Source organism: Lathyrus oleraceus, chromosome 2 (genome assembly GCF_024323335.1).
Source record: "Lathyrus oleraceus cultivar Zhongwan6 chromosome 2, CAAS_Psat_ZW6_1.0, whole genome shotgun sequence".
Classification (NCBI taxonomy): Eukaryota; Viridiplantae; Streptophyta; class Magnoliopsida; order Fabales; family Fabaceae; genus Lathyrus; species Lathyrus oleraceus.
Genome location: NC_066580.1, coordinates 6,466,969 through 6,539,057, shown reverse-complemented (window position 1 = coordinate 6,539,057; position 72,089 = coordinate 6,466,969). Strand labels below are relative to the sequence as shown.

The window sequence follows — 72,089 nt, the reverse complement described above, 5'->3', positions numbered from 1 at the left end:
TAATACCTTCCCTTCGCATAACCGACTCCCGAACCCAAGATTTGGTTGCGAGACCCCGTCTTGTCCTTTCCTTTTTCAGGTTTACTTCGAGCGTTTCCTTTCCCTCCCTTGGGATAAATAACGCACGGTGGCGACTCTTCTGTCTTTTTCTTTCGCCGGTTGTTTTTTCAGTAGAGGAAAACACACTTGGAGTTACACTGGGAGATTCACTGGAAAAAGATAGTGAGAGAAAGAAGACAAAACAAAGGGGGATTTTGAGGAGAAACAAAACACTCTGAGGTTTCCTTGGGACAAAACCCTGAGGAAAAAGATAGTGAGAGAAGACCTGACAGAGAACTCAGATCAGCCTTCAAACCCTGAAGGGAACTTAACTTGTAAACCTCACGGGTGCAACTCAATTTCAATCAAGCTCTCCAATCAGGTTTGCCCTATATTCATCATCTTTATGCCTTTTATTTGAATGCTCTAAATGTATGAGGTATTATGGGTGAATTTGATACCTTTTTTGTGAGCCTTTTGTGATTTTTGATGGAATTATTCATGTGGTTACATTTTGATTTAGGGGCAACTCTGGGTTACCCTATTTTGTTTATTCTAACCTGTCTTGTGTTTCCATGGCATTGTTTTCTCTTGATTTCATCCTGCTGCTCTAACCCTTTGTCGAGTTTTGTGAGGGCTCACATGGCTTTCGCAGAGACACTCGCGTGGTTTCCCACTTTATTTGTGGGATACCCCCTGGAGTTTTATTCTGATTATTCGTGTTGACTGATTTCCTTTGACGGTCCAGCTGGAGACATTTCAGGGTTTCTTGCCCCTTTAACTGCTATAGCTTCGTGTAACAACCTTCTAAAATACCCCAATAATTAATTAAAACAACAAAATATGAATCAGAGTAGATATGCAATTTTAGGGTGTCACACTTGACACTTCACACCATTCACCAAAATAACTTGTCATGCTCATTTATTAATCAAAATAAAACATTGCACAATTCGCAGCGGATAGAAATCTAACAACATGCAAACCATGTAACACGTTTCATGTAAAATGGTTCAACAACCAAAAATGAAAACAAAGTAAAACATCCTGTCCCGATGTTACATATACCAGAGCATGACCCACTAAGGAACTACACTAGACTCCAAGCACTAGCTTCTACTCAACCACTGCTCGTTACCTGAAACATAGTTGTAAGGGTGAGTTCCTCAATCGATATAATAAGCATTATAAAATATCATGTAATGCTAAGTAAATTAACACATTCATCACCCTAATCATCTCACACATTCAGCAACGGCAACATCAACTCATAATCATACTCAACACAAACACAAAACACACGTATAATATTGGAATACATCCATTCATATTATACGCCATACATACATTATGAAATGAGACTCCATGCATGTGGTACCGACTATTCGTGAACACATAGTTCAACCTCACCGATCAAACCCAGATACGGCTACCAAGCTCACTAGTCCCACTCATTTGAGACCTAGTGACTCCCTCACTAATTCCTCACCATGGGAATTAGCTACCACCATAAAGGTTATGCTATGCACGCTAAATCACCTAGAATGCAAACATCAACAACAATCCACAATGGACATATGCTCACACTCTAAGCCATAAACAGTCCATCCACAATTGCATACATAATAGATATATTCACAGCATTATGCATACCATCATACATCATCGGCATATCTATCACAGAATCATATCATGTCATGCCAAATAATAAATCACAGTATTAGCACACTCTACTAATACCTATACTGCTCAAAACAACGGGAAATGATCCCTACTATATCATACATGCAATATATCATTCACCAATATAGGCCAATCATCAAATATGTACACAAAATTCCATTCCAAAACGTACACAATATTTAAATATCAATTTTTCACTTTTCAAACAGTGTTAACCGGTTAACGCCCTGGGTTAATCGGTTAACGCAAAACAGAATGCGCTTCTTGGCAATTTTTAACAGTGTTAACCGGTTAACGCCCTGGGTTAACCGGTTAACGCAAGACAGAATGCAATTTTTCAATATCATAACAGTGTTAACCGGTTAACGCCCTGGGTTAACCGGTTAACGCAAAACAGAAAGCTGTTCCTGCGCTAACACGAAACAGAATGCAGATTTACCCGCATTTTTCGCCGTTGGAGGACTTCCGGACCTCCGATTTCGATTCCGTAAAAAGCTACACGTCCAAAAATTACGACTCATCCAAATATAGATTCATTCACAGTTTTAACGTAATTTACTCATCACAATTTCTAACCTTATTACATCTAATTCCTACGAATTTTCTTCAATTATAAACTCATATCTCATTCATCCATAAGTTTACAATTTGCAGCATTCATCATCCTAATTAGAGTCAATTCAATGGCTTATTACTACCCATTACATGTTAACCCATAATGCCCATTAAACGACGATAAACCCCCCTTACCTGAGTTAATCCGGCAAATCCTTTAACTTCAAGCTTTTCCCTTCTTCAACCCTTTTTCTCTTGCTCTTCCTTTTTGCCCTTTTTCCACTTTTTGTCGCTTCTCTGTTTTCACGTGAAAAAACCTTTTTACTAAATGGGACTCTTTATTGATTCCAAAAATCGTTCCAATTCCAACTTTATTATTCCAATAATAATAATCCAATAATATTCCAATTATTTAATTAAATTAATAAATATACTAATAATAATATATATGAATGGTTTATCTTTTATTTTGAAAAATAATACCCTCTCATTCATATTATCATTATAATATACTATTAAACTTAAATTAAATAATTATCATATTTTATCGGGGTGTTACAACTCTCCCCCACTAAAAGAGTTTTCGTCCTCGAAAACATACCTCAAGCGAATAACTCTGGATAAGACTCCTTCATGTGACTCTCAAGTTCCCAAGTCACATTGCCACCTGCTGGTCCTCCCCAAGCTACCTTTACCAAAGCAATCTCTTTACCCCGCAACTGCTTCAACTCTCGATCCTCGATCCTCATAGGTGATGTTTCAACAGTCAGGTTATCTCTCACCTGTACATCATCTACTTGGACCACATGCGACGGATCAGGAATGTACCTCCTCAACTGAGACACATGAAAAACCTCATGCAAATTCGCAAGTGACGGCGGTAAAGCGATACGATAGGCTACCTCCCCTATCCTCTCCAAAATCTGATAAGGACCAATAAATCGAGGTGTCAACTTCTTCGACTTCAAAGCTCGACCAACCCCAGTTATCGGAGTAACACGAAGAAACACATGATCTCCCTCTTGAAACTCAAGTGACTTCCTCCTCTTGTCGTGATAACTCTTCTGACGACTCTGAGCAATCCTCATCTTCTTCTGAATCATCTTAATCTTTTCCGTAGTTTGTTGAACAATCTCCGGTCCAACCACAACACTCTCACCGGACTCATACCAACATAAAGGTGTCCGACATCTCCTACCATACAACGCTTCAAACGGTGCCATACCAATGCTCGAATGAAAACTATTGTTGTAGGTAAACTCAATCAAAGGTAAATAACAATCCCAAGCACCTCCCTTTTCTAAAACACAAGCCCTCAAAAGATCCTCCAGTGACTGAATCGTCCTCTCAGTCTGACCATCAGTCTGCGGATGATATGCAGAACTCAATCTCAGCTTAGTTCCCAAAGCCCTCTGCAAACCTTCCCAGAACTTCGATGTAAATCTAGGATCTCTGTCCGAAACAATACTCGACGGAATACCATGCAAACTTACAATTTTCTCAATATACAACTCAGCTAATCTCTCTAACGGATAATCCATTCTGATCGGAATGAAATGAGCCGATTTTGTCAATCTGTCAACAATCACCCAAATAGCTTCAAAATTCTTAATTGTCCTCGGTAAACCAGAAACAAAATCCATACTGATAATATCCCACTTCCACTCTGGAATAGCCAACGGTTGCATTAGCCCAGACGGCTTCTGATGCTCAATCTTTGACTTTTGACAAGTCAAACAAGAATAAACAAAACTCGCAATTTCTCTTTTCATTCCCGGCCACCAAAATAACTTTTTCAAATCATGATACATCTTCGTAGCCCCAGGATGAATACTCAGGCCACTACGATGTCCTTCCTCAAGAATACTTTTCTTAAGTTCGGTAACATCCGGAATACACACCCGATTACCAAATTTCAAAACACCATTCTCATCAACTCTGAATTCACCACCTTGACCTTGATTCACTAGAGTCAACTTATCAACCAAAAGCACATCGGATTTCTGACCCTCTCTAATCTCATCCAGAATACCACTCGTTAACTTCAACATTCCCAATTTAACACTATTGTGAGTACTCTCACACACCAAACTCAAGTCTCTAAACTGCTCAATTAAATCCAATTCCTTAACCATTAACATAGACATATGCAATGATTTCCGACTCAATGCATCAGCCACTACGTTTGCTTTACCCGGATGGTAATTCAAACCAAAGTCATAATCCTTCAGAAACTCTAACCATCTCCTCTGTCTCATATTCAGCTCTTCTTCAGATTTCGAATACACCAAAATATCGTCAATAAACACCACAACAAACTTGTCTAGGTACGGATGGAAAATCCTATTCATATACTCCATAAATACCCCAGGCGCATTAGTCACACCAAAAGGCATTACAGAATACTCATAATGTCCATACCTTGTTCTGAAAGCAGTCTTCTGAATATCCTCAGTTTTCACACGTATCTGATGATACCCCGATCTCAAATCTATTTTGCTGAACACACTCGCACCAACCAACTGATCCATCAAATCATCAATCCTCGGCAAAGGATACCGATTCTTGATCGTCACTTTATTCAGTTGCCTGTAGTCCACACACAACCTCATCGTACCTTCTTTCTTCTTAACCAATAACACTGGTGCGCCCCACGGTGACACACTCGGACGAATAAATTTCTTATCCAACAGATCTTCCAGCTGACTCTTCAATTCAGTTAACTCAACAGCAGACATACGGTACGGAGCCATCGATATCGGCCTAGTACTGGGTACCAAATCAATCGAGAACTCAACTTCACGCTCTGGCGGTAATTCATTCACTTCTTCAGGAAACACATCAGGAAAATCACACACCACGGCTAGATCGCAAATCGCCAGTTTATTTTTAGCCTCCAAAGTCGCTAACAGCATAAACAACTCTGCCCCATCTGCTACTGCCTCATTCACCTGTCTTGCTGATAGAAACAAACTCTTTCCTTCCTCAATCTCAGGAAAGATCACAGTCTTATCAAAACAGTTGATATAAACTCGGTTAAACACCAACCAGTTCATACCCAGGATAACATCAATCTGCACTAGTGGAAGACACACGAGGTCCATCCCAAAGTCTCTACCAAAAATACTCAAAGGGCAATTTAAACAAACTGAAGTAGTAGTCACTGAACCCTTCGCAGGAGTATCAATCACCATACTCCCATGCATCTCAGATATCTCTAATTTAAGTTTCACAGCACAATCCAAAGATATAAAGGAATGAGTCGCACCTGTGTCAATAATAGCTACAAGAGGAAAGCCATTAATATAACACGTACCTCGGATCAAACGATCATCTGCAGAAGTCTCAGAACCCGATAAAGCAAAGACCTTGCCTCCCGACTGGTTCTCTTTCTTCGGCTTAGGACACTGTGGACTGATATGACCCACCTCTCCACAGTTGAAACAAGTCATAGTCTTCAACCGACACTCTGCAGCCAAGTGACCACCTTTGCCACACTTGAAACACTTCTTCTCAGTACTGGTACACTCATGGATACGATGTCCAGCCTGACCACATCTGTAACACTTAGCAGGGGCACTGGAGTCTCCCCCACTAGGTCTCTTCATCCCACTCTGTCTCTGGAAACCTTTGCCAGCTGCATACAGCTTCCCACGATCATTCTGATTCTTGCCTTTCCTATCAACCCTCTGCTGATAGCTCTCCGCTCTGGCCTTAGTATCCTGTTCAAAAATCCTGCAACAGTCAACCAAGTCAGAAAACACTCTAATCCGCTGATACCCAATAGCCTGCTTGATCTCGGGACGTAACCCGTTCTCAAACTTCACACATTTTGAAAATTCCCCAGTAGCCTCATCATAGGGAGTGTAATACTTCGACAACTCTGTGAACTTAGCAGCATACTCAGTAACAGACCGGTTGCCCTGCTTCAATTCTAAGAACTCTATCTCTTTCTTTCCTCTGACATCCTCTAGAAAGTACTTCCTCAGGAATCTCTCTCTGAACACCGCCCAAGTGATCTCAGCACTCCCAGCAGCTTCCAACTCAGTGCGGGCAGCAACCCACCAATCATCTGCTTCCTCTGACAGCATATGCGTACCGAACCTGACCTTCTGGTTATCGGCACACTCAGTCACTCGGAAGATCCTCTCGATCTCCTTCAACCACTTCTGAGCACCATCTGGATCGTATGCTCCCTTGAACATTGGAGGATTGTTCTTCTGGAACTCACTCAGTTGACGAGCAGCTCCCAATCCCACAACATTCGGATTCCCTCCAAGTACTCCAGCTAGCATACCCAGAGCCTCAGCAATCGCAGCATCGTCTCTACCTCTTCCAGCCATCTCTATTCTGAGAACCCAACAAGCTAAAACAATAAGTACTGATAGGGTTACACAACACCTATCACATACAGGGAAACAGAATAATTACGACTCGACTCGACCGACTATGCTCTGATACCACTAATGTAACACCCTTCTAAAATACCCCAATAATTAATTAAAACAACAAAATATGAATCAGAGTAGATATGCAATTTTAGGGTGTCACACTTGATACTTCACACCATTCACCAAAATAACTTGTCATGCTCATTTATTAATCAAAATAAAACATTGCACAATTCGCAGCGGATAGAAATCTAACAACATGCAAACCATGTAACACGTTTCATGTAAAATGGTTCAACAACCAAAAATGAAAACAAAGTAAAACATCCTGTCCCGATGTTACATATACCAGAGCATGACCCACTAAGGAACTACACTAGACTCCAAGCACTAGCTTCTACTCAACCACTGCTCGTTACCTGAAACATAGTTGTAAGGGTGAGTTCCTCAATCGATATAATAAGCATTATAAAATATCATGTAATGCTAAGTAAATTAACACATTCATCACCCTAATCATCTCACACATTCAGCAACGGCAACATCAACTCATAATCATACTCAACACAAACACAAAACACACGTATAATATTGGAATACATCCATTCATATTATACGCCATACATACATTATGAAATGAGACTCCATGCATGCGGTACCGACTATTCGTGAACACATAGTTCAACCTCACCGATCAAACCCAGATACGGCTACCAAGCTCACTAGTCCCACTCATTTGAGACCTAGTGACTCCCTCACTAATTCCTCACCATGGGAATTAGCTACCACCATAAAGGTTATGCTATGCACGCTAAATCACCTAGCATGCAAACATCAACAACAATCCACAATGGACATATGCTCACACTCTAAGCCATAAACAGTCCATCCACAATTGCATACATAATAGATATATTCACAGCATTATGCATACCATCATACATCATCGGCATATCTATCACAGAATCATATCATGTCATGCCAAATAATAAATCACAGTATTAGCACACTCTACTAATACCTATACTGCTCAAAACAACGGGAAATGATCCCTACTATATCATACATGCAATATATCATTCACCAATATAGGCCAATCATCAAATATGTACACAGAATTCCATTCCAAAACGTACACAATATTTAAATATCAATTTTTCACTTTTCAAACAGTGTTAACCGGTTAACGCCCTGGGTTAATCGGTTAACGCAAAACAGAATGCGCTTCTTGGCAATTTTTAACAGTGTTAACCGGTTAACGCCCTGGGTTAACCGGTTAACGCAAGACAGAATGCAATTTTTCAATATCATAACAGTGTTAACCGGTTAACGCCCTGGGTTAACCGGTTAACGCAAAACAGAAAGCTGTTCCTGCGCTAACACGAAACAGAATGCAGATTTACCCGCATTTTTCGCCGTTGGAGGACTTCCGGACCTCCGATTTCGATTCCGTAAAAAGCTACACGTCCAAAAATTACGACTCATCCAAATATAGATTCATTCACAGTTTTAACGTAATTTACTCATCACAATTTCTAACCTTATTACATCTAATTCCTACGAATTTTCTTCAATTATAAACTCATATCTCATTCATCCATAAGTTTACAATTTGCAGCATTCATCATCCTAATTAGAGTCAATTCAATGGCTTATTACTACCCATTACATGTTAACCCATAATGCCCATTAAACGACGATAAACCCCCCTTACCTGAGTTAATCCGGCAAATCCTTTAACTTCAAGCTTTTCCCTTCTTCAACCCTTTTTCTCTTGCTCTTCCTTTTTGCCCTTTTTCCACTTTTTGTCGCTTCTCTGTTTTCACGTGAAAAAACCTTTTTACTAAATGAGACTCTTTACTGATTCCAAAAATCGTTCCAATTTCAACTTTATTATTCCAATAATAATAATCCAATAATATTCCAATTATTTAATTAAATTAATAAATATACTAATAATAATATATATGAATGGTTTATCTTTTATTTTGAAAAATAATACCCTCTCATTCATATTATCATTATAATATACTATTAAACTTAAATTAAATAATTATCATATTTTATCGGGGTGTTACACTTCGGATCTTTATCCGTGTGGTAATTTTTTCCCTTTCTCATACTTTATCGCTGTCTTAGTTGGAAGACCTCGATAGGAGGCAATGTTTGAGCCCCTTGGTGGCATTTTACTTTGAGATACATGTTTTGTGTTTTGTATTCGTATCCCCACATGTAGCGCGGTTCCTTCGTCAAGGACTGCCCGTTTACCCTCGATCATCCCAAACCCTTCATTGATTTTTCTTCTCCATAACACACGTTTACTCCTTCTACTACAGGTGAGTAAGTCTCCAAAGGTCGAGCATCCGGTAGATTGCGTAGTAATGTTGTTCGTCCAAAACCCAATCCATAACCCCGTAGTTAGCCGAACTACGGCTTGCTCTGATTCTCATTCCAGATGAGATACGTAGGCATAAGACGCGATGTCTTAGCGAGCACACATCCCCCTAACCCATAGGTCAGCCGAGCTACGAAGACTCTGATTCTCATATTCAAATGAGATACGTATGCAGTGGATGCGACATCCGCGCGAGTCATTTTCATCTAACCCTTTTTTTGTTTTTTTTTGGCAAACAACACAAGATAAACCCACACCCTTTAGACAAGAACTACAAAAGTGGATCCCGTAGAGTACTACGGATGCGTAGGGGTGCTAATACCTTCCCTTCGCATAACCGACTCCCGAACCCAAGATTTGGTTGCGAGACCCCGTCTTGTCCTTTCCTTTTTCAGGTTTACTTCGAGCGTTTCCTTTCCCTCCCTTGGGATAAATAACGCACGGTGGCGACTCTTCTGTCTTTTTCTTTCGCCGGTTGTTTTTTCGCACACTGTATTTTTCAGGTTGCGACACTATGCAAATTCAATTTGCATGAAGCTTTTAGACACTGATTTGTTAGATGATAATGCTAGAGGTCAAGGTATACTACTCTCACGCCTAAAGTCATATTATAATAGTTTATATTTAGATGAGCATTCTACCGAAGATGCTCGAATAATAAAAACTAGGTGTTACATTATGCTGTTAATAGGATCCTTTTTATTTCCCGAAGGTAGTGGTTCTAGCATGCATATTATGTATTTACCTTTACTTAGACATGTAGATAGAATAGGAAGTTACAGTTGGGGATCTGCTTGTCTAGCCTATCTCTATAGTTCGTTGTGCAAAAACTCCCACAAAGACATATCTACATTTTCTGGATGTGCTGTTTTTCTACAAGCATGTGGTTGGTCAAGACTACCGTCTCTAGCACCGATTAATAACAACCCTTTCACTTTTCCATATGCAAAAAAGTAAGTTGTTTAAATTGCTATATCTTTACTTACTTCCTTAAAGTTTATTACCTCAAACTATTTTTTTTAAACTTTTTGGTGTAGATGGTCGACACGTGGTATGAGTTACAACAGATGTCCAAGACACTGTATTACTCAGTATCGCAACCTGTTGGATCACCTTCGACCGACAGACGTAAGCAAAATAACTTAATTATTTCGTTATATTATGTTAACTTTTTCTACATTCATTATAATCCTATCTTCTTTAACATTTCAGTTCATTTGGCGTCCATACCTTAATCTGGATCATGACCATGAGGTCAACGCTGAAGACACAGCCGTATGGATAGCATGCACACCGATAATACGATTCACAATTGTGGAGATGCACAACACCGATCGTGTGAAGCTGCAGTTCGGTATGGTCCAGAATATCATAGATCCCCCAGCTAGCCTAGGAGAATGGCATATGCATAAAGTGAACGACCAATGGAACTTCAACCCTTGACAAACCTTCGCAAGATCAGAGTGTCGCAAGTGGAAGCACCGTCATGACCATGTCTTAACTGACGCAGTCATGCCAAATGAGGTAAAACCAAGTCGTACTTATATGGCTTGGTACAGATCAGTTGGTTTTCAATTCATCGCCGAAGATATGTACCTCTACGACCCATGCCAGGCAAGTTACACACAAGAAGGATCAACATCTAACCCCCAACAACATTCTCAACCCAGTTACTCACAACCCCTTATCCGTCAAACTTTCCGTTCCACAAACACACAAACATACAACTAAAACATGCCATTCACCCAACCCCAATACCAAGAACATACCCCATACCACCACTAACAAATTGACCATCAACCTGAGACCCAACATCGCTTCGCACCCACACCATCACCCTACCAAAGTCGCCTTAGCCAAAACACCAACCGCCCTCCTCCTACCGTAGCCAAGAAGCCCAAACATCACAAAACCAAAACATCCCACAACCCTATCTCTACCAAACACCCCAACAACCTTTCCAACCTTTCCTAGACGCATCATTCACACCCATGTCTCCCTTCAACCGTCCCGGTCGCCCATCCATGAGTCAACCACATCCCAACTTCTCTGGCATGGGTCATGAGCTCAGTTACGACAGTACACCATCATTGCATATTGAAGACTATGCTGAGTTGTCTGAATACCTCAACGGACCTTCTCCCGTAGTTGATAGTGACGCTCCTGGCCCCTCAGATGAACAAACACCGATGCTGAATTGTCAACATGGGTTAGGGCCAAGGGTTAGGGTAGCTAGGGGATGTGGGACCGGAGGTCGGTTAGGTGATCCCGGTCATCACCATTAGGTTTCTTTGTGTAAACTCCAAACTTTATTAATATCAAGTTGTATTATATCAAATTTATCTTTGTGTAAACTCCAAACTTTAGGTTTCTTTGTGTAAACTCCATTTTGGCAAAATTCACATACACATGTTTTGACTAAAACCCTAATTTTGGGTCAACTTCCCAAGGACCTAACTCACTCATTTTTTATGATTTTGAGGTGGGACCAAGTGAATTGGAAAGTTTGAGATGTCTACTTCACTTGTTATGTTGGACAAAATTTCATAATTCTAAAATAAACACATGTGATAATACAAAACATTATAGGTCACATAACAATTAAAATGTGAAAAAGTCCAACTTCAAGTGCCCATAACTTTCTCATAAAAAATCCAAATGATGCAAAATTTAAGTCCAAATTCATTTTATTGAAAAGATCTACAACTTTTATGTTGAAGGTTTTGTCATTTGAGGTTTTTATCATTTAAACAGAAGGGCTTGAAGTTGGTCCATTTTGGCAAAATTCACATACACATGTTTTGACTAAAACCCTAATTTTAGGTCAACTTCCCAAGGACCTAACTAACTCATTTTTTTATGATTTTGAGGTGGGACTAAGTGCATTGGAAAGTTTGAAATGTCTACTTAAATTATTATGTTGGACAAAATTTCATAATTCTAAAAGAAACACATGTGATAATACAAAACATTATAGGTCACATAACAGTTGAAAAAAATCAGAAGTCCAACTTCAAGTGCCCATAACTTTCTCATAAAAAACTCAAATGATGCAAAATTTATATCCAAATTCATTGTCTTGAAAAGATATACAACTTTCATGTTGAAGGTTTTATCATTTGAGGTTTTTTTTGAAGGAGTCGCCAATTGAATTGTCGACTCCTCTTAAAGCCTACACATAGGCGCCAATTGGATTGGCTAGGGCACCTGCCCTAGCCAATCCAATTGGCGCCTCCATTCAAGTTTTAAGAGGAGTCGCCAATTCAATTGGAGACTCCTTCTAAAAGAGGGGTATTTTGGGAATTTTTCTGAAACCAGGGATATTTTGGGATTTTTTTTGAAAAATTAGATTATTTCGATAAAAAAGATCAAAAAAAAAATGCAACCCTAATTTCAATTAAAAGTATAAAATATAAATATAAATAAAATAAATAATTTTATTGTATATTTGAGATTTATGATATGATACGGGTATATACCGAACGTGAATGTTTTCTCTCTCTCTCTTGTAAAAACACAGAGGCAGTAGTGTCCCTCCCTCTCTCTCGTGTTTCACAGAAAGAATGAGCGGCGGTGGTGGCGGGTCTAGGGTTCCGATCCCCAACAATGTACGGAATACCATCAATGATATCAGAGAGATCACCGGAAAACAGCACACCGACGATGAAATCTACGCAGTCCTTAAAGAATGTTCTATGGATCCCAATGAGACCGCTCAGAAGCTTCTCTATCTAGGTTTCTTTTCTCCTTCCAATACTCTTCGATTTTTCAGTATCTGCTTTTGTTATTCACTAATTCAACATGTATTTGTTGCAAGTTTGAAGCTTCACTTCACTACCCTTTGTAGGGTTTAGTTGTTATTGTTGCACATGCTTCTCAAATAATGGCTGAATTGAAGCATTATGTGCCACATACTCACAGGGTTTTAAAAAACGGTCGCGAAGGTCTTTAACCTAATTTCGGTCTGTACAGGTATCACGACACTAATTGCCGTCGTCGCCGTGTGAATTAACCATGATTTGTTTTTTAACATAAAAACGGTGATAAGAGTATTTGCGATACCATTTTGTCGCGGTCCTTTTCGTGTTCACGGCCCTTTTTTAAAACCCTGCATGCTCATTTATAATTTCTCGAAAAGAAACGTGTTTATGGCATCTGAGATATTTTGAGTTTGTTTTTCTTTGTTTTGATTTTTTGGTTGCAGATACTTTTCATGAGGTAAGAAGGAGGCGTGACCGGAAGAAAGAAGTAAGATTTTGTTTCTTTGCCTTCGTGTTTAGTTTACTTCTGTTTTACTATCACTTGCTGTGCAATATAATGTGTTTGGTGTGTAGATTTGTAATTGCATTCGAAAGTTAGGTTGCTTAATCTGATTGATTTTTTATACCCAAATAATAAATTCAGGTATCCATCTTTATGTGTTAATGAGTAGATCAGTTGGAGTGGATGAATTTTTTAGTTGTTTTAGCCCTTAATCGAAGTTTAGCTATTTTGTTCATTGTTGTAACCTGCTGGGTAACCTCTTGTATCATGAGCTCACTTGAGCTGCCATTGTGTCATATTATGAACAGAGTGATTCGGAGACTATGTTTAAGTTAATATAAAAATTCTCATTTTCCTCGACAGTCTGAATATGCGTGGTCGCAATAGGTATTTGATTTCTGCCATTTAGGGTGCACTGTCTAATCTTACAATATCACTTGCAAATTGTAAAAGACCTGTTTTGTGTTTTGCAGTGGGTTTTATGCGTATTTTTGTGATTGCACAAGTCTAGTTGTTTACACAATTTTCTTTAACATTTATTAAGTTGATTGATTTTTTATAACTTGACCTTGTAGGGATCGAGCAGCAGGGTTTCTGAGGAGTCTAGATCAAGGCAACGTGTGCAGGGGAGGGGGGCAAGGGGAGCTTCATGGGGCTATTCCTCAAACTTTTTTGGTACAATTTTCATGCTTTTTTTAAAAGGCTTGGTAGTTGGATTTGTTTTCGTTTTCCTCTGTTTCGTTTATGAAGATCCTTTCCCACTTAAGGTCATCTAGAAACCATCTGTCTGTAAAATACTTTTGGAATGCAACACTAGTTAGTTGTGTTATTTTTTTAATGATTTTGTACACTAGGTGGTTTTTCCCTCTAAAACAATTTATGAGATATTTTACCTAAGCCCTGCAAGTTATACTTCTGTTTTGTTTTGCATGAGCTCTATTATACCCCTTTTTTAATCAACCATGATGAAATAGAGTAGCACTCTGTCCCTCTTTTTTCTTATGGCGCTACTGCAGTTATCTTTTGCATAGCACAGAGATCTTTCCTATGCATCATACAATTTCCTGCTACTTTATTACCTCATTATTTGTGACATTTCTTTGCAAAATCTCTTTTAGATGGTGGTGGCGGGAGGAACTTTGCTAATCGAAGAGAAAATGGAGTCCATCATATTACAGAGAGAACTAATATTTCCTCTACACAGTCAGATTTAAAGAAAATAACTAATACACCACCTCAAGCTTCAAGGTTGTAATTTTATATATTTTTTAAACTTGTTTTTCTTACTATTTTATCTCTGATGATAAGAAAATGTAATAGTGGAAAGAAAAGGTTTATTAGTTTCTTGTTTAATGCTAAAAGAAAGGCCATACAAAGAAAGAAGTCAATGAACTAAAGAAAAAAAGTACAATGATAATTGATATCCCTATTGTGTTTTGTTTGTTTGCATCTAAAGTTATAACCAAATCTTGTATTGATGTAAAAAATGTTGTATTGGGTAGGCCTTTTACAAAACTTAACATTAGCACTCTTTATTATTTCATAACTTAATGTGTAATAACTACAATATTGAAGCAATTTCCTACTTGATTTTTGATTTACTGAGAGTTTATTTGAAAAGCAGCTTGCATGAGCAGATTGATAATATCTCATGATTCTTCAATTGCAGAGTTTTAGCTGTTGTACCCCATAGTGCTGCAAATCCATCCAATGGGAAGTCTGGTCATGGTTCTTCTAGCCAATCTCTAAAAGGGAGTGTAGTCAGTGTCCCTAAAACCAGTTCGGCTGCTAATGACACTGTCAATCAAGAAAATATCCAACCTCAAGCTGCTGTTGCTGTTGCAGCAACCACTTCGCCTAATGAAACCGTCGGCTCAATTACACAAACTGACCAAGGAAAATCTTCAAGTTCTGACCAAGGAAAATCTCTATCAAGTTCTGATCAACATCAAATTTCTGTATCCGGTGTTTATTCCCCTTCTTCAGATTCTGTGCCAGCCCAATCTATCGCCCAGAATCCTGGTGTTGGTGGTGCCATCAGTAGGGAAGTAGGGAACAACTGGATATCTGCCGGGCCAAGTCATGTTGAAGGAAACAAACTTGAAGAAGCCGATGATTTATCACCATCCAAGAATGAAAAGTCCAGGTCAATGAATTCAACAAGCAACCCAAATGCCATACAGAAGTCAAATGAAGTTGAATGTTACCAGTTATCTGATCCCTTGCAACTCTCATCCTCTTTATCATTGAATAGCTCTTTGAGATCACCTCAAGGTAAAGTTCTTATTCTATATTTGTTAAATCTTATAACAAAGTTGTTCGACATCCTGTTTCCATCTAAACACTTTCTGGTATAGGTTGTAACCTTGAATTTTTTAATCCAAACAATTTCACTAGATGGATACCATCACGGTTTTCCCTAGTATTGAAGGAGAGTATTAACCCTCAAACGATTAACTGAACTGAAGTAAATCCCACATGGTCTAGAAAAAAGATGGGGGAGAAACCTTTGAAACCTTTTCTGAAGATATTTTAAGAGGAAATCAGCCTGGTTGGTGCCTATATTATAGTTTAAACACTAACTGTCACCTGTGTTATGGATTTTTCTCAATCAGTTAACTCAGATTTAACGTGCTGAAATCCTGTACTTTAACAAATCGTACTGATAATTTCCAGAGTCACCATAAATTCTGTTATTTATATGTTATTTTTTGCTCTATTATTGTTGTTGTATCTCTAATTGTGTACTCTTGTAATCATAATAATGCCCTTTCGGTTTGTTTGCAGATGTTTCTAAGACAGCCGATGTCACAGAAGTCTCAGCTTCAGAACCTCATGTGCAATCAACTGAGTTGAGGCAACATGTTACTTTTCCAAACCATTTCCAAGTGCCCGAGGCTTTTAAAAGCGGTCTGACATTTGGAAGCTTCGATACTTTTGGTCCAAGTGAAAGATCTTATAGTGTAACTGGTTGTGACAATAGCAGTTTTCCCACTCCTGAAACTTCTCCAGGGAATGATGAAGCTGTTACTTCTAGGTTTGTAGTTTATAGGATTCCTATGTGTTTTTTTTGGCATAGCAAATTAAAGATCTATTATATATTTTTCTTTCCTTCTCATGCCTTTTAAATGGTATAAAAATGATAGTTGTGTTTACTTAGATTTGTTTTCTTACATTAAACCTCTTCGTTGAGGGTTGTTTGAGAGTAGAGAGGAGAGGGGTTTGATGGGATGGGATGGGAAGGGAAGGGGAGAAGGGAGGTCAGTGTTTGTACTGGCGAGTTTTTGGGAGGAGAGTGGTGTGGAAGGCTTATGGCAATTTTTTGTTTGTTTGTTTGAGAGTATTGTAAAAAAAGGCAATGATATGTTTTTTGTTGCTCTCCATAACCCTCCAAAGTCTCCCCAAATTCATTTTTTTAGTTACCCCAGTTAGGGGTTTTAATTCCATGGAGGAAATTTAACCCCCATGCAAGGTGTAACTATTCTCCCTCCCCCTTCCATTTTCATCTCTCTTTCCCCTCAAACCATGCCCTCCCCTTCCGATTCCCACACAAACCCCAAGAATAACTATAATAAACCTCAAAGTTGGTGCTATAAAGGTGTACAGGTTCTCTTAGGTTGTAGTATTTTACCTCTTTCAAGACCTAGTCAAGGTTATTATTCCTTAAATGAATTATTTTCATTGCGTTGATTGGTTGATCTTTCTATTACCAAAAGCTATTTCTTGTTGGCGAGCTACTGTAATCTATGTTTTGATGGTATTTCTTGTTTTAATGTAGCAACCAAAGTGCGCCATTGGCTGAACACAACCAAAGTGCGCCATCGACTGAGCATAACCAAAGTGTGCCATTGACTGAACATGGAGGTCATGTTGATTATGCACATTCTTCATCTTATCTAGTTAAAACGACACTGGCTTCAGAAGGCATTTCTATAACTGATAATGATTCAAAGATTGAGCAGCCAAAGCAGGAGGTATTGTTAACTCCTGAGGGCCATCCGATTCTGACTGTTCAAAGTGCTCAAAACTATGGTTTGAATTTAATGTCTACCATGTTAGGGACTCAGCAAGTTCAATTTGACGGTAGTGAGCTTCAGGCCCAAGAAACACCACACTTACCTTCATTTGTTGTAAGTTCCTCCATATTGCATTTTTTCTTAAGATTTTCATTTACTTATATTTATTGAAATTATATTTCCCATGTTTTTTAATACTATCCTTTTGGTTTGGTGTTCTGTTATTGGCTTGTATCATAAGGTTGGAAATGTTAATAACTTTTCTCTCAAATTAATTTGTTTAATATTTGTAATTTTTTATGTATGATTGGAAATCTATGTTTTTCTTTATGCTAAAAGCTATTTGCTCTGAAGTTGATTTCCTGGAATTTGGAAACTCTGCAACAAATGAAAGTGTCATGAAAAGAAAGGGCGTCATTCTAGCTGGTCATTCCTGCGCTTATATATTCTGAAATTAAGTATATATAATGCCATTGATATTGTTTGCAGGTTCAATTCTATTATTCAGTATTTTATTTTTTGACAGGCATGGAATGTGTTATGTATGTCTAAAACAAACTAAGTTTATCTTTGCAGTTGGTTTTCTTATGTAGAAATTTAGACATAAAGTTAGCTACTGGTCAATGAAAAGGCATGTAATAGTGCCAACTGGACACTGATCCATGAAAAAGAATGCAAGGAAATCAAATATCTTACAAACAATAAAATTAAGTTTAAGTTTATCTTTGCATTTTGTTTTGTTTATCAATGAAAAGGAATGTCAATTTATTACTAAGTATGGAAGTTGTAAGAAAATTGAATTACAAATAATAAACTTAAAGATTAGAAACCAATTGGTTCTATTATGTTTCAAACACAAACTTAAGTTTATCTTTGCAGTTTGTTTTCTTCAGAAGAAATTTTTACGTTTTTGATTTATTTGATTTCTTTATATGTAATTATGAATGCATTTATTTATGTATTTATACATATTTATTTCCCCTAATATCTCTGCAATTCTTTCAACATTACAGACTGCAAGTTCACAGGCGGTGTCCCCCAGCCCAACCCCACCTCTACAGAGCAATATACCTGTGTCTCCACAGGCAGTTTCTTATTTTAGGCCACCATACCCAGCTAACTTCTTCCCATATGGCCCCTATTACCCCCCAATTTACGTGTCTCCGATGCATCAATTTTTAAGCCACAATGGTTTCCCTCAACAGCCATCAGCAGGCAACATGTATCTACCAGCCGCCACTGCAGCTGCTGGAATCAAATTCCCTCAACCACAATTTAAGGCTGGAGCAAACACAGGAAATATGACTCATATTGGAATTCCTTCTGGATCATTAATGTCTCCACCTGTTGGGTATGCTCCTGCTCCGACAGTGAATACCGGAAGCTCCGCTGGTAATGAAAATCTTGCAGTGTCTCAGTTGAAAGAAAACCAGATATATACAACTGGACAACTGGTTGGTTTTACTCATTGCTGTGTTTTATTTTCTTTCCCATCCGTGCCTATTTGTTTATAAAATAAATAAAAGAATGTTGCATAATTAAGTGCTATGGGGTCTCTTTGGCTTCAACAGTATCAAATATTATTGAAATACTTGGATTTTCTGTAGTTACTAAACTTGTTTGTTTTCTCGTTGTTTCTTTTTTTGCTGCAGAGTGAAGGTTCTGCTGTGTGGATACATGCACCAGGCCAAGATATGTCCAGTTTGCAACTTAATTCTCTATATAACCTTGCCCACCAGGGACAACATCTCACCTTCCCCCATACACAGGCGGCTCCCGGAGCATTTCCTGGTATCTATCAACCAGGGCAGACAGTAGCTTCACCTTCTACCCTATTGCAGCAGTCTCAAGCTGTTGCTGCCCCCGTTGAAAATGTAGGTCCTCCTCCCGGATCTTATCAGCAGCCTCCACCCGCACAGATCAATTGGAATTCTAATTTTTAGGATGGAAACATTTTCTTGATACCATAATTTTCAAATGCAATATTTGATGTGCTCAAATCCACGAAGAATGAACATTGGCCTGATCTGAAGTGTAAATAACAAATGTGGCCAAAAAATGAGAAAAGAAAGTAAATGTTGTGTTGGTGCTGACGGTTTTGAAAGGTGCTAGTTGCAGGGTTTTTTGTTTATTTATATTTTTCGAGGCTTCAGTTTATTCATGCCTCACATGTTCTTTTGCCCCTTAGAAACATGTAGTTGTTGCTATAAGGACCTTAGTAATAGTTCAATAGAGGTGGTGAGATTTTTCAATTTTTCCGTTCTCAATTCTCACCTGTATACTACATTCTGATAGCTTTAGACATTGGATTATACTGTTCTATATGGTTATTGAGAATTGCAGCATCTATTTTTCTTCAGCAATACATTTCCTTTGTATGTGGGAGTGCATGTGGATATGTTTATTTGTCTGGTTTCTTTTCATTGCAAGTCTAAGTCCCTAGTTTCTTTGAAGCCTTGAGATGAAAACGTGGTTTTATAAAACCCTACAATAGTCCAGTAACTATGAATGATGACATTTTTGTTTTGTATTTCTACGTCATGAATGACGGTCTTACTCTATTTCAACTCCATGAATTACACCTAATGTTGGGACACACATATTGACAGCATTCTGGAAGCTTGTATGGCTTGGTGCCCCATGAACATCAGACTTTAAAATGTAAAAGCACAATGAGATGCTTATAATCAACAATGAAAACATAATTAGAAAACAACTATGTTTCAAAAACAACTCTTCAATATTCCTCTTATATTTGTATTTATTCATTTGTAATTAAAGTCTTCGGTGACCAACTCTGATATGTGCGTTGAGATCTTGATTACCAGCACGGTTCTTTCTGTTATTGCGTTTGCTTCAAAATTATTTACGATCTATGGTAGTTCATGGTTTTTCAAATTTAGGATGTGTCCTAAAGCCCTTGAACGTTCATATATACCTGAGTCTAATTTAGGAGACCATAATGGATCTTTGAGAAAAGCTCACTCACAAAATAATCTTTTAACAATTTTTCAATGATAGAATACTGTTTGATTTGCCTATACTAAAACATTGCTGCAAAATGGAATTGGACATGAATTGCCTATCTAAAGAATGTAAAACAAATGTATGAATAATTCGTTTATGGTATTCACTCACTCACTGTCATAGATTATATGACTCACACAACAATGTTATTGTTGGTAATATTTACACTCATATCCTTGTCCTTGTTGTCTTCGTTATCTGGTTTCTGTTTTGGTGCAGACACACTATGCTTTGGAAGCTGCTTGGTTGCATTTTCCTGTGACTCATGCAAGTTAAATGTTGTGTAAACCGACATTCCAGTGAGAGCAATTACCGCTCCGCCAATGCTAATAATCCCCGGATCAGAATCAAATAACAGATAACCTCCCAACAGAATGACACAAGTCTTAAACTGTCCTAAAACAACATGAGTTGTAGCAGAAGTTGCCCTGCATCAGAAATAAAACTATCTGTCAAAAAGGGCACATCGCTATTTTTTCTATTAAAGCTTGAAAGCGGAAAGAACTCTCACCCCAATGCCAATGCACCTGACCACTGTAAGAGGAAACCAAGAAGAGCCGATATCAAAATTGCAGACGAGCTGTTTACATCCCACTTGAACGATAACACTCCTGGTGGGTCGATCCAAGGCATCAAAGCCCCTAGGAAGAAAACTGTGATAGGTGTAGTCTTCCACATCAATCTACAATAAAAAAATTTCAAGTCTAGTTATTGAAAACAAAATTTTTACAGAGATGAAATTCGATAGTGTCTGATAGTACTTACGCCAAAGCTGTCCAATTTCCTTGCTGCTGTAAAGTAGACCATAAAATTTTATTTATCGCACTTGGGATTATCCATATAACTGCAACTATTGCACCAAACAAATTGAACTCTAAATCTGATACAGTTGCAACTGCTACACCAGCTGACACAGCAGCCAAAGCTAAAACCTGCATCATTGCATTCCAATGCATGATTAGTACATAAACAATAAAGGGTTGGATGGAGTAGTTCTTTTTTTAGATACATGAAATGTTTTATAAAAGAGAAAGAATAGAAAACGCCAAAAAGCTTAGTCATGACCTTTTTCGAAGAAATGGTTTTCTTAAAAAATATGAACTCTGCCAAAACAATTGTTGGAGTAACAGCAATCTTGGCCATTTGGTAGAAACCAACACTGCATGAACCGAACTGTCAGAAAACAAAAAGGAAATTCCGAATCTTTTATCATAAATAAGCTTTTTAGATAAAGAAACCCGATGCAGTTTTGGCTAATGAACATGTTAGAGCAAGATCACGAACCTGTTATACTTGAGGCTGGTGTTTGCAAGACCGGATGCAAAAGCCATAACAGCGCCAAGTGCAAATATAGAAGAGAAAGGAGTTGTTTTAGATGGAGGAGACACTGGAAGCACCGATATTGTTTTGAAAATTGCAAGAAGAACCCATGCGGTGACGTAGTGAACAAATGTGAGAAAAATCGGGAAGTTAAAACCAATTCTTCCCATCACCTATCAACGACAAAGTTCATAACATGCATCATTAGAGATATTTCATAATGATGATAAGTTACACGCAACATAAATGGTTCTGATTTCTGACCAATTTGTTAGCCATGATGATACCAACAGCAACCATGAAGTTGAACGATAACGCGACCACTGGTCCGCAATATCTTTGTTGCTGTCGCTTGGCTCCTTCTGATGTTCGGAGCTCATTGTAGAGAGAAGATCTTAGTTCTTCCAGTGTTTTACCTGATCATTTTTAACCATCATAAGAACACTGCATCATGTGATTCAATTATGACAGAACATGAAATAAACAAAAAAATGTAATGTTACAAACTTACGATTTAGACTGTCAAAATTTGAAAAAACAGAAACTAGATTTCAAAAGCCAATCACAGGAAAATGAAGAACACATGAATGTAGGAAAAACACCGTTTGATATAAATCATGCAAATAAAATAAAACTCAATAACAATGATATATGAGTTAAGAAATTAAGGAAAAAAAAACCTGGTTCTCCTGCATCACTGTCTTTTCTTTTGATGAATTTGCGTCCATTTCCAAACAGTGAATCCAACCACCCCATAACATCCAAGCTTATTCATGGACGTAGATCATATATTAAATCTAAATTCTTTATTTGTTAAACACCTTTTGTAAAACACAATTCTCTAACAATTACTCACAAAAAGCAAAACAGAATTGAAAAAGTAAAAGAGTCATGTAAATATGAATCAATGGATCATGTTGCTTATAATACAATCAATTTGGGTATATTTTGATATACAGAAAAAAGAGAAGAAAAAAAAGAAGGTAAGTAGATTTAATTTGATTTGTGTCCTTCAAGAGAATAATACATTTGATCTAAACAAAGTAGTAAAATTCTTAGTAACACTTGTTTGTTGTATGATAGAAAATTGTTTTACGGAGAAGTTAAGGTAACATCATCGTCATCCATGAAATATTGTTACAGGAAACAGTCAAAATAGACACGTGTAATAACCACCTTCATTTACTCTTTTAGTAGAGTTTTCATCAATTCATCACTAAACTTGATGTATAAGTTTCATATTATTTTATTATTACACCAACTGGTTGGTAGCATTGCCTATTATAATATTTCTAAGATCTTTAAGCAAATTAAGATACACTTTTTCATTTAATTCCAATTCCAATCTATTTGTTAAACTGAAATAAAACATTAACAGAACACCAGCAACATCTTAACAACAAAAACTTTGAAAAAATAGCTGATCAAACAAGAATGACCAAGCTTATTTTAAACAGAAAATAAAAACTAACACAAGAATAAAACTATGACATTTGTATCATTTGATTCATGGTTGAACCATTGGTCCTCCTCACTCTTGTTTTTCTTTTCACTCTTCTCTTTGGCTTCCCACCAAATATGATCACAAGCCATCTTGGCTTTCCAATTAAAAACATGCAATATCCAAGGCCTATTCCAAACACAAATCCACATCCATATCCAATTGCCATTGGCTTCCATCCAAATCTAAATTTCTCTTCATTCCAAAGCTTATTGGGTGAAGATGGAGATTGTTGTTCGGTCCACATTTCTTTGGCAAGGGTAATCCATCAAATATCATTTTTAGTGATTATGTACAAATCTACCCCAATAGACCGACTAAATCATGCCTTATTCAGAAGAAAACGAGAAACAAGATTCTTCATAATCTTTAAAGAAACAAGATTCTTCATAATCATTGTCATTCTTTTTTGGGTTTTATCGATATTTCTCCTTTCCTTTTTAGGAATAAATAAAGTTCGGTGGTGACTCTGTTTAGTCCATCATACGAGTGTGCGATTGCGCTTCGCTAAGTCGTGTTCTTATTTTTTCGAGGCGCAACAAAGGCTTATTGCCCTTATTTAAGTTTAAGATTAAATAAAAGTTATATTTGAATTTATTTGATTGAGTAGTTGTTCTTAATGATTATTAGAGGTTTGAGTGACATTGAGGAATATGATAGTGATGAGTTACCCCAAGAGTATGATAGTGAAGATGAAGAGGTGTTAAAATGTGATTTTCCAACATTCAAGCTTCCAAAAAGAATGGAGGATTACAAGTGGGAGTTAGACTTATTTTGCTACTAAGGAAGAATTTAAAGAGCCAGTTAGAACATATGCTATTCATTCAGGTAGAAACTTGAAATTTAAGAAAAATTATAACAAGAGAATGAGAGTCATATGTAAGAAAGGTTGTCCATGTGAGTCATACTATGCAAAATGACAAGATGAAGAGACTTGACAGTTGAGAATAATTGTGGACAAGCACACTTGCAGTAGGGATTATAAGGTTCGGTTCCTTAATTCCAAATGGTTGGACAAAAAGATTCAAAGTAGTGTAAGAGAGAATCCTAGTTTGAAGTTGACTGATATAATGGAGAAAACTAAACAAAAGTGGAATGTAGGGATAAATAAGACACTTGCATACAGAGAAAAGTCCCTTGCTATTGCATTGTTGATGGTTTATTTAGGAAGAAATATACACGAATCCATGATTATGGTCATGAGCTGTTAAGGGCAAACCCTAGATCAACTGTAAAAATTACAAGTCAACCAGTTCAAGGTGGAGAGAAAAGTAGTGGAAATTCTGAGAGGTCTTTGAATCCACATTTCCAAAGGATTTATATATGCCTTAAAACCTGCAAGGATAGTTTCTTTAAGTGCAAACCTATCATAGATTTGGATGAATGTTTTTTAAAGGGTTATTATGGTGGACAAATACTTGCAGCCATTGGGAGGGATCCAAATGACCAAATGCTGCCAATAGCATTTGTTGCAGTTGAGGGAGTAACCAAAGATTCACGGAGTTGATTTTTGGAGCTATTGACATCTGATTTGAGAGGTGTCAGATTATGCAAGACTTATACATTTATAAGTGATCAGCAAAATGTATTGACATCTGACTGGTCTGTTTTAATTATTACTTACATATTCTGACTGGTCTATTTTAATTATTGATTACATATTCTGACTGGTATGTTTTAATTATTGCATACATATTCATGACTGTAATGCAGGGTTTGTTGCTTGCACTTGATGAGTTGCTACCAGAGGTTGACCAAAGGTTTTATGTTAGGTATTCATTATTGTTAAGTCATATTTGATGTGGATACCTTTGAGATATGAGTTATTCTTGTTAGGTACTGATGTGGATATCTTTGATATGTGATATTCTTGTTAGACACTTATATAGCAATTTCAGGAAGAAGTTTCCAGGTGTTAAATTAAAGGAACCGATGTGGAAGGCTGCAACTGCCAATCATGCAAATGCTTGGGAAAAATAATGCGTGAAATGAAAAGTGTTAATGAAGAGACATTCAAGCACCTGTGGAAGATTCCACAAAGGTTCTTGATCAAATCAAGGTTTAGAACTAGTCCAATGTGTGATACTTTGGTGAACAACATGCTAGAGGCATTCAACTCAGTATTTGTAGCAGTAAGAGCCAAGCCTATTGTGACTATGATTTAAGAGATAAGAGTGTACGTGATGCAAAAGTGGGAGTCCAACAGACAAAAGATTGCCAAACTTGATGATAACATTCTACCAAATATAAAAAATAAGTTGGAAAAGGAATCGCAAAGAATAAACTATTGGATTGTTAGATAATGCTTCATATTTGTTTGAGACATTAACAATTGACTTGATATAGCATTGACTTCATAATTGTTTTATGCATTTTTAATAGGGGTGCAATGTGAATTTGACTATGAGGTTAGGCATATATCATTCAATGGAGAAAAGCTTGATGTTAATTTATCAAAGCATGCATGTTCATGTAGAAGGTGGATGCTGGCAGGGCTGCCATGCTGTCATGCAATTTCATGTATGAAAGATCAACATTTATAAGTTGATGATTTTGTGCTTGAATATTACAAAAAGGAGTGCTATGAGGCTTGCTATGCACCAGTTATTTATCCAGTCAATGTGGAATCTCTTTGGACAAAAACAAATAATGTTGACCTGTAACCACCCCCCATAAAAAGGCAACCTGGTAGACCCAAGAAGAAAGGAACAAAAAGGCTGAAGAACAAGTGAGAAATGAGTCACAATTCAAACCAGCAAGGTTTGGTATCAAATGCAGTCGATGCCATAAGGATGGTCATAACAAGGCCACATGCAAGCTGCCTACAACTTCAACTCAACCTACCCCAACTGCTACTGCTATTGAGCTTAGCCAAACTGCTGCTACTCAACCTACCCCAACTGTTGCGACTACTTAGCCTACTCCAACCACTGCTACTGCTACTCAGCCTACTCCAACTGCTGCTTTGAGTCAACCATCACTACCTGCTGCTTTAAGTCAGCCATCACTGACTCCTGCTTCAAGTCAGCGAACACCAACTGGAGGTTCAACTTAATAACCATCCAAAAAGAAAAGGAGACTTCGAAAATGCCTAAAACCTGTTCTTAGCCAACCCTAATACTTATGCTTTGTTCTTAACCACTTTTGTTAGTTCTGTTATGTAACATATGACTTACAATGCCTATTTTGTTGTTTATGACTTATGTCTTGTAATACCATGTTTGTTGGTTGTGTTATGTAACATATGACTAACAATGTCTATTTTGTAGTTTCTGACTTATGGCTTATAATGCCACTTTTGTAATGACTTCTAATGCAACCTTTTGTTATGATTTATAAAATAACCTTTTGTTATGACTTATGGTTATATGACTCACAGAGGTGTTCATTGGAAACAAAATTACAAAATTATGTATCTGTCAACATTGTTATGACTTATGGTTATGTTCTGATATGCTCTGAGGTGTTCATTTGTAATGACTTATAATGCAACCTTATGTCCTGTCAACAAAATTATGGTTATGTCAACATTGTCACTAATAACAAATTCATTTAATTCATAAACTCATTACACAAAATTACATTGGTTCTGAAATGTTCATTGGAAACAAAAGTAACATTTCACTAATAACATCATGACAATTTCATTTCATTCATAAACTCATTACACATAATTATATTTCATGACAAATACACATAAAAGACAGTGATTTCATAGACTAATAAAATTCAAACCTAAAAATACATTGTTACAAATACAACATTCAATACTAAGCTCAATATTCCAATCATAATGGACACTTTCAACAATCCTCTAGTCTGACTGATTTCATTCTTCAATTTGTACACTTTCTTCTTTTGCCTTTGAATCTTCAGATCCATTTCATCAATAATATCGTCATCTAACCATTTGAAATAATTGCATTCCCTATGCACATGATTCCTGTAATTTCTACAACCCCAAAATTTACACAGTTCATGTCACCCACAATACGAATGATACTTTCTTCTTTGCAAAAACACTCCCTCCTCTTGCTTCTACAGATTACCGACCTAGTTGTTCCAATAGAAACACTACTTGACAACTTTGACATTAGAGAAATGAAGTTTGAAACCCTGAAAATGGATCGAAGAAGAAGGTAAACACATGAGGAGGTTTTTTTTTTTCACGATGGGATTGAGGAAGAAAGTAAACACAAGAGGAGGTTTTTTTTTACACGATGGGATTGAGGAAGACAATAAACACAAGAATGTTCACATAACGTCGACTCTAATACAAACAATCTTAAATAATGATTTTTAAAAATAAATTTGATGAATCATTACACGCATGCCACGTTGGCAAAAACTAACGGTTTCAAAGCTAAATTAATGGAAGAGACCAACATTACTAACATAACTAATACCACGGGACCAATCTGTAACGACTTTTTATTAAGGGTCTAAAGTGGAACTTAAAATTAACTCATAAGATCTGTGAACTAATTATACCATTTTTTATAGGTATAAATTTTGATGCAATACAAAATATTTATTTTTGTAAAACAAATTTTATTAACATTTTTTAATTCTTGATTCTTTTTAGGTACAAATTTTGAAGCATTACAAAATATATTTTTTCATAATAAATTCGTTGAAGAAGTTGGATCGTGGAAGATTGAGGGATAAACTTTATTGATGTTTATTAGTTGCTATTCTTTTTTTGTAGGTATAAATTTTAATATATTATAAAATATATCTTTTTAAAAAAGTTGTTGAAAAGTGGAGTGTAACAGATGGAGAATTAGATGAAGAAGTTGGACAGTGGAAGATGGAGGAATTAAAGATAAATTTTATTGATGTTTATTAATTATTTTTTTTAAGTATAAAATTTAAAGCATTATAAAATATATAATTTTAAAAAGAATTTGTTGAAAAAGTGGAGTGTAAAAGATGGCGAATTAGAAGATGAATGATATAACATTGTTTTTTAATTTATTTTTATTACTCAATGTTATGATATGTTATGTTATTATAATTTTAATAAAGTTGGTTAATTTTTTGATTTTTTTTTTTGGTATTGATTTTGAAGTTATTGTTTATTAATTTTAATTTATTATATTATTCATTTTTTATCCTTCTTTATTTTATTTCTTACTTATGTTTTCTTTTAATTTAATTACTATGTTTTTTTAGAAAAATGGATGGTACACTAATAGTCTAAATTATTAGTATACGACGACAATCATATATCCCGTCAAATCAGTTTAAAAATTTTAAATTATTTATATGATTTGATATTTTAAATTATTTCAATTGGATATTTGTGTAATATTTTTTTACACAATGCACTTTCATTAAACTCTTTTTTTATTATAGATCTGATTCTTATTTATCTTTAATTTTAAATTCTATTATTTACTTATATAAGAAGTTAATTTATAAAAATAAATTAGTATATGATTTTATTTTGTTTATTAACAAATTGCATTTTTTATAAACACTTTGCATTTTGTAATTATATTAAAAGTAAATATATTTTATTTTTTTTCATTAAATTTAAAATATTACATTATTTATATTTTACAGAAAAGACAACCAATATAAAATAATTGAATCATTTTTTTAATATATATTTCTTAATAGTAATTTAATAAAATTTACCGTGCATCACACGGATATACGACTAGTATATATATATATATATATATATATATATATATATATATATATATATATATATATATATATATATTATCAGGATCAAATGACAACGAAGTGTTAAACTTAATAAAACTATGACATCTGTATCATTTGATTCATGGTTGAACCATTGGTCCTTCTCACTATTGTTCTTCTTTTCACTCTCCTCTTAGGCTTCCCACCAAATATGATCACAAGCCATCTTGGCTTTCCAATTAAAAACATGCAAAATCCAAGGCCTATTCCAAACACAAATCCACATCAATATCCAATTGCCACTGGTTTCCATCCAAATCCAAATTTCTCTTCACTCCAAAGCTTGTTGGGTGAAGATGGAGATTGTTGTTCGGACCAACATTTCTTTGACAACGGAAATCCGCAATAAATTTGAAAATGGATTTAGTATACCTTTATATGATAGAATATAATATTTTGTTATAATTAGTTCAGATTAGTTTTCTATAATTATGTTACATATTGATGTATATATATTCTATTCAGATCAATGAGAAAGACACGATTTCCATTATCTTACATGGTATCAATCCTAACCGATCCCTCTCTCTAAAAAAAAAGCAAACACAGACACACGTTTCTTCTTCTCCCTCATTACAGTCCGCCGCCGCATGCTTCTTCTTCCTCCTTGAAGTTTGTCGCCGCAACAGGACTACCGTCCTCTGTACCGTCGCCTCCGAACACGAGAACCGTCCTATTCTCTTGCCTTCCGCCTCTGTTTGCGCCGCCGCCGTCGCACACCATCGTGCACAAGGACCCACGCGATTCCGATCCCTGTTCTACGATCGACACCTGCAGCATGTCTGATTCAGACCATTCAGAACACAGTGACACCGATAGCCACAAATCCGCCGATACTGGTGATTCCGACCAGCCCAAGAACACCACATTTCGAGGTTCCAAATCGGAGTTTCATCCCGATCTTCCCATCTCCAATATTAGGAACCACATTTCTATTATTCTTAAGATGGAAAAAGATCAATATGGTACCTGGGCCGAGCTTTTCCGCATCCATGCTCGCTTACATCGAGTCCTGCATCACATTGTTCCATATATCGGAAAAGAGCCACTAGCCGTTACCAACGTCAACCATGAACAATAGTCCACTCTTGATGCCACCGTTCTTCAGTGGATTTATTCCACTACTTTTACTGATTTGCTGAACACTATTCTAGAACCCAACTCTACTGCAATGGAAGCATGGAATCGCTTGGAAGATATTTTTCAGGACAACCAAAATGCTCGAGCTGTCACTCTTGAGCAAGAGTTTTCTAACACTCATATGGAGGATTTTCCCAATGTCTCTGCTTACTGTCAGCGTCTTAAGATGCTTTCTGATCAGTTGAGAAATGTTGGCTCCTCTGTCAACAATCATTGTCTGGTCCTTCAGTTGATCTTTGGTCTTCCAGAAGCTTACCGCAATGTTGCTACTTTGATTCGCCAGAGCAACCCTCTTCCGACATTCTATCAGGCTTGTTCCATGCTCACTTTGGAAGAAATCGGTATGGCTAAGATGGCAAATACAGGCTCTCATGCTGCTATGCACACCACTCAGCCGAAACCTACTAAAGACACCTCTCAGCATGGCAACCGTCACCCGGGAAACCGTTCTCCCTCCCATGGTAACCAGGGTCGTGGAGGGGGACGTGGAAACCACATTACACATCAGTCAGGACTCCATGGGGTTGGACTCCACCACCATGGACTATGCCACCGTGTCCGTACCCCACCTCTCAGTGGACACGCCCTGCCGGTCCTCCTAAGCAGCCAGGCATTCTAGGACAGCGTCCTCAGGTGTATGGAACCTCTACCTCATCTCAGATACCGACAAACATTGAGACCGCAATGTACACCATGTCACTCCACACTCTTGACAATCAGTGGTACACGGACACGGGCGCAACATCTCACACAACCGCATCACAAGGTAATCTCTCATCTTATTTTCCAGTAAGTAATTCAAATCAAAAAGTCATTGTTGGCAGTGACCATGGAATTCCAATTCGCGGCACCAGACACACACAGATAACCATATCTCACTAACCACTTCACCTTAACCATGTCCTGCATGCCCCAAAAATTATTAAAAATTTAAATTCTGTGAGACGACTCACCACTGACAACAATGTTTCTATTTCCTTTGACCCTTTTGGTTTTACTGTCTCTGCTTTTTAGACGCGGATCACCCTTCTCAGATGTGACAGTCGTGGAGATCTTTATCCAGTTACCACTCCTCATAGTTTTGTCGGTCTCACATCCAGTCTTTGGCATAATCGTCTTGGTCATCCTAGCGTGTCTGTTTTGAATTCCCTTCGCAAAAATAAGTTCATATGTTGTGAACCTTTTAATTCTACTGTCATCTGTGACTATTGTGTTTTAGGCAAACAGGTAAAATTGCCATTTTTTGATTCTCAAACTACGACTTTGACGCCCTTTGACATTTTACATAGTGATTTATGGAGTCTCCAATTTTAAGTTCTGCTGGTCATAAATATTATGTCTTATTCTTAGATGATTTCACAAACTTCTTGTGGACTTTTCCTATTAGCAGAAAACCTCATGTGTTTGAAACATTCAAGTCACTTACTCAACTCATTCAAACTCGATTTTTGCAAAAAGTCAAAACATTTCAATGTGACAATGGCGGTGAATATAATAATGAGTTTTTTCAAAAATATTGCACTGATCATGGTCTAGTTTTTCGTTTCTGTTGTCCCCACACATTCTCATAAAATGGGAAAGCAGAACCCAAAATTAGAACCACTAATAATATGATACGCACTATGCTAGCTCATTCTTCTGTTCCCCCTCGTTTTGGCATCATGCTCTCCACATGGCAACTTACCGGTTAAATATTATTCCCTGTAAAACACTTCATAATCAATCACCAACACAACTCCTGTATCATCGTGATCCCACCTACACACATCTCAGAGTCTTTGGTTGTCTATGTTATCCTTTATTCCCGTCACCTACCATTCATAAGTTATAACCCTGCTCTACTCCGTGTGTCTTTTTGGGTTATCCGCCGAATCATAGAGGTTACAAGTGTTTTGATTTGTCTAATAGAAAATTAACAATTTCTAGGCATGTTATCTTTGATGAAACTCACCCTTCACAAATATACACTCTCTTTCACCTCACTCTTATCAATTCCTAGATGATGACCTTCATCCCTACCTTATATATCAGTGGCAAAATCAAATTTCACCACCTGTTGCATATAACCAACCAACACCCACAATCCCAATTGACCAACCATTACCCTTAATAAACCAACAATCATCATCTCCTACCTCTTCGATCAACACACCCATTACAATAAACTCTCCATCACCACCACCAATTCAACCGCATCCACCTCCACCTACACGGACCATCACCACCTGAAGCATAAAAGGCATTGTCAAATTCCGCATGATATTTAACTTATCAATCTCCCACTCTGACCACACTATCTCTCCCATACCTAAAAACCCCAAACTAGCCTTATCGGACCCAAATTGGAAATCCACAATACAATTTGAATTTGATGCTCTTATTCGAAATAAGATGTAGGATTTAGTTCCTCGTCCTTGTGATGCTAATCTTATTCGATGTATGTGGATTTTTAGGCATAAGAAAAATTCTGATGGCTCCTTTGAGTGTTATAAGGCTCGTCTTGTAGGTGATGGCAGGTCATAGGTTGCAGGTGTGGATTGTGATGAAACTTTTAGCCCCATGGTGAAACCCGCTACTATTCGAACAATGCTTACCATTGCTCTCTCCAAATCCTAGCCCATTCATCAATTGGATGTCCATAATGCCTTTTTACATGGTGATCTTCACGAGAGTGTTTACATGCATCAGCCATTGGGTTTCCGCGACCTTCGTCATCCAGATTATGTATGTCAATTGAAGAAATCATTGTATGGTCTCAAGCAAGCGCCTAGGGCATGATACCAATGTTTTGCTGACTATGTCGCCACCATTGGCTTTCGCCATAGCACATCAGACCACTCCCTCTTCATATATCGACAAGGTTTAGACATGGCCTACGTTCTGCTGTATGTAGATGACATCATCCTCATCACCTCCACTCAGGTCCTCCGCCAATCAATTATGTCACTCTTAGCATCTGAGTTTGCAATGAAGGATTTGGGCGATCTGAGTTACTTTTTGGGTATTGCAGTATCTCATCATCCTGATGGCATATTTCTCAGTTAAAACACTTATGCTTCAGAGATCATTAAATGTGCTGGCATGGCATCCTTTAAACCATCAACCACTCCTGTTGATACCAAGTAGAAACTCAGCACCTCCTCCGACACTCCTTATGAGGAACCCTCCTTGTATCGGAGTCTTGCAGGGGCCCTACAGTATCTCACCTTCACTCGACTTGATATATCATATGCTTTTCAACAAGTTTGTCTTCACATGCATGCCCCTTACACTGAACACATGCTTGCTCTTAAGCGAATTTTGCGCTATGTTCAAGGCACCTTACATTTTGGACTACACTTATCCCCATCTCCCATTACAAATCTTATCTCCTATACTGACGCTAATTGAGGTGGATGTCCTGACACCAGATGTTCTACATCTGGTTACTGTATTTTTCTAGGTGACAACCTTATTTCTTGGTCTTCCAAAAGGCAGCCAACTCTCTCCCATTCCTGTGCTGAAGCCGAATATAGGGGGGTTGCCAATGTTGTCTCCGAACCGTGTTGGATCCAAAATCTTCTCCTGGAACTCCATTTTCCTATTCCTCAAGCCACTTTGGTGTATTGGGACAATGTTAGTGCCATCTATCTATTTGGTAATCCTGTGCAGTATCAGCTCACTAAGCATATGAGATGGACATTCATTTTGTTCGGGAAAAGGTAGCTCGTGGTCAGGCTATCATCCTTAATGTCCCCTCAAGACATTAGATCGCATACATCTTCACCAAAGGACTTCTTCGCATTCTCTTTTATGATTTTCGGACCAGTCTGAGCGTCCGTGAACCTCCCACTTCGACTGTGGGGGTGTGATAGAATAGAATATTTTGTTATAATTAGTCATAATTAGTTTCCAATAATTATGTTACACATTGATGTATATATATTCTATTCAGATCAATGAGAAGGACACGATTTTCATTATCTTACATTATCCTTTGGTTTCAGACTGCTTGCTCCCTATAGTGATATAATATTTTCTTGTACCAGACACCATATTCCTTTGGGGTCCCATACATATCCTTTTGGGATGATTTAATTGGAGTCCACCTTGTGAATCAAGAGTTGTTTGACTTATTGCCAAACATTTAATTCTCTTTGTTTTTGGTCAATCCAATACAATGATACCATGCCTTAGGCCCCTCACTTGTTGGTTTATTCTTGCTTACTCTTTGGTTCTAAGTTCATTTACCTTTATGCGCTTCCATGCTACCATTTCCTTTTGGTGCAAATTATACTTTTCTTCACGTCAATATCTTTTTTCTTCGTTCTCGTAGTTCCATGAACTACGGAGCTATGAATTGCTCATTGCACGATGAGAATACGTAAACACAAGGCTTCAAACACTTGGCGAGCATAATTATTCTTTCTTCTGCCTTAGGGCACCATCCATACCTTTCATGATCCATGATCTATCTTCAATCATTGTTATTCATCCCAGTGACATATTGCCTTTCTTTGAAACCAAATACAATTTTCATTAGAAATCCATATATACCCTTTTAGGATGATTTAATCAGAGTCTGCCTTTGTACCGAGAGATATTTGCCTTGATGCCAAATGTAACACCCTTCTAAAATACCCCCAATAATTTAATTAAAACATCAAAACATAAATCAGAGTAAATATGCAACTAAGGGTGTCACACTTGACACTTCACACCGTGTTCCCAAAACATCTGGTCATACTCATTTATTTATCAAAATAAACATTTGCATAATTCGCAGCGGATAGAAATTAACAACAACGTGCAAACCATGTAACACATTACAGGTAAGATCATTCAACAACCAACAATGAAAATAAGGTAAAACATCCCGTCCCGATGTTACATCTACCAGAGCATGACCCACTAAGGAACTACACTAGACTCCAATGACTAGCTTCTACTCAATCACTGCTCGTTACCTGAAAAATAGTTGTAAGGGTGAGTTCCTCAATCGATATAATAAGCATTATAAATTATCATGTAATGTTAAGTAATTTAACACATTCAATCACCCTAATCAGATCACACAATCAGTAACGACACTATCAACTCCAAAATCATACTCAACACAATCACCAAAACAACACGTATAATATTGGAATACATCCATTCATATTATACGCCATACATACACACATTATGCAATGAGACTCCATGCATGCGGTACCGACTATCCGTGAACATATAGTTCAACCTCACCGATCAAATCCAGATACGGCTACCAAGCTCACTAGTCCCACTCATTTGAGACCTAGTGACTCACTCACTAATTCCTCACCATGGGAATTAGCTACCACCCCAAGGGCTATGATATGCACGCTAATCACCTAGCATGCAAACATCAACAACAATCCACAATACTCACTCACTAATTCCTCACCATGGGAATTAGCTACCACCATAAAGGCCACAATATGCAAGCTAAATCACTTAGTCATGCAACATCAACAATCATCCACAATGGACATACGCTCACACTCTAAGCCATAAACAGTCCATTCATAATTGCATACATAATAGATACATTCACAACATTATGCATACCATCATACATCATCAACATATTTACCACATAATCATATCATGTCATACCACATAATCAATCACAGTATTAGCACACTCTACTAATACCTATACTGCTCAAAACAACGGGAAATGACCCCTACCCTATCATACATCAGCTAAAGTACATTACTCAGCTGAACAACCAAAAACTGCACAACAACAGCACAGAAAAATCACAATCCTGCCCATACGCGTATTGCCTAGTCCCATACGCGTATGGCCCATTTCTCAGCCAATCCCATACGCGTACCACCTATCTCATACGCGTATGCTACGCGTACCACTTCCCCATACGCGTACCAACAGAGACCAAACCACGTTCAAAACATCATCTTCCTCATCCATACGCGTATTGCCTAGTGCCGTACGCGTACCAGACCATCTCATACGCGTATTGCCTAGTGCCATACGCGTATGACCAGAAACCAGATTTCCAGATCTGCTATGGTTTTCTCTACCACGAGATTCTTCAGATCCAACCTCCTACAATCCAATTTTACACAGTAATCGTTCATATCATCTAACATGAATCATACCCTGTTCGATTTCACAAATGCTAACATTATTCCATCTAATTCTTACGAATTTCTCCAATTAAAACCCATATTTCGTTCATCCAATATTTCACAATTTCAGCATACATCATTCTAATCAGAGTCAAATCAATGGTTTATCACTACCCATTACATGTTATCCCATAATACCCGTTAAACGACGATAAACCCCCCCTTACCTGAGTTAATCCGGCAATCCTTTAGCTTCGAGCTCTTCCTCCCTTCAACCCTTGTTCTCTTGCTCTTTGCCCTTTTCCACTTTTGAGTCGTTTCTCTGTTTTCACGTGAAAACCTCTTTTTACCAAATGGGACTTTTTCTAATTCCAACTTTTATTCCAATAAAAATAATAATCCAATAATAATAATTCCAATAATAATATTCCAATTATTTAATTAAATTAATAAATATATTATTAACTTAAATTAAATAATTATCTTATTTTATCGGGGTGTTACAACTCTCCCCCACTAAAAGAGTTTTCGTCCTCGAAAACATACCTCAGGCGAATAACTCTGGATAAGACTCCTTCATCTGGCTCTCAAGTTCCCAAGTCACATTGCCACCTGCTGGTCCTCCCCAAACTACCTTTACCAAAGCAATCTCTTTACCCCGCAACTGCTTCAACTCTCGATCCTCAATCCTCATAGGTGATGTTTCAACAGTCAGGTTATCTCTCACCTGGACATCATCTACTTGGACCACATGCGACGGATCAGGAATGTACCTCCTCAACTGAGACACATGAAAAACCTCATGCAAATTCGCCAGTGACGGTGGTAAAGCGATACGATAGGCTACCTCTCCTATCCTCTCCAAAATCTGATAAGGACCAATAAATCGAGGTGTCAACTTCTTCGACTTCAAAGCTCGACCAACCCCAGTTATCGGAGTAACACGAAGAAACACATGATCTCCCTCTTGAAACTCAAGTGGCTTCCTCCTCTTGTCGTGATAACTCTTCTGACGACTCTGAGCAATCCTCATCTTCTCCTGAATCATCTTAATCTTTTCCGTAGTTTGTTGAACAATCTCCGGTCCAATCACAACACTCTCACCGGACTCATACCAACATAAAGGTGTCCGACATCTCCTACCATACAAAGCTTCAAATGGTGCCATACCAATGCTCGAATGAAAACTATTGTTGTAGGTAAACTCAATCAAAGGTAAATAACTATCCTAAGCACCTCCTTTTTCCAAAACACAAGCCCTCAAAAGATCCTCTAGTGACTGAATCGTCCTCTCAGTCTGACCATCAGTCTGCGGATGATATGCGGAACTCAATCTCAGCTTAGTTCCCAAAGCCCTCTGCAAACCTTCCCAGAACTTCGATGTAAATCTAGGATCTCTGTCCAAAACAATACTCGAAGGAATACCATGCAAACTTACAATCTTCTCAATATACAACTCAGCTAATCTCTCTAACGGATAATCCATTCTGATCGGAATGAAATGAGCCGATTTTGTCAATCTGTCAACAATCACCCAAATAGCTTCAAAATTCTTAATTGTCCTCGGTAAACCAGAAACAAAATCCATACTGATACTATCCCACTTCCACTCTGGAATAGCCAACGGTTGCATTAGCCCAGACGGCTTCTGATGTTCAATCTTTGACTTCTGACAAGTCAAACAAGAATAAACAAAACTCGCAATTTCTCTTTTCATTCCCGGGCACCAAAATAACTTTTTCAAATCATGATACATCTTCGTAGCCCCAGGATGAATACTCAGGCCACTACGATGTCCCTCTTCAAGAATACTCTTCTTAAGTTCGGTAACATCCGGAATACACACCCGATTACCAAATTTCAAAACACCATTCTCATCAACTCTGAATTCACCACCTTGACCTTGATTCACTAGAGTCAACTTATCAACCAAAAGCACATCGGATTTCTGACCCTCTCTAATCTCATCCAGAATACCACTCGTTAACTTCAACATTCCCAATTTAACACTGTTGTGAGTACTCTCACACACCAAACTCAAGTCTCTAAACTGCTCAATTAAATCCAATTCCTTAACCATTAACATAGACATATGCAATGATTTCCTACTCAATGCATCAGCCACTACGTTTGCTTTTCCCGGATGGTAATTCAACCCAAAGTCATAATCCTTCAGAAACTCTAACCATCTCCTCTGTCTCATATTCAGCTCTTTCTGATCAAACAAATACTTTAAACTTTTATGGTCACTGAAAACCTCAAATCTTGACCCGTACAAATAATGTCTCCATAACTTCAGAACAAAAACCACAGCTGCCAACTCTAAATCGTGTGTCGGATAGTTCCTCTCATGAACCTTCAGTTGTCTCGAAGCATAAGCTACAACCTGCTTATTCTGCATCAAAACACCACCCAAACCCAACAATGAAGCATCACAGTAAACCTCAAATAGTTCCGACGGACTCGGTAATATCAGAATAGGAGCAGTAGTTAACCTTCTCTTTAACTCTTGGAAACCTTCTTCACATTTTGAATCCCAAACAAACGCTTGCCCCTTTCTGGTCAACATCGTCAACGGTAACGCCAACTTAGAAAATCCCTCAATGAATTTCCGATAATAACCTGCAAGTCCAAGAAAACTCCTTATCTCAGAAACTGACTTCGGAGCTTCCCACTTAGATACCGCTTCTATCTTAGAAGGATCAACAGCAACACCACCTCTTGAAATCACATGACCAAGAAAACTAACCTCTTCTAACCAAAATTCACACTTGGACAGCTTAGCAAATAACTTCTTTTCTCGTAGAACTTCTAAAACCACTCTCAAATGCTCGACATGCTCTCCTTCAGATTTCGAATACACCAAAATATCGTCAATAAACACCACAACAAACTTGTCTAGGTACGGATGGAAAATCCTATTCATATACTCCATAAATACCCCAGGCGCATTAGTCACACCAAAAGGCATTACAGAATACTCATAATGTCCATACCTTGTTCTGAAAGCAGTCTTCTGAATATCTTCAGTTTTCACACGTATCTGATGATAACCCGATCTCAAATCTATTTTACTGAACACACTCGCACCAACCAACTGATCCATCAAATCATCAATCCTCGGCAAAGGATACCGATTCTTGATCGTCACTTTATTCAGTTGCCTGTAGTCCACACACAACCTCATAGTACCTTCTTTCTTCTTAACCAATAACACTGGTGCACCCCACGGTGACACACTCGGACGAATAAATTTCTTATCCAACAGATCTTCCAACTGACTCTTCAATTCAGTTAACTCAACAGCAGACATACGGTACGGAGCCATCGATATCGGCCTAGTACCCGGTACCAAATCAATCGAGAACTCAACTTCACGCTCTGGCGGCAATTCATTCACTTCTTCAGGAAACACATCAGGAAAATCACACACCACGGCTAGATCGCAAATCACCAGTTTATCTTTAGCCTCCAAAGTCGCTAACAGCATAAACAACTTTGCCCCATCTGCTACTGCCTCATTCACCTGCCTTGCAGATAGAAACAAACTCTTTCCTTCCTCACTCTCAGGAAAGATCACAGTCTTATCAAAACAGTTGATATAAACTCGGTTAAACACCAACCAGTTCATACCCAGGATAACATCAATCTGCACTAGTGGAAGACACACAAGGTCCATTCCAAAGTCTCTACCAAAAATACTCAAAGGACAATTTAAACAAACTGAAGTAGTAGTCACTGAACCCTTCGCAGGAGTATCAATCACCATACTACCATGCATCTCAGATATCTCTAATTTAAGTTTCACAGCACAATCCAAAGATATAAAGGAATGAGTCGCACCGGTGTCAATAATAGCTACAAGAGGAAAGCCATTAATATAACACGTACCTCGGATCAAACGATCATCTGCAGAAGTCTCGGAACCCGATAAAGCAAAAACCTTGCCTCCCGACTGGTTCTCTTTTTTCGGCTTAGGACACTGTGGACTGATATGACCCACCTCTCCACAGTTGAAACAAGTCACAGTCTTCAACCGGCACTCTGCAACCAAGTGACCACCTTTTCCACACTTGAAACACTTCTTCTCAGTACTGGTACACTCATGGATACGATGTCCAGCCTGACCACATCTGAAACACTTAGCAGGGGCACTGGAGTCTCCCCCACTAGGTCTCTTCATCCCACTCTGCCTCTGGAAACCTTTGCCAACTGCATACGGTTTCCCACGATCATTCTGATTCTTGCCTTTCCTATCAACCCTTTGCTGATAGCTCTCTGCTCTAGCCTTGGTATCCTGTTCAAAAATCCTGCAACAGTCAACCAAATCAGAAAACACTCTAATCCGCTGATATCCAATAGCCTGCTTGATCTCGGGACGTAACCCGTTCTCAAACTTCACACACTTTGAAAATTCCCCAGTAGCCTCATTATAGGGAGTGTAATACTTCGACAGCTCTGTGAACTTAGCAGCATACTCAGTAACAGACCGGTTGCCCTGCTTCAATTCCAAGAACTCTATCTCTTTCTTTCCTCTGACATCCTCTGGAAAGTACTTCCTTAGGAATCTCTCTCTGAACACCGCCCAAGTGATCTCAGTATTCCCAGCAGCTTCCAACTCAGTGCGGGTAGCAACCCACCAATCATCTGCTTCCTCTGACAGCATATGCGTACCGAATCTGACCTTCTGGTTATCGGCACACTCAGTCACTCGGAAGATCCTCTCAATCTCCTTCAACCACTTCTGAGCACCATCTGGATCGTATGCTCCCTTGAACATTGGAGGATTGTTCTTCTGGAACTCACTCAGTTGACGAGCAGCTCCCATTCCCACAACATTCGGATTCCCTCCAAGTACTCCAGCTAGCATACCCAGAGCCTCAACAATCGCAGCATCGTCTCTACCTCTTCCAGCCATCTCTATTCTGAAAACCCAACAAGCTAAAACAATAAGTACTGATAGGGTTACACAACACCTATCCCGTACAGGGGAATAGAATAATTACGACTCGACTCGACCGACTATGCTCTGATACCACTAATGTAACACCCTTCTAAAATACCCCCAATAATTTAATTAAAACATCAAAACATAAATCAGAGTAAATATGCAACTAAGGGTGTCACACTTGACACTTCACACCGTGTTCCCAAAACATCTGGCCATACTCATTTATTTATCAAAATAAACATTTGCATAATTCGCAGCGGATAGAAATTAACAACAACGTGCAAACCATGTAACACATTACAGGTAAGATCATTCAACAACCAACAATGAAAATAAGGTAAAACATCCCGTCCCGATGTTACATCTACCAGAGCATGACCCACTAAGGAACTACACTAGACTCCAAGGACTAGCTTCTACTCAATCACTGCTCGTTACCTGAAAAATAGTTGTAAGGGTGAGTTCCTTAATCGATATAATAAGCATTATAAATTATCATGTAATGTTAAGTAATTTAACACATTCAATCACCCTAATCAGATCACACAATCAGTAACGGCACTATCAACTCCAAAATCATACTCAACACAATCACCAAAACAACACGTATAATATTGGAATACATCCATTCATATTATACGCCATACATACACACATTATGCAATGAGACTCCATGCATGCGGTACCGACTATCCGTGAACATATAGTTCAACCTCACCGATCAAATCCAGATACGGCTACCAAGCTCACTAGTCCCACTCATTTGAGACCTAGTGACTCACTCACTAATTCCTCACCATGGGAATTAGCTACCACCCCAAGGGCTATGATATGCACGCTAATCACCTAACATGCAAACATCAACAACAATCCACAATACTCACTCACTAATTCCTCACCATGGGAATTAGCTACCACCATAAAGGCCACAATATGCAAGCTAAATCACTTAGTCATGCAACATCAACAATCATCCACAATGGACATACGCTCACACTCTAAGCCATAAACAGTCCATTCATAATTGCATACATAATAGATACATTCACAACATTATGCATACCATCATACATCATCAACATATTTACCACATAATCATATCATGTCATACCACATAATCAATCACAGTATTAGCACACTCTACTAATACCTATACTGCTCAAAACAACGGGAAATGACCCCTACCCTATCATACATCAGCTAAAGTACATTACTCAGCTGAACAACCAAAACTGCACAACAACAGCACAGAAAAATCACAATCCTGCCCATACGCGTATTGCCTAGTCCCATACGCGTATGGCCCATTTCTCAGCCAATCCCATACGCGTACCACCTATCTCATACGTGTATGCTACGCGTACCACTTCCCCATACGCGTACCAACAGAGACCAAACCACGTTCAAAACATCATCTTCCTCATCCATACGCGTATTGCCTAGTGCCGTACGCGTACCAGACCATCTCATACGCGTATTGCCTAGTGCCATACGCGTATGACCAGAAACCAGATTTCCAGATCTGCTATGGTTTTCTCTACCACGAGATTCTTCAGATCCAACCTCCTACAATCCAATTTTACACAGTAATCGTTCATATCATCTAACATGAATCATACCCTGTTCGATTTCACAAATGCTAACATTATTCCATCTAATTCTTACGAATTTCTCCAATTAAAACCCATATTTCGTTCATCCAATATTTCACAATTTCAGCATACATCATTCTAATCAGAGTCAAATCAATGGTTTATCACTACCCATTACATGTTATCCCATAATACCCGTTAAACGACGATAAACCCTCCCTTACCTGAGTTAATCCGGCAATCCTTTAGCTTCGAGCTCTTCCTCCCTTCAACCCTTGTTCTCTTGCTCTTTGCCCTTTTCCACTTTTGAGTCGTTTCTCTGTTTTCACGTGAAAACCTCTTTTTACCAAATGGGACTTTTTCTAATTCCAACTTTTATTCCAATAAAAATAATAATCCAATAATAATAATTCCAATAATAATATTCCAATTATTTAATTAAATTAATAAATATATTATTAACTTAAATTAAATAATTATCTTATTTTATCGGGGTGTTACACCAAACACTTAATTCTCCTTGTCTTCATCCATACCATATAATGGTTAATGCTTTGGCCATACCACATATCGGTTAATGCTACCTTTACTCTTGATTTCAAATACCATTTCCTTTATGGATTCCAATACACCCTTACCTTTAGTTCTAAATTATACCCTTCTGTCACTTTTACCAAATCCTTCCGTTTTTTCTACCTTGATTATTATTCTCTATCACTCCATTCATTTTCCATTCATTAATCACTACTTACATTCAATATATTTTACCTCCATTCACTCCATGTGTTATACTATTATCTTTGAGCCAAATACACTATTCCTTTGAGCTCCATCCAATGTCTGATTTTGGACCAAGAGATGTTTGCCTTGATGCCAAACACTTAATTCCTTTGTTTTTGATAGTACCATATAATGGTTAATGCTTCAGGCTCCCCACGTATTAGTTAATGTCAATTTTACTCTATGGTTCAGATTTCATCCCTTTTGGAGTCACACAAAATAATCCTTTGGTTCAAACAATATTTGTTATCACTCTTTCTTTCATCTCCCACCATTATTTCTATGAACTACAAAGCTCTGAATTCCTTATTGAACTATAAAGACACGTAGGCATGAGGACCCTAATCCTCTCCGAGCACTCTATCCATTCCATTCTTTTTCCCTCTTCTTCTTTTCTGAGTAACCTTTAGATATAACATCCACTCAAGCAAAGAACAATTAAAACGGTTCACGTTGAGTACAACAGATGTTAGGGATGCTAATACCTTTTCCTTGCAACCGACTTCCTTACATATTTCTCTTCCCCATGGTTTTATCGATGTTTTCCCTTTCCTTCGGGAATAAATAAAGTTCGATGGCGACTCTGTTGTATGTTCGAGCGTGCAATACGTTTGGGTATATTTCCGCTAGCTTCACCAGATGCATCACCACTATAAGACTCCTGCTTACTTTTATCCTTCTTCTTGTCGAACTTACCATCTCTCTTTCTGAATTTCGCCTTAACCGACAGACCTTCACCAGTCGAAGATGGTCTGTGCTCCTTTCGTTCGTTCAAATTCTTAGAGTACAAGGTTGATTGAACTTCTTCAAAGGTCAGAGACTCTCTTCCATGCAAGAGAGTTTCTTTGAAGTGAGCATGTGTTCTGGACAAAACACACAACAGTAACAACGCTTGATCTCCATCCTCGACTTTTACATCGATATTTTCAAGATCCAAAATCAGCTTGTTGAACATATTCAACTGCTTAGCCAAAACTTTATCTTCACTCATCTTGAATGAATACAGAGCTTGCTTCAGGTAGAGGCGATTGACCAATGATTTGGTCATGTAAAAACTTTCGAGTTTCTCCCTAAGACCTGATGTCGTCGTCTCCTTCGAAATCTGTCGAATAACCTTATCACCAAGACTCAATAAGATGACGCTGTGAGCTTTCTCTACCATAGTCATTTTTTCTTTATCCTTTAACGTAGCGTCCATGGCTGCGGCTCCCTTCAACGCTTCTAAACAACCCTGCTGAACCAGTAGGACTTTCATCTTCAAGCGCCACAGACCGAAATCGTTCACTTCGGTGAACTTTTCAATCTCATACTTTGTTGACGACATCTTCTCCACGCTCATCACACCAATTTGTTGTGAAAATGATGCTGAAATTACAAAGTATAATTCGTTTCTTGATCGGTAAGAAACCCACAAGGGTAGAAAAGAAGAAAACAATAACAAGACAATGGAATTAATTATAAACTGGTATTCTTTACTTTCTCTTTGAAACAAGATTACAAGTGATACAGAATAACAAATAACATCTCTCATCCTAATTAGGATTTGTATTATTCAATGATAAGAGACTAGTATGCTATTTATAAGAAAACTAACATACTAAACTAATGGGCTTTTACACACATGTCCATTACACAAGTTAACTTAGAGAACAAGCTAACTTAAACAATTGATCATAACAAACAAACCCAATTCAAAATGCTAACAATCCTAACATACTTTGATTGCAACATGTGAACCGACATCGACGACATGCTAAAGTCCAATCGAATTGTCAAATCAATAAACTATCCTTCGACCATACTATAGTTCGATCCAATAAATAATTTTTTTTTAGATATATAAAATGTTTTATAAAAGAGAAAGAAAAAAAATGGCAAAAGGCTTAGTAATGACCTTTTCTGAAGAAAGGGTTTTCTTAAAAAATATGAACTCTGCGAGAACAATTGTTGGAGTAACAACAATTTTGGCCATTTGGTAGAAACCAACATTGGATAAACCGAACTGTCAGAAAGCATAAAAGGAAATTTTGAATCTTTTATCATAAATAAACTTTTTAGATAAAGAAGTTTGATGCAGTTTTGGCTAATAATCTTTTATCATCACACCAAATGGTTGGTAGCATTGACCCTTATTATTACAGTCTTTCTTAAATCTTTATGTAAATTAAGTAACACTTTTTCCCTTAACTCTAATTTCAATCTATTTGATAAACTCACACAAAATAAATACAACACACGACTTAAAACATTAACAAGAACACCTCAACAACAACAACAATGCAAAGCTTACAACACAAAATTAAACTAGTTGATCAAACAACAATAAAACTATGACATTTGTATCATCTGATTCATGGTTGAACGATTGGTCCTCCTCACTCTTGTTCTTCTTTTCACTCTTCTCTTAGGCTTCCCACCAAATATGATCACAAGCCATCTAGGCTTTCCAATCAAAAACATGAAATATCCGAGGCCTATTCCAAACACAAATCCACATCCATATCCAATCGCCACTGGTTTCCATCTAAATCCAAGTTTCTCTTCTTCCCAAAGCTTGTTGGGTGAAGGTGGAGAATGTTGTTCGGGTCCACATTGCTTTGATAACGGAAATCCGCATAGTTCCAAGTTTCCTTCATATGATTCATTTGAAAATGTATTGAACTGTTTTCCTTTAGGTATTTCTCCCACAAGATGGTTATTGGAAAGATTCAAAACTTCAAGGCTGTTGAGATTTGTGAATTCGGAAGGAATCATACCGATCAACATATTTGAGGAGAGATCCAACCATTCCAAGTTTGTCAAGTTTCCCATGGACTGTGGAATGTGACCAACGAGTCTGTTATGAGAAAGATTAAGTCCTATGAGCAAATGAAGCTCTCCGATATCATTTGGAATCTCTCCTTCAAATTTGTTTCTTGACAAATCAATAATTACAAATACTTTTGGAATTTTTACCATTGGCATATTGATTCCTTTCATTATCACAATAATAGAATCAGAGTAATTCTTATTTTGCTCTGATCCATTTGTTGATTTAAATCTAAGTGTTTGAATTGGTACACTAGGAATAAAAGCCGTTTCCATATATGACATTCCTTTTGGAAATTGAATACCATTTTTCATGGTTTCAAACTTTTTAAAATAGATATTTGGTAGCGGACCGCTAAAGTTATTTCCTGCGATATCAAAAATAATTAAACTGGGAAATGAATAATTGATCTTTTGATTAGCAATGGAACCATGCAACTTATTGTCTCGCAAAACCAATACTTTCAAATTTTGCAGAGTTTGAAGCCAGTAAGGAAATTCGTCTTCTATTCTATTGCTGCCAATATTTAAAACTTGCAGCTTTTTGCACTGACACAAAGTCTTGGGTAAAGAGTAGGGGTGGCAATTGGATCCATTAACACAAAATCCATCCAATCCATCCATAAAAAAATTCATCCAATCCATCCACTACATAAAAAATTAAGTTAATGGATTGATCCAATCCATCCGTTTATAAACATGGATGAATCCAATCCATCCAACACATTTTAATGATCCAATGAATTTTTTTATCTAATTTTAAAAAAATAAATTTTTTCAAATATTAAAAAAAAATTTGAAAAACAAAAAATAATTTTTTTTTTCGAAAAAAAATCTTTTTTTTTTGAAAAATAAAAAATATTTTTTTTTTCGAAAAAAATAATTTCTTTTTTGAAAATACAAAAAATGATATTTTCCAAAAATTTAAAAATCATTTTTTTTTAAAAATACTAAAATTTGATTTTATTTTCGAAAATTTTATTTTTTTACGAATATAAAAAAAATATTTTTTTTCGAAAATAAAAAAAACGTTTTTTAAATTTTTTTTTTCGAAAATACAAAAATATTTTTTTTTCGAAAAAAAATCTTTTTTTTTAAATACCAAAATTTGATTTTATTTTTGATTTTTTTTTACGAATATAAAAAAAAATATTTTTAAATTATTTTTTTTAAAAATACAAAAATATATTTTTTTTTTTGAAAAAAAAATAATTTTTCTCAAAAAAAACTGATATTATTTTATTTAAAAAAATAAAAAACTTTTTAAAAAAAAAAATTTTCAAAGAAAAATTTTAAAGGAAAAAAAAATGGATGGATGGATATCCATCCACTAAAAATATGATAATGGATGGATTGGATGGATTTTTATTCTTAATGGATGGATTGGATTGGATATTTTTAAAAAACTTTTAGTGGATTGTTAATGGATAATGGATTGTTTTGATCCATCCATTAACGATCCAATCCATATCCATCCAATCCATCCATTTTGCCACCCCTAATCGTGATGAGCATTTTGCTTTGCTTCAATTCAAGTCTTCATTTACACAGAGTGACTATTATTGCGAAGAATGTAGTCTAATGAAAACAAGAACATGGAAAAATGGGAGTGATTGTTGTTCATGGCATGGGGTCACTTGCGACAATGTCTCTGGTCATGTGATTGGTCTTAACCTTCCCTATGAAGGACTTAATGGGATTAAGCGGAAAGTTCAAAAACCATATTCTCTGCATGCCAGGTATTCATGAACTATATATGTCATTGAATTACCTTAGAGACCAACTTCCAAATTTGAGTTCTAGTGTTTTCCTTAGAATTTTGGATTTCTCAGTGAATGATTTCCAAGGACCTATTCCTCCATCATTTTCTAATCTCACATATCTTACTTCTCTAAGTTTCATGGGAAACTTTCTCAACAATTCAATTCCATCCTCACTTTTAACTCTTTCATATTTAACTTATCTAGATCTCTCTTTCAATGGTCTTAGTGGCCAAATCCCAAATGTATTTCCCCAATCAAATCGACTTCAAGATTTAGATTTGAGTGATAACAAAATTGGAGGTGAGCTTCCAATATCACTTTCAAACCTTCATCATCTCATTATCTTACGCCTTTCATCCAATTCATTTAAGGGTCACATTCCAGATATGTTTGGTGGGATGACCGAACTGCAAGATCTCTCTCTATCTTCAAACAATTTAGAAGGACAAATTCCTTCTTCATTATTTAACTTGAATCAACTTCTCGCATTACATTTATCTGATAATAGATTAGTGGGTCCCCTAATCAACAAAATTCCAGGGTTTCAAAAACTAACTGATTTGGATTTAGATAACAACTTGTTAAATGGAACAATTCCTTCCTCTTTGTTATCTTTGCCTTGTTTGAAATATTTATATCTAACAAACAATCGATTTACAGGGCATATCAGTGCAATCTCATCTTATTCCTTAGAAGTATTAGATTTAATTATTAGATTTAATTCATATTTAAGTTTGTTAGATATTAGATTTAAATATTAGATTTGATTCATATTTAAGTTTGTTAGATATTAGATTTAAATATTAGATTTGATTCATATTTAAGTTTGTTAGATATTAGATTTAAATATTAGATTTGATTCAAATTTAAGTTTGTTAGAGGCTTATAAATAGGGTGTCAATCATTGTAACTTTTAATCCGCTTTGTAGCCATCATTCTCTGAATAAGAATATTTTCATTCATCATATATTCTACCTTTGCACCAACAATTGGTATCTAGAGCTCCGGTTCGGATTCATTGGAAAACACGGGAAACACGAGTGAACGTGAGGTCTTGTGTGTTTGGTTTTGATTCTTAGATTCGTGTTGAATCTTGAACAAAATCTGATCAGAATTTTAATTCTGTGGGTTGGGAAACACTGTGTGAGAAATCTGAGTGTACTGTGCAAGGTAGAAAGATGAACGGAAACGGCAACATGAACACCAAACTTCCAGCATTTGACGGTAAAAACTGGAATCGTTGGATGATCCAAATGCGTGTACTGTTCGGTGCTCAAGATGTTCTAGATCTTGTCACTGATGGTTATGTTCCGGTAGCAGCAGATGCGACGGATGAACAGAAAAACGCGCAGAAGGAAGTAAGGAAGAAGGATCAGAAAGCATTGTTCTTCATTCATCAATGTGTTGATGTAAATGTGTTTGAGAAGATTGCAGATTCAACGACAGCAAAGGCTGCGTGGGACACACTGGTTAGATGTTATGGTGGTGACGCATCAGTGAAGAAGGTGAAGCTTCAGTCCTTGAGAAAGCAATATGAGAATCTCAACATGAAGAATAATGAGAAAGTTTCTGAATACATCTCCAGAGTGATTCTGATCACTAATGAGATGAAAGCGTGTGGAGAAACTCTTTCTGAAGAAACAATCATGGAGAAGGTATTGAGATCCCTTACCTGTCAATTTGATTACATCGTGGTAGCAATAGAACATTCCAAAGATCTGAGCACCATGAGAATTGAAGAGCTGCAGAGCAGTCTAGAAGCGCAAGAGTTGCGTTTGACTGAGAGAACTTCTGAAAGGGAAGTAGAGCAGCAGGCTCTGAAAGCAACTTCTGATAGGAGGTATCAGAAGCAGTCAGAAGCCAGGAGAAGATCTGATGGTGGTCAGAAGTCAGAAAGCTCAACCTCTGATAGACAAAAGAATGCTCAGAAGGGAAAAGAGAAGTATGACAAGAAGAAGATCCAATGTTACTGTTGTAAGAAGTTTGGTCACTTTGCTAGAGACTGTTGGTCAAACAAGGAGAGAAAATCAGAAGAAGCAAATATAGCCAGAAGTTCTGATGACGAATCTGTGCTATTGATGGCCTCTGAATCTGATAATATGGATCTGATAGACTGGTGGTATATGGACACTGGCTGTTCAAATCATCTTACTGGAAACAAGAAATGGCTGGTTGACTTTGACTCTGAAAAGAGGACAAAGATCAGATGTGCTGATGACAAATATCTTAATGCAGAAGGTATGGGAAATGTCAGAGTGACTCTGAACAATGGGAAAACAGCATTGATTCAGAACGTGTGGTATGTACCTGGCATCAGAAGCAATCTGATGAGTGTGGGACAATTAATTGAGAAAGGTTTTTCAGTTACCATGAAGGACAATCTTCTGAAGCTGTATGACTGCAATCAGAAGTTGATTATGGAGTCAGAACAGGGAAGGAATAGAACATTCAAGGTGAATGTCAGAACTGCAGACTCAGAATGTCTTAGTGCAACAAGTGCTGAGAAGGAGAGTGAGCTGTGGCACAGAAGATTTGGTCATTTGAATTTCAGAAGCTTAAAACATCTGAATTCAAAGAAGTTGGTACATGGAATTCCTGCAATTAAGAAGCCTGAAAAGTCATGCAAAGTTTGCATGGAAGGAAAACAACCACGATTGCCATTTGCGTCAGAAACTGCTCCAAGAGCAAAACATGCCTTGGGAGTTGTACATTCTGATGTGTGTGGTCCATTTCCAGTAGCATCGATTGGAGGGAATAAATACTTTGTGTTATTTGTTGATGAATTCACAAGAATGACATGGGTATCCCTTATTAAGTTTAAACACGAGGTGTTTGATGAATTCAAGAAGTTCAGAATGAAGGCTGAGAATCAGAGTGGTCAGAAGTTGAAGATTCTTAGAACTGACGGTGGAGGTGAGTATAACTCCAAAGAGTTCCAGAAGTTCTGTGAGGAGAATGGAATTGAGCATGAGGTTACTGCTCCTTATACCCCTCAACACAATGGTCTTGCTGAAAGAAGAAACCGCACTTTGCTTGATATGGTGAGAAGCATGCTAAAGGAGAAGAAGCTTCCTCAGAAGCTCTGGGGAGAAGCTGTTGCCACTGCAACGTATGTACTCAACCGATGTCCTACGAAGAAGTTGAAGGAAATAGTTCCAATACAGAAGTGGACTGGAGATAAGCAAAGTGTTAGTCATCTGAAGGTGTTTGGTTCTGTTTGCTATAAACATGTTCCAGAAGCCAGAAGACAGAAGCTGGATGATAGAAGCAAAGTGATGATTCTGATAGGGTACCACAGTACAGGTGCATACAAGCTCTATTGTCCAGAAACCAATAAAATTGAATTCAGTAGAGATGTGATTGTGAAGGAATCAGAAGTTTGGAATTGGGATAAGTCTCAATCTGATTCTGATGTTAGAACCTCTGAAGAAAGGTCAGAGTTCAGAATTTCTGAGGTTGGAGTAAACTCTGACGTTGATTCTGACTCTGATAGTGATCCAGAATCTGATGTTCCAGACTCTGATGTTCCAGACTCTGATGTTTCAGACTCTGATGATCCAGACTCTGATGACCCAGACTCTGATGGTAATCCAGATTCTGGTGGCAATTCAGACTCTGGAAATATGCCAGACCCTGAAGATGGTCAAAGCTCTGGAGGAAGTCAACCATCTGAAGCTAGAAACTCTGAAGCTCAAGACTCTGAACAAGTTCAGAGACCACAAAGAATCAGAAACATCCCCAGAAGATATGCAGAATTTGACATGCTGAAAGACACTGAAGTAGACTCTGAAGGAGAAGTTATTCAGTGTGCCATGTTAGTAGACTCTGAACCCATAAGTACAGAAGAGGCTCTTAAGCAGAAGCTCTGGCTGAAGGCCATGAAAGAAGAACTTGATGCTATAGAGAGAAACAAGACATGGAAGCTGACAGAACTTCCAACAGACAAGAAAGCCATCAGCGTCAGATGGGTTTTCAAGCAGAAGTTAAAGCCAGATGGTTCAATTGGCAAACATAAAGCAAGGTTGGTAGCCAGAGGATTTCTACAGAAACCTGGGCTAGATTACTCTGAAGTGTTTGCACCTGTAGCAAGACATGAAACAATCAGAATGGTGATTGCAATAGCTGCTAACAGGAATTGGCCTCTGATGCATTTAGATGTAAAATCTGCATTTCTGAACGGTCCATTAGAAGAAGAAGTTTACGTGTCACAACCTCCTGGATTTGTGAAAAAGAATCAGGAAGGGATGGTGTACAGATTATACAAAGCTCTATATGGATTGAAACAAGCGCCCAGAGCTTGGAATAAGAAGATTGATTCATTTTTCAAGAGGCAAGGCTTTCAGAAATGTGAGATGGAGTACGGTGTCTATGTTCAGCATACTTCTGAAGGAAATATGACTCTGGTATGTTTATATGTTGATGATATACTACTGACTGGAAGTTCTGAACAGGAGATAGCCAAGTTCAAGAAAGTTCTGATGAATGAATTCGAAATGACTGATCTAGGCAAAATGACATACTTTCTAGGGATGGAGTTCAGATACTCTGAGAAAGGTATTATTTTGCATCAGCTCAAGTATGAATTAGAACTTCTGAAGAGATTTGATCTGAAGAATTGTAAGATTGCTGTTACTGCATGCCAAGCTGTGTGGATTCTGAATCTATTGCAGGATCTGAAGATTAAAGTAAACAAACCTCTGAAGCTGATGATTGACAACAAGTCTGCAATCAATCTTGCCAGAAACCCAGTGTTGCATGGGAGAAGCAAGCACATTGAGACCAAGTATCATTTTCTGAGACATCAAGTTCAGAGGGGAGTGTTAGAAGTTGTACACTGTAGCACTCAGAAGCAGTTGGCAGATGTTCTGACGAAAGCTATCAAGACTGATCAATTTCTCAGATTAAGGGATGGAATTGGTGTTACAAGTTTTGATGGAATATGAATTAAGGGATGGTATTAGATTTAATTATTAGATTTAATTCATATTTAAGTTTGTTAGATATTAGATTTAAATATTAGATTTGATTCATATTTAAGTTTGTTAGATATTAGATTTAAATATTAGATTTGATTCATATTTAAGTTTGTTAGATATTAGATTTAAATATTAGATTTGATTCAAATTTAAGTTTGTTAGAGGCTTATAAATAGGGTGTCAATCATTGTAACTTTTAATCCGTTTTGTAGCCATCATTCTCTGAATAAGAATATTTCCATTCATCATATATTCTACCTTTGCACCAACAAGAAGAACTTTATCTATGCAACAACAAGCTACAAGGCAATATTCCAAAATCAATTTTCAACCTTTCAAACCTAACTGTATTATGTCTATCATCAAACAACTTGAGTGGTGTTGTTGATTTTCAAAAACTTTCCAAACTTCAAAATTTGCTTTCTTTGTCTCTTTCGCGTAATAGTCAATTAGCACTGAGCATTGAATCCAGTGTCAATTACAGTTTTCCTAGACTAATTGAATTGGACTTGTCTTCTTTGAGTTTGAATGAACTTCCCCAATTCCTAGGAAAATTCCCAAGTTTGGATTCTCTTGATATGTCCGATAACAAACTTAATGAAATAGTTCCTAATTGGTTACTTGAAACAATTAACTCGTTTGGATTTTTGAACCTCTCTCAAAACTTGTTCACATCGATAGATCAACCCTCAAGAAGTACTTACCGGCTCAGTTTCCTTGATCTTAGTTCTAACTTACTTCAAGGTGACCTTTCTATGTCAATCTGCAACATGAATGCACTACAATTTCTCAATCTTGCACGCAATAAATTGACAGGTTTCATTCCACAATGTCTTGTTAAATTATCATCTCTTCGAGTTTTGGATCTACAAATGAACAAGTTTCATGGCACTTTGCCAAATAACTTTTCAAGCAACAGCCAGCTTTCTACTCTGAATCTCTTTGGCAACCAATTAGAAGACTCTTTACTAGGGGTGGCAAAATGGATGGATTGGATGGATATGGATTGGATCGTTAATGGATGGATCAAAACAATCCATTATCCATTAACAATCCACTAAAAGTTTTTTAAAAATATCCAATCCAATCCATCCATTAAGAATAAAAATCCATCCAATCCATCCATTATCATATTTTTAGTGGATGGATATCCATCCATCCATTTTTTTTTCCTTTAAAATTTTTCTTTGAAAATTTTTTTTTTTAAAAAGTTTTTTATTTTTTTAAATAAAATAATATCAATTTTTTTTGAGAAAAATTATTTTTTTTTCAAAAAAAAAATATATTTTTGTATTTTTAAAAAAAATAATTTAAAAATATTTTTTTTTATATTCGTAAAAAAAAATCAAAAATAAAATCAAATTTTGGTATTTAAAAAAAAAGATTTTTTTTCGAAAAAAAAATATTTTTGTATTTTCGAAAAAAAAAATTTAAAAAACGTTTTTTTTATTTTCGAAAAAAAATATTTTTTTTATATTCGTAAAAAAATAAAATTTTCGAAAATAAAATCAAATTTTAGTATTTTTAAAAAAAAATGATTTTTAAATTTTTGGAAAATATCATTTTTTGTATTTTCAAAAAAGAAATTATTTTTTTCGAAAAAAAAATTATTTTTTATTTTTCAAAAAAAAAAGATTTTTTTTTGAAAAAAAAATTATTTTTTGTTTTTCAAATTTTTTTTTAATATTTGAAAAAATTTATTTTTTTAAAATTAGATAAAAAAATCCATTGGATCATTAAAATGTGTTGGATGGATTGGATTCATCCATGTTTATAAACGGATGGATTGGATCAATCCATTAACTTAATTTTTTATGTAGTGGATGGATTGGATGGATTTTTTTATGGATGGATTGGATGGATTTTGTGTTAATGGATCCAATTGCCACCCCTAATCACGATGACATAAGAAATTGAAAGAAAAGAACGACGGAAAATGAAAGAAAAAAACATGTAAAAACAGAAGTAACCACTTCATGGGTGATTGATTTTGTGGAAATAGAATAATTTATGTGAAAGTTTAAATGAAAATGGAAAGGAAGGTGACATAAATATTTATAGCCAAAATTTAAATACTACATATATCTCAAATTTAATTTTTAAAACAAATTTTAGTTCTATAAAGGCTACTAATGATAATGTGTTATTTTCACTCAAAATAATTCTTGATTTTTCTGTGGAATCTTTGTTGGAAGAGTTTTTCATTAAGGGGTCTTGAATATTATTGGACTTCTTTTTTTAGAATAAAATCTTTGTGAGAGACATCATATATTTATTCAAAATCTTAAGGTAATAGGTGAATGAGTTCTCTTACTTATAAATACTTAAGTTTTTACATTTTCAAATAATATGAGACTATTATCCATTCTACTCACACTTTTACATTCTCAAAAATCATATGCCTGGTTCTACTCCCAATCTATTGATGGAAATGCCATAATTCTTAGAAAATTATTGAATAATATTATCAAATAATGTAAAATTATATATTTAAATTCATTTCATTATATGATATTATTTTAAGTTACAATGAATTTCACCCTTACAATTGCAGTTTTGTATTTAATTATCATTTAAAATATCCATGGCAAAATCAGAGTGCGTACTGTAGCGCTTTTAATAGTTCAAATTGTGGAGATTTTCAATGCACAACTCTATGAATAATTCTACTCTTTTTTTTTTTGAAGTGGGTAAATAAAAAATTTCCGAAACAAAATTGTGTGTTTGAATTCTTTATTAAAAATTAAAATTAATTTTTTGAGACAAGGTGATCCGTATATTTTGTGCTTGGTCTAAATTGACTTAAAAGTCTTCTTCAAAGATGGAATCTCTTTGCGGTTTTGCTTTTCATCTCAAAATTAAGACCACTAGAGACTTAGTCAAAAGGATGATTTTTCCACAAGTAATTATTGGACTTATTTCTTTTGAGTTTTTTCTTCCAAATATATCAAAGAAACCTATCGACCTTCATGAATTTGGATTGTCAGGTTTATATAGCTCTTAGCTATCTCCAGAGAGCAAAGACAAAACAAATAATATGAGATCTAACGAATTAGGAAAGCAATGTGTTCCTCGTTGGACACTTCAGTGGAGTCCGGATCATAGTGATCTTCAATGTAATTCTGAAAACTTGCGCGATTGAAGAGTTGGATCGAAGGTTTCGCCTAGAGATGAAAGACTAGTGATGACTGCCACGTCAAAAAGGGTAGGCGTAAACATGCCACAAAGGAGTTGGGAGGTGTTAGTCGAACCTTCCTAGAAGTACATCGAAGCAAGCAACATACAAGAGTTGATTCGATGAGTGTTCCTTGAAATTTGGATGGCATCGAAGATGCCAGCCGTTTTCCATTGATCCTGACATTTGTTTTGGACTTTCTTGAGCCAGACCAAATACTCTTTATTATCATGAGCGGACATCGACCTAAAAACCTTGGCCTTTGGGTCCATGAACTTCAGGTCGATGGAACCATTTTTCTCAAAGTCCGGTGGAACAACTAGAGCAAAGCAAGGAAAGTATGACTGAACGAATTTATGGTTTGGTCAGAAATATAAATTTATATGTTGTTCTTTTAAGTAATTATTTTTTAAGTAATTATTGTTCTTTTATCTTTAATACTTTTATAAATTTATCAATTTATTTGATTTCTTAATAAATAATTAAGAGTATATATTTTTTATAAACTATAATTAATACTATTTTAAAAATTATAGTAAAATAAATAAATAAATATATTTTTAAAAAATAACACTTAATAAGGAATAGATAAAACATAAAATTGTCAGATCATTAAATTGACTTAGAAGTCTTCTCGAAAGACTACATTGACTTGAAAGTCTTCACCAAATTATAAAAAATACTATTAAAATTAGTAAAATCTTTATTTGACTAGTGACTCTCACAATGAACATGTGAACAATTTAAAATGTTTCAAGTAAGTGCTATGAAAGTCTCACTACTACAGAAAAATCTTTTCATCACAGTTGAAAAAGGGATACCATCACACCTAAAAAATCACGGTGAAATAGGATGTGATTGTAAGTTCGCTGTTTTAAATCATAGACGTGCAACCGTTGTGATAAACTATGTAACATGCTACCTATTACAACGGTTGACTTAAACAACTGTTGTCATAAATATTGTGTTATGAGTTCAATACCCATTTGCAACCAAATTAAAGTGCATACAAAAATAACGTTCACCACAGTTTTATGTTCCAACCGTGGTGGTATGTCTAACCGTTTATTATAAAATATGACATTGTTTGTTTTTCCTGCCCCTCATTAATAATATACAACCATTCAAATAAATTTTTGAGATGATAATCAGAAAAATTAAATTATTCTTGAAAAACAACTTAAATGATCAAATGTTTTTCGAATTGCATGCATCTTGTAATTCATGATTTTCTCATTAACCCATATAATTTGATTCAATTTCAAATTCTTCAAATTAATGATGATGAATGAATGTCTTCTAAGTCTTTCACACAAAATTTAATTTTTTTTTTTTTTTTAATTTATTTTGCAAACATCAAATTTTGTGTGAAAGACTCATAATGACATCTATTTATCACTATGTGAATATTATATGAAAGACTCGCATAATATTTCCACAACGAACAAAAGTTCGAAATTCTCTTAGATACATGTTCACACAACCAGTTGCATCACGAATAAGTAAAGAACCATAACCACTTGCTAGTTGCACATGACAAACCATTTATTAACAAAGAACACAAAACAACATCACCAACAACATACAACAACATACAACAACATTTATCAACAACATACATACCTTTATCAACATACATAACAATAACATCAACATAACTAACATAAACTAGTATGACATTGTAATCCAACAGAAATTTGTCAACATACATAACAATAACATCAACATAACAACAACATACACGAAGAAAAGAGAATATAGAAAAAGATTTGTCAACAACAACAACAAGCAACAACAAAACATGTGAAATCGAAGTAAATAATATAAAAATCATTTCAACAAACATTTATCTACATTTATCAACAACAACAACATACAACAAAAAAAAAATCATAAACTATCGAACAAGAAGAAAATCATATGAAACATATTAACAATATACACGAAAATGAGAGAATAAGAATACCTTTATGTATGAAGAACAAGATTGAGGCTATAGTGTAGAACATAACAATTAATGACGAAGAAGAAAAGAGAAAATGTATGCTATGGTTTTGCTAGGAGAGATACATCGATACTGTCAAAGAAGTGAGAGTTAATTCACTTATATATGGGTAAACAATTTCACCACGGTCGTATTCAAAAACTGTAATGAAATGTAATGTATTTTACAACGGTTGACATTAACAACCGTGGTAGTATGTATTTTAATTTTAATATGTATATCATATTATAATAACAACACTCATTTTAAAGAAAAAGTAGAAAATTATTGGAGCTGAGATTTGAAACTGCCACTCAATGGATATATAATTATAGTTAATTATTTTGACCGTAATGCAATGTCTTTTTCATAAATATAAAAAAAATAAAACGCGTCAAAAAAATGAGATATTACTATCATTACCTATCACACCGTTATAAGTTAGTGTTATCAAAAATATATTTTATAATAGTTAGTTCTCGAAAGATGAAATTGTTATAATTTGTCTTCATATTTCATTTCATATCTACTCATTATTTCATCTGAATTTATTTCTTGCATTGTCGAACATTTCCTACCATTAATTAGAGGCCAATTGAACAACTATCAACGGATTCTTGGTTGAAAAATTTAAACTAATAAAAAATAGGCAAACATTAAATTGACTTGGAAGTCATCACCAAAATTCTATTTGTCTAAAGAAGCTTGTTGTAAAAGTTACACTAATAAAAAGAAAGAAAGCATTAAATTGAGTTGAAAGTCTTCACTAAAATTTTATTTGTCTAAAGTGTTTTAGGTTGATTTAAGATTTTGAAAAAATTGTATTGAAAAAATAATTGAATCGAGTTGGAGATGTCACTCTTTTTAAAATATGTTATAATATTATGATAAATTGTACTCCCTCCGTTTTTTATTATAAGTCGTTTTTGACTTTTCACACGTATTAAAAAATGTAATAATTATGATATGAAAAAGAAAAATTATAAAGGGTTTTACAAAATTGTCCTTCATTAATTATATCGGAAAGATAAATTGATATAGTTGAAAGAAGAAAGAATAATAAATATTTAAGGGTATAATAAGAAAAATATCATTAATGATTTATTGATATTATAAAATGACTTATATTGTGGTACAAAATATTTTTTCAGAGTGACTTATAATAAAAAATGGAGGTAGTATAAGTCAGACGATCAACTACGACGCCTAAAAAGTAAAACACAGACGCCTTAAAAATAAAACAGCTGAATTCAATTGTCCGAATATTACTTAGATTATAAGTAATCAATTTAGAAATACATCTTTTATAGTACACAAATTTCAAGATAATATTCAAAAAATTTCAATACTTCTTGTTTGTGCAAAAGAAGTTAGACACTATTAACTTTACTAACTGAAGTTTGATTTATAATTAAAAAGTTATTTATATTTAGTGTTTGATATAAAGAGCGCTCTAAAGTAATCGAGTGAATTTTTTTAATAAGATGAACTCTATTAAGTAAACTACTTATGAAAAAAAGAGTTTAATTGAAATACATTGATAGGGTAAAATAATTTTACACCGTCAGTTAATCATAGATGTTGGATATTAAAACAAGTTTGATTTTTATTTTAAAAACCTATAAATTAATACAAACGAGTGATGATGATGAATTGATAGTGTAAAACATTTTACACTGATAATGTATAATAATTAATCTAAAAAAAAATTAGATTGCATAGAATCTCGATGCTTCAAAATTACCAATATATTTTAAAATTTAAAAAATATTTTTTTTCTAAATTCTCGAAATTTCTAAAAGACGTTATGGATAGGAAAAATAATTGTTGTAAATAAATAAACACTTTATTTGTTACTATAATAAAAAATCTTTTATTTTACCCATCAATTACGTTTTGCTTTTTGTCTTTTTTGAATGGCAGCCCATCCATTACGCTATTATGATTGTTTTATGTCTTTTGGTGCAATTGACTTTGAAGTCGTTGTTATATTATTAATTGGTTTGATTTTTCAACTCAAAGTTTCTTCTGATTCATATCTTTGCTTTTTATTTATTTAAATTTAATTTATACTTCCACGTCCTCTTATTTTATTTACAAAAAAATAATTGTTAAGTTTTTTCATTAAATACTATATTAAAAAAAATTATTGTTAAGTTTTTTCATAAATTATCCAAATTTATTCATTTACGGGTATACTCAACATAACCCATAACAACCCGTCTAGTTTTTGTTCAGGTATCGAGTTTGAGTTTTGTAATCCACGGACTTATGTGTTTTATGAAAATAATGTGTCTCATTGAATTTTATACTACTATCAACTTCATTAGATATTATATGATATATTTTATCAAATTTAAGTGTTCTAAACAAGTATGATTGTATTAAGTTGTGTTACAGTTTTTTAAATTGATAAAAAGAATCCTAAAAAATATTTTTTATTTGAAAAACAACCCGCGAACCTAATCCATGAATGAATGAGTCGGTTCGGATTGGTTTTAACAATAAAATTACTGGTTGAACGAAAAATCCAACCCACTAAATTTTGAATGGATTGGATAAAGAATTTGATCAATCCATTCAACCTAACTCGTGTTCACTCCTAATCTAAACGATGATAAGACCGTAACATTTATAATATGTTATTGATATATGCTCGTAGCATTTATAATATATTATTTGTAGTGTCATCAAGTAATAATTCAATAATAAACCAACTGTTTGTCATATCATTAAGTTAGAGCTTTTGATGGTTACATTTTAAATAATCTATTGAAATTCAATTCATTCCACCTGCAATGATCAACTCTAAACGGTCATACTAACACAATAGCATTACTCTAGTACATGATATATATATATATATATATATATATATATATATATATATATATATATATATATATATATATATATATATATATATATATATATATATATATATATATATATATATATATATATATATATATATATATATATATATATATATCTCCATGATCATGTCTACAACACACCTTACAACATTAACAATAACAATAATGGAAAGTTTACAACACAAAATTAAACAAGAAAGATCAAACTTATTTTAAACAGAAGAATAAAAGAATAAAACTATGACATTTGTATCATCTGATTCATGGTTGAACCATTGGTTCTCCTCACTCTTGTTCTTCTTTTCACTCTTCTCTTTGGCTTCCCACCAAATATGATCACAAGCCATCTTGGCTTTCCAATCAAAAACATGAAATATCCAAGGCCTATTCCAAACACAAATCCACATCCATATCCAATTGCCACTGGTTTCCATCCAAATCCAAGTTTCTCTTCTTTCCAAAGCTTATTGGGTGAAGGTGGAGAATGTTGTTCGGGTCCACATTTCTTTGATAACGGAAATCCACATAGTTCCAAGTTTCCTTCATATGATTCATTTGAAAATGTCACAAATAAATATAAACATACAACACACAAGCAAAAAGTAGGCTAAACCCACTAGGAAGTGACTTCCCCAGCAGAGTCGCCACTTTTCTGTAGCGGGGTATTCGTTACCTTTAGGTTTATTGACTAAACCAAAAGTAAACATACAATTCGAGTCGCCACCGCACTTTTATTTGTCCAAAGGAAAGGTTAAAAAGCGAACAAAAGCCAAGTAAGAAGTTTTATCAAATCAAAAACTAATAAAAATGTCAGAGATCTGGATAAGGGGGTTGGTTATGAAATGGGAAGGTTTTACGCACCCAAAACATCCTTAGTACTCTAAGGGAACCTCTTTTTATAAATGTGTGTGGTAGGTTGGTATTTGTGAAAATACGTGCAAAAGATTGGGGGGATGAGAAGAGAATAGATTATATTTATAATTTTGTTGTTTGAATGGATGAACCCATTGCCTACGTACCATCACAAAGGTAGGATCAAAACCTCGTAGTTTGGGGTAAAAATCTCAAAGATTGGTGAATTGACTTGATCAAAAGACTTAAGGTCTTTTGTTATCAAAGGGAGAGAACTCAACCTAAACCAACAATCCACCATGTGAGGAGAGCTTCAACATACTAGTGAGGGGTTAACCCTATAATAAGTATGGAAGACTTATAGTCCAATCACTAAGGATGAGGTGAGGTTTACATCAACCACTATGATTACACAAACCTATGGCTAATATTTATGAAAAGGTTTTAAGGTGGCCATTGAAACCATAAAAACAACTTGAAGTGAGTTATATTTACAAGTTAGATTTATTTACAAAATGAAGTCAAAGTTGAATTAATATTTATTCACAAATGAGTATTGATGAAAAGATTTTTGAAAAGTCAAAGGCATAAGGCCTAGGTTTCTAATTTGAAACAAAGTCAAAGTTTGCACAAAAAAAGTTTGGCTTGGGTTAGAGTGGGAAGAAGAAGAGAAGGGCTAGTCCTAAAGCATACAAAGATAAGAGAAGAGATAAAACCCTTGGAGTTCCTTTTCTTGAGATCATATAGATGATTCGCGATGCTCCTTTCCTTTGGACATTAGCAAACAACAAGCAATCACATATTTTAGATTCAAGCTCCTAGGATCTCCATTTGGCTTGTCTCTCTTAACTTGGCTACTTATGACAATGGTCCTCCTTACTATCTCAAGATGGAATCCCTATCACACCAGAGCAAACATCAAAAAGTTCACAACACAATAAGAGAAATGGACAAAGAATAAGTTTTGGAAAGGAAGTCCTTTGAAGTCAACTTTGACATTTAGCATTCTAAAGGCATGAGGCCTAGTTGCTCTTCAACCAATTTAGCATTCTAAAGGCATGAGGCCTAGTTGCTCTTGAACTCCTTTATGCATGGGCATGTCCTAATTCTAAATCCTTTCTCCTTTTTTGCATTAGGTTCACACAAAAAAAAAGAAAAACCAACACAAGACAACAATATATTTATATACAATAAGGAGCTCAAATGAGCAAAAGGAAAATGCCATAAACATAAAATATGTGCTCAAGTGAGCAAAGGGAAAAACAATATGAATAAATGAGCAAGAAGTAAATTGCATTAAAGTAAATTGCAAGAAATTAAATGCTCAAATTAAAGTTAGTAATTAGTATGGTTATGCTAGTTTGTCATAAGACAATTTAGCGCTATGTTAAGCAATCGTAAGTGGACTAATGTAGTAGTCACGCCTATCTGAGGCCGGTCAATAAAACTATAGGCAAATAAACACAAGTTAGAGATCATGACTAGTAAGCCAAGCTCCTACAACTTGTCATGCCAAAAGAAAAGAGAAAGGCCTTGTATGGACTTTAGGTTTTCTGCTTGACCAAGAAGCAACCTATCTTGGACGCAAAGCAACTCACTTGATCTTGGATCAAGTTGAGTTTGATTTGGATCAAAGAAGGTTAAACCTCTCATTTGTCAAGACTAACCATAAGACATTGACTCATTGGCAAAAAATAAATAAAAAGAAATGAGATGAAGATGAAATGAGTGGAAAGAGAAATAAAGTGTCAAACACAATTGGTCAAAAGTGAACCAAATCATCATCAACCAATGCTAAATAGAAGAGAAATGAAGATTACAAGTCAACAAGTCAAACATATTTTTTTTGTATTTTTTGAATTAAAAATAAATGCAAAATAAAATGGACAAAATATGGTCAAACCTCAAATTCAATTCAAATCAACTTCAACAAGTCCAATTAAATTCTCATAGGTCTAACATGGTCAAACAAGCTTTGACAAATTTTTCAACAATTTTTGAAATCAGAAACTATTTAAAAATAATTAAAAACAATAAAAATAACACAATATGAATTAAAATCTCAAATAAATCTCAAATCAATTAAGAAATTGATGAGACTATTTTTCATTGACTTGTCATGATCCATATGTGTTAGAAAAATATTTTTGGAATTTTCAAATATCAAAAAGTATTTTTAAAATGAATTAAAACTATTAAAAACCAAATAATTCACAAAAAATATTAAATAAAGTCACAAAAATAATTAAAAATCAAAATATGAAACTAGATTTTTCAAGAATTTTTTTGGCATTGGTCTCATATTTTTGTGACTTCAAATAAATTATTTATGAATTTTTGAAAATAAAATGAATTAAATGGAATTAACAGAAAATAAGAAAAATAGCAAAAATGCGCTGCCATTGGATCACTTCATTAATTGACGTGGCAATGATATGAGGGCTTAGAGGCGCGGTCACACGAAAGACCAAAGTCAAGCGCGCTACATCTTGATTTAAAATAAGTCAAAACAAGCAAGGGTCATAATTATAACGTTTCAGCATGATCTAATGGTTCCAAGGCTTCCACGTGGGGATGGTGGTGGAAACCACCATCTTCTCCGGCGATCTAACCAGATCCGGCCACCACGCTCAGGGAATTAAACTTTAATGAAAATGAAAAAGGAAGGTATCAAAATGAAGCTGAGGTGATGTACATCACCCCTGTAACCATGGATCATCCTCATAGTTTCTATTTAGAGAGAAACATGAGCTTGAAGATCATGGTGCTTGATCTAAAATGGCACGATTTGCAAAATTGAGACCACCACTGGCCTGCCTCATGCTTGAGGACTTAAGAAAACAACAAAAACCAAAGGAATTCACATCATATTGCAAGATCTAGATCAAGAAAAATTGAGGTTCTACCTCTGAAATGCAGCTTCAAACAACACGAATTCTCCAAGCTTTTGATCCAATCTTGCTCTGGAAGTGTGATGATGATGCAAGGTCAAGGAATTATGCCGTGAAGATCAACTAATGATGTTGAAATTCAAGCTTGAAATTGAAATAGAAAACTGAAAATTCCTTTAGTGAGGGTTTGGTTTTCAATTCAGCAGCGTTTCAGATCTCATTGTGGTTACCATTTGAATGAGATTGCACTTCTATTTATAGATGGAATGGATGCAATGCAATGCTTGGCTCGTGTGCATGAAATTTGGATCCTCCATGCATGGGCCTGTACAGGCGCATGTGAGGCCCAAAAATGAATGGAAATCCATGCTGAACTCATATGTAATTGAATTGGACGTGCACAAGGGGCTGCATAAGCTTGCACATGAAGTTATAATGTGAAATGCAAAAATGGACATAAATATTAAGCTCTTCGAAACTCACTCATGGAAAGTCCAAAAAATTAATGTGAGTAATGGTTGGAAAGCCCTTGAAATAAGGAACAAAAGTCATGGTGCTAAAAAATTCATTTGGAGTTTGGAAATTTATGAAAACTAGCTGTGAAGTTTTGGGTGCAAAACATGTCTAGGTTCCCTTTGAATTTTTTTACGAAAAGCAAGCAACTTCAAGCCCTTATGTTTCAATGATGCAAGCTTCAAATAGAAAAACCTCCAACATCAAAGTTGTTGATCTTTTCAATATGATCAATTTAGACTTAAATTTTTTTGCATCATTTGGAGTTCTTATGAGAAAGGTTTTGGCACTTGAAGTTGGGCATTTTTCAAATTCAATGACTTAGGTCCAAAGTGACCTATAATGTTTTGTATTATCACATGTGTTTATTTTAGGATTATGAAATTTTGTACAACATAACATTTGAAGTAGACATCTTAAAACTTTCTAATGAATTTGGTCTCACCTCAAAATCATAAAAATTAAGGAAGTTAGGTCCTTGGGAAGTTGACCCAAAATTAGGGTTTCAGTCAAAATGACCTATAATGTTTTGAAATGAATGATGACCTTCCAAGTTTCAAATGGATTTTTTATGAACATGAAAGTTGTTCATATGGTTCTTAAGAACATGTTTTCTCTTGGGGTCATCTTCATTTGACAAACAGATCACAAGTTGTATCTCAGTGACCCTCAGTTTAGTCAGATGACTTGACTGGTCAACTTCTCAAGGCCAAACTTCAAATATTGATGAATGAATGATTGAGGATACCCACATAGGCTCATATCTGCATAAAATAATGAATGAAAGAACTTCCCTTGATTAAATTTGATCATAGGTTGAGGTTGCTTCATGAGCAAGGCACAATTGAATTAGGGTTTCCTTGGGAAACAATCCTCAAGCCCTTTGGGTTATCTTGATCAAATTGGAAAATTGAGATACTTGGGAGACATATATGATGATTAGGAACTTTGTGGACCAATGTCATGCTTGTTCTCATCTTCATCTAGCCACTTCCTTGAGCTTAGGAGCCTCTTAGGAGCATGGGAACACATGATCACTTGAGCTTCAAAACAAAAAGAGTTAGTGACATATTTTTGTGCTTTTGGTTAGTAAACAAAATAAGAAAAGCAATAATATATAATTCAAGCATGCTTGGTGGTCTCAAACCACTCACACAAGTCCCACCCTAGGTTTAAGGAGCCACCCATGCTATGATCCTTGAGGCAATGCATTGAGCAAATGATATGATGCCATGAGGGATCTTAGGGTCAAAATTAGGGTCTTACAGATGCCCCTATTTAAGGTCATTCTAGTTAGAGATATGAAGGTTAAAATCTTCGTCTCGACGAGGTAGAATGGGCTTAAATAATAACAAAGAGACGAATTTTGGTCCCTAAGAGACCTCATGATGCAAATGTATGCATGCAAAAAATAAAATCTTCATGGTGAATAATTGTCACGAAGGAAAAGAAATCAGGAGAAACTGAAGAATCCGTAGGAGTAACACACTCACTAGGGAGACAGAGACTCTGGGGAAAATAGGGTAAAAATGCGTGAGCAGGTCATGACTTGAAAACTCGCTGGGACACACAAAGGGATTCCATGGAAAGAAATCGATGGAAAGACTCGAGCTGACGCAAAGATGCATGTAGGAATATGCCAATACAGCAAAACTATCCGCAAAGAACACTTCAGATAAAAATCCGGACTCAGACGGGGACGTCCACAAAGGACTCAGCTGAGGGAGAAACAACGAGATATTACCGGTTACTGGGTAATAAACTCAAAGAGAGACATGTTATCAAAACACCTGTTACTGGGTGAGAGAACAACACGCTCAGGGAGAAAGAATATCTAAGACCGGTATAAGGGTGAGAGATATCAATCATCCAAAACTTCTGAGGAGGACCCAAGAGGCACATCTCAACTCAGGAAAATCTGACTCCACATGGGACAAAAAGTCATAATATGGAGCAGAAGGAAGAAACACCAGGGATACCGGTTACTGGGTATATAATAGGTGGCCAACCAGGCGTGAATTAAAAACACATCCAAGACACTCATCTGAAGGAGAAGGGCAATCCAAAACGCAGCGGAATTTAAAATTTCTCCTTTAATGATCCTTACGAATGGGCATGATCAATGATAAAATCGTTACCTCTTGTGGCGATTATAACCTTTGATGCAGATCTACGAAGCGATCACGAACATTGAACAATGACAACGCCTCTACTCAGTCCACACGAACGGATTCCTTCAATCTCAGTGCTAGCTGCTACGAATGAAGGCTTTGAGTGAGAGAGAGAGAGAGAGAGAAACGAAATTGAAACTGCTAATGCTTCTACACAAGGGTTCTATTTATAGAACCACTTGTGTGGGCTGCAAGCTAAAAAGTCCACTCAAGTGTATATGGCCCATATCTTATAATATGCCAAAATCACTTAAGCACGTGGTACCTTACCATATTTCGTATTCTACTTAAGTACACTGTACCTTACGATGTTCTATAATTCACTTAAGGGCACCGTACATTACGGTATTCCTTAATTACTCTATCTCTCATCAATCCGTCCTTTGTGTGTGACTCTATAGGTTTTCGCGACATTGACAATTATATTAAATCACGTATTTAACATAATAAATAGTGAGCGGTATCTAGCAACACATCACTGCTACCCAAGACATGAAAATGTCATGTGATCTGACAAATCCTCCTGTGATAATAATTATGTGTATAATTACCTTTTTGCCCTTATGTCTATATTGAACACAAGGCATAGACCGTGTCATCCTTGTCCAGTTCAATATTGGGCACATAGACATTTATCCTGTTACGCAGGATGGGAAAATTCCATCTAGGTCACTCATGTCCCTTAGCATGCTTCGTGGAGTACCCATCAACTGTCTTTATGGTCATCCAATTACGGACAACGTTTGATCAACAATAAGGCACTCGACTCTACATCTAGGGTCCATAGTGGTTTCAGGTCGAAGGGTGGTATACACCATTATCACCATGAGAATAACTTATGACACTTTGAATAACATTCTACATAGTATTCTCATAGCGGGTCAATCCAGTATAAATATTACTCTTAATATTCATACCTATGTTTAAGACTTGATAACTCTTTATCCATGATCCATGAGATGTGATCATCAGTCTATAAACATAATAGTCTTCATGCTTTAATGTTATCCCACTTAACAATAAAGCTTGACTACGGATACTTTAAGAATAGTGTCCTTATGTTTAATGTGATCTCATGATTATGTCAAACTTGATACATTAAACGGACTAGCTATTCTAGGGACTTTATTAAACAAACATAATAAATAAAAAGCCTTTTATTATTAATAAATAATTCGATACAAGTACCAAAAGTATTGGCCTATAGGGATTACGCTAACAATCATCCGAAAGGAGGGCTGAAAAAGCAAACTCGACTTACAAGATGGACATTCGATTCCACAAGGAAATATGAATCTTACTCGACTGGGGAAGAACAAAGACTTCGACTAAAGAGCGCATGAGATATATTATCTATTACTGTCATAACATAGATAACATACTCGCATGGAAGATTATCCACAACCGGTTACTGGGTTAATAAAGGATAAATCGACCGAAAAGGAAAACCATCGGGATACCGGTTACTGGGTATAAAATGATGACCAATCAAAAGGAGAAACAATCATTACCAGATAAGGGTAAGTGAAAGATGACTCGCGGGGGATAAATTGCATAACAAAAGAAATTATCCAAGAGATATATCACCGGTTACTGGGTGGTATACTCAAAATGAAGGAATATCAATACCGGCTACTGGGTAAAGATAACCAACAAGGAGGGGATTACATCTACCGATTACTGGGTAGAAAACCACAGAAAAAGAACTTACAACTACCGGTTACTGGGTAGAAGGCCACAAAATTCGCTGGGGAAAAGGATGAACAATTACTGGTTACTGAGCAATTGAACAACTGAACCGCAGGGAATTGCAGGGGATAACAAGAAAGGAGTCAATCTAGGAACAAACTAGAAAGACACAATCAAACAAGACTCAACCCAATGAGGATATAACTTAGGGGAGCAATTCCATTCCGATACACAACTGGGGAGGAAACTGAAACAATAGTCATCCACGAGGACATAACTCAGTGGGGAAGAAAGAAAGAAAGATAGACACTTTCTGCCTATGGGGCTGACTCTATATGGAGAGATCAAACGCAAACATCTGCTTGGGGAAGAATATTTTACCAATAGCAGTAGATAACAAGCAAAAATATATGGAAAAGAATGCATCATGAATATCTGAATGCTATGGTTATGCATGTATATACGTGGTTTATGTATGATTAATGCTGACAGACAGACATATCTAACACAAACAGGCTCAAGAGCCGCGATCGGACAACCGACACAATATCTTCAAAAAGAAAGACAAGGCCCACAGGAGAACTCAGCTCTGGTGGGGAATGCATAAAATACCAGGAGACATAGACCACCGCTGGGGCGAGCAAAGTCACAACATTCCGACTGCCGGGGATTTTCCAACAATTCTCGGGGACAGGTGACTGGATATCGATAAGATCCGTCGTAGAAGAAACTCTACTGGGGAACTTATCGAGGGATGATGTAAAACTCTGTGGGGGACAACCGCCAAATAGACTCATCAATCTAAACAATCCTTCTAATTGCTGAAGAGGCATCTCTGCTAAGGGGAGAAAGAACCAAATGCTCCGCTGGGGAAAGGAAACAACACATCTTCCTCAACACTGTCCAATACTAGAAGAGATCTTCAAACTCAGAGGGGATACAAATTATCAAGCTCGGATCAGGCAACTCCACCGGGGATGGACTGTAAGCAACCCTACCGGGGATAAACTGCCGACATTCTCAAAGGAGATACCTTGGCTGTGGGAATCGGAAATGAATCCTTCGTTAACACGCGCCATGCTGGGGATGAAAAGGGACTCAAGCCTTTCACCAACTGCTCTAGACAACTTCTTGCTTAGGAACCAACTGAAAGTTGATGAAGAGGACATAAACATGCCAAAATAATGAACAAATGTCTTACCTTTTGGATATCGTACTATCCTTGGGAGAGCACTGAAGACGTTCCAACTATCTTTTCAGTCGTTGTGAATGCTCACTTTGTTTAAAACAGTTCATAAAAACTTTATTTGTTTAAAACAATGATATTTATCAATTAAAACATGCAAACATTTGTTAAACAGAAACAAATAAGAGTGCAAATAATTGGATAAAGGCTCAAATTTATTTGATAGAATGGTAGTCCGTAAATGGCGAGACTCCATGGATCTTTACAAATTTGAAATTGGTGATATATATTGGAAAAAGGGCTACATTGAACATAATGACCATTTCTCCACCAACTCTGAATCCAATGTATTTGAAGCTTCAGTTGACGATGACTGAACGAGAATCTTTGACAGAAGACAACTATAGAACAAAGTCTTGTCAGGATGCAGTTACTTGCCAAATCCCTAATTTTCGCCTAGATTGCCCCAGGGTGAGGTACTCAATCTAGCGGGATATATATTCATTTTTTTCATGTCTCTAACTTTTGCCTGGACCTCTCTCTCGGATTTTCAATCCACCGAGACGCTCATTTTTGCCTAAGCCACCCTTTCGGGTTTTCAACTTAGCGAGCTATTCTGTTTTTATTTTAGGCGAAGTATTTCTTGATTGCATCTGAATTCACAGGACGAGTGAAATCCTCCCCATCCATAGTTGTAAGCAACAAAGCACCGCCTGAAAAGGCTCTCTTAACAACATATGGACCTTCATAGTTTGGAGTCCACTTGCCCCTAGAATCGGGCGCGAAAGACAAAACTTTCTTGAGCACGAGGTCACCTTCTCTGAACACACGAGGCTTGACCTTTTTATCAAAGGCTTTCTTTATCCTTTACTGATACAACTGACCATGGCACATGGCAGTTAATCTTTTCTCTTCAATCAAGTTCAACTGGTCATAACGACTCTGAACCCATTCAGCTTCAGTCAACTTGGCTTCCATTAAGACTCTCATTGATGGGATCTCAACCTCCACAGGGAGCACAACCTCCATGCCATATACAAGAGAGAAAGGGGTTGCCCCTGTTGAAGTGCGGACATATGTACGATAGCCATGTAAAGCAAATGGCAGCATCTCATGTCAATCTTTGTACGTAATAACCATCTTCTGAATAATCTTCTTGATGTTCTTGTTAGCAGCTTCAACAACCCCATTCATCTTGGGTCTATAGGGAGAAGAATTAAGATGTGCCATCTTGAACTCGCTACACAACTCTTTCATCATCTTATTGTTCAAGTTAGATCCATTATCAATAATGATCTTGTCTGGCACACCATATCGACATATGAGTTGATTCTTGATAAACTTCACAACCACCTGCATGGTCACATTCGCATACGATGCCGCTTCAACCCACTTGGTGAAGTAATCAATAGCTACGAGAATAAAACGGTGACCGTTTGACGCCTTAGGTTCAATCATGCAAATCATGTCAATTCCCCACATGGAGAAAGGCCATGGTGAGGAAATAACATTCAGAAGTGTCGGGGAATATGAATCTTATCCGCATAAATCTGACACTAGTGGCATTTCTTCACATATTTGCAGCAGTCAAACTCCATTGTCAGCCAATAGTAGTCTGCTCTCAACATCTTCTTTGCCATGACATGCCCATTGGAATGAGTACCAAATGAACCTTCATGGACTTCAGTCATCAACAAGTCTGCTTCGTGTCTATCCACGCATCTGAGCAGAACCAT

General features: G+C 36.2%; 4 protein-coding genes across 4 annotated transcripts; 2 read left to right on the top strand and 2 right to left on the bottom strand.

The window, feature by feature from the left end:
• Positions 1 to 12,537: 12,537 nt before the first annotated feature.
• On the top strand, positions 12,538 to 19,720 carry LOC127117563 (GBF-interacting protein 1-like). The gene is made up of 9 exons (XM_051047622.1): positions 12,538 to 12,798; positions 13,268 to 13,311; positions 13,902 to 14,001; positions 14,445 to 14,574; positions 14,996 to 15,600; positions 16,114 to 16,363; positions 17,105 to 17,456; positions 18,356 to 18,796; positions 18,995 to 19,720. The coding sequence occupies exons 1-9, from the start codon at positions 12,627 to 12,629 to the stop codon at positions 19,283 to 19,285; spliced, it is 2,385 nt and encodes a 794-aa protein (XP_050903579.1). The 5' UTR covers positions 12,538 to 12,626; the 3' UTR covers positions 19,286 to 19,720.
• Positions 19,721 to 20,305: 585 nt separating this feature from the next.
• Positions 20,306 to 22,871, bottom strand: LOC127117562 (nucleotide-sugar uncharacterized transporter 2). The gene is made up of 7 exons (XM_051047621.1): positions 22,370 to 22,871; positions 21,954 to 22,105; positions 21,654 to 21,862; positions 21,435 to 21,528; positions 21,135 to 21,301; positions 20,881 to 21,051; positions 20,306 to 20,797 (listed from the first exon to the last, which is right to left on the bottom strand). The coding sequence occupies exons 1-7, from the start codon at positions 22,443 to 22,445 to the stop codon at positions 20,503 to 20,505; spliced, it is 1,164 nt and encodes a 387-aa protein (XP_050903578.1). The 5' UTR covers positions 22,446 to 22,871; the 3' UTR covers positions 20,306 to 20,502.
• A 22,876-nt stretch (positions 22,872 to 45,747) lies between these two features.
• Positions 45,748 to 46,901, bottom strand: LOC127121602 (receptor-like protein 33). The gene has a single exon (XM_051052062.1). The coding sequence runs from the start codon at positions 46,899 to 46,901 to the stop codon at positions 45,798 to 45,800; it is 1,104 nt and encodes a 367-aa protein (XP_050908019.1). The 3' UTR covers positions 45,748 to 45,797.
• A 1,069-nt stretch (positions 46,902 to 47,970) lies between these two features.
• On the top strand, positions 47,971 to 55,234 carry LOC127121601 (receptor-like protein 12). The gene is made up of 3 exons (XM_051052061.1): positions 47,971 to 48,748; positions 53,305 to 53,993; positions 55,142 to 55,234. The coding sequence occupies exons 1-3, from the start codon at positions 47,971 to 47,973 to the stop codon at positions 55,232 to 55,234; spliced, it is 1,560 nt and encodes a 519-aa protein (XP_050908018.1).
• The last annotated feature ends 16,855 nt before the right edge of the window (positions 55,235 to 72,089 follow it).

Excerpts from the sequence above, each read along its gene's own strand:
- LOC127117563 (XM_051047622.1), top strand. The coding sequence starts at position 12,627 with ATGAGCGGCGGTGGTGGCGGGTCTAGGGTTCCGATCCCCAACAATGTA. Across the intron at positions 13,312-13,901 it reads GGCGTGACCGGAAGAAAGAA|GGATCGAGCAGCAGGGTTTC; the intron begins GTAAGATTTTGT and ends TTGACCTTGTAG. Across the intron at positions 14,002-14,444 it reads CTATTCCTCAAACTTTTTTG|ATGGTGGTGGCGGGAGGAAC; the intron begins GTACAATTTTCA and ends AATCTCTTTTAG.
- LOC127117562 (XM_051047621.1), bottom strand. The coding sequence starts at position 22,445 with ATGGGGTGGTTGGATTCACTGTTTGGAAATGGACGCAAATTCATCAAA. Across the intron at positions 22,106-22,369 it reads CAGTGATGCAGGAGAACCAG|GTAAAACACTGGAAGAACTA; the intron begins GTTTTTTTTTCC and ends AAAAATGATCAG. Across the intron at positions 21,052-21,134 it reads GGAAATTGGACAGCTTTGGC|ATTGATGTGGAAGACTACAC; the intron begins GTAAGTACTATC and ends TTTTTATTGTAG.
- LOC127121602 (XM_051052062.1), bottom strand. The coding sequence starts at position 46,901 with ATGGATGGATTGGATGGATTTTGTGTTAATGGATCCAATTGCCACCCC.
- LOC127121601 (XM_051052061.1), top strand. The coding sequence starts at position 47,971 with ATGGGATTAAGCGGAAAGTTCAAAAACCATATTCTCTGCATGCCAGGT. Across the intron at positions 48,749-53,304 it reads CTTAGAAGTATTAGATTTAA|GCAACAACAAGCTACAAGGC; the intron begins TTATTAGATTTA and ends AACTTTATCTAT. Across the intron at positions 53,994-55,141 it reads AAGACTCTTTACTAGGGGTG|GCTACTAATGATAATGTGTT; the intron begins GCAAAATGGATG and ends AGTTCTATAAAG.